This window comes from Lissotriton vulgaris, chromosome 12 (genome assembly GCF_964263255.1).
Source record: "Lissotriton vulgaris chromosome 12, aLisVul1.2, whole genome shotgun sequence".
NCBI classification, from domain to species: domain Eukaryota; kingdom Metazoa; phylum Chordata; class Amphibia; order Caudata; family Salamandridae; genus Lissotriton; species Lissotriton vulgaris.
The window spans coordinates 499,876,670-499,948,758 of NC_141700.1; positions in this window are offsets into that span (position 1 = coordinate 499,876,670).

A 72,089-nucleotide genomic window follows, 5' to 3' on the forward strand; every position below is an offset into this window, starting at 1 on the left:
GTTGGATGCGTGATGCTGTCTCCCTATTCTCATGTTTGTCCAGATCTGCAGATACAAGTTTGTAAAATAGGTCAATGTTATTGCCTACAATGAGTGTCGGTGTCCATTTGGATTTGTCTCCATCTCATAACAGGTTCATAGACCTTCTGAAGTTAACAGAGGTACATTCTGTGTTATATTTATACTATATCATGAGACACTTTGTTGAAACTTATAATTTTTCACCGCCGCTCGTATTGATTTCCATAATATCGTATTGAATCATGGTGTGGGCAACTTCTTTAACATAGGAAGTAATGATGTGTTATATATTCTGTTTTCCATGACCGAATAGCAGTACATATACATATGGCGATATGTTTTTTCTCTTTTTTCAAACTGTACAACCTTGAAAAAGTCGTGGGTTACATTCCCATTTACGACGAAACACATCCTAAACTTACTACTTTTGGTATTCATTGAAGGCATTTAGTAGTAGTAAAGTTAGGATTTTGTCTTAAGTTTGACTTAAGACAGACTTAAGACAAACGTAGGACAGACTTAAGACAGACTTAAGACAGACTTACGAGAAAATCCTCACTTTACTACTACTAAATGCCTTCTGTGAATTCCAAAAGTAGTAAATTTAGGATTTTGTCTCAGATTACTTCTGTGAATCGGGCCCATAATTAATTTATCACATGTATAACTAAAGTGCAGTAATCACATCACCCTAGGGTGACCAGACGTCCCAGATTTCCCCGGACGGTCCCCGTTTTTGGAGAATTGTCCCCGTGTCCCGACACTTTTCTCCAAATTGTACAAATGACCCGGTTTTTGACTAGTGCCTGGGTTATGTCCCGGTTTTTAAGGGAGGGCGGCGTGAAACCTGGATGTTAATCAGCGTTGTGCTGTGCAGGCTCGGGGAGAGAGGTCAATTCTTTAAACTCTCCTGCTGTGCTGCTTCGTCTCACTTAAGCAGCACAGCAGGGTTTAACGAGGTGTGAATCTGGGCTGCAGAGGCCATAGGGCAAGTCCAGGTCCACCAGCAGCCGATCCTGGAGCTCTTCCCAGAACGGGCACAAATATATGTTTTCGGCTTTGCATGTAGATTATTTTACCTGGCTTCTCCCCTGACCCTGCTCAGTGACTAACTAATAAGTAAGGAATGAGCGTGCTGTTTAAATGGGAGACGGTCCAGCATTGGGAGCAGGAGGAAGTGTTTCATTTCACATTCTCTTTCATAACGAAAATCCACTCTGGAGCAAGAAGCTGGAATACATTGGGGAAGCTGTGTTTTATATCACTATTTCTCCGGTAGGTTTTGAACTTTGCTGAATTCCCGCTTAAACGGAGAAGTCAAGGTGGAGTTGATTATTTTGGATGCTACACTTTCATCGGCGAAGCCTACGGAGTGGTATATGTCTGTTTACTGACTCGATGTGACTGAGTAGGGGCATTATGGGAATGGTAGTTCTGCTTATTGTTACATGCCAAGCACGGGGTACATTTGAGCTCCTAAAACACACATTGTATGGCATATCTTATCAGCAAAACAGATGCTTCACTCTGGCATGTAATATATTTACAATTTTGTTTCTCCTTTCATTTACAAGTGAGATTAATCAGCACAGCATCTAGTTATATCCATGCTAATTAAAATCCAGCCATTTGTAATTGGAATTTTGTATCCCAGATAAATCAGAGTTATGCAGCAGATCACAGTGTTTTAAAGTGTCACATGTAAAAGGTTTGCACTATATTGTTTCAATATTAGCAGTTGTCCAAAATGCTTCGTTTAGATACATCGCTGATACAATGGTGAAATGTGCATATTGTAGGCTGGGGGTCTGATGAAGCATTATGCAGGTTAAGGGTGTATATTAGTACACTATGGAGGATTGAAATATCAATTTTTACAGTTTTGACCACCTGCGCTAATTAATGCATTCTATGAGAGGGCACTTGCATGCCCGTTTGTAATGGGTGTATCCTTTTTAAATTCAAATCAATAGATATCTATTTCTATGATCTTGACATAAGTATAAATGGTTCTGTGTTGCCAGGTCAGAGGAGCGGAGGAGGCCCAATGAAATAAAATGCCTTTGACCTTTGCTTTCTTTGTGTGCGTGCTCTCTTCTTTGTGGAGTAGAGTTTTCTTTTGATATACATATATATGAAGCACTGAGACCTAATTTGACATTTAGTCCTATTTCTATGTCTGTGCCCGTCCCGGTTTTTCATTCTGAAAATCTGGTCACCCTACATCACCCTGCAGTGTGAAAGTCTGTGAGATACACACTCTCAGTGGCTCTATTGACTGGACACTAGCAAGATCGTGACCAGCCAATAGTACAGCTGAACTCGAGCCCGACGAGTAACCAGAAAATGCCACGTACGTAACAGCCAAACGGTAACCCAAAGATCCTGGCTCAGAGCCTCCATTGTCCATAATACCTAGGTAAAACAAGCATTGGAAATGCAATAGGGCTCGCATTAGGAAAGTTTGAGCTATTGGTCTTATAAATGATTTTTTTTTAATTTATGTGTTATTTTTTAAAATAGCTAAATTAATAGCTTTGCCATTTACAATGCCAATAGTTATAACTTTCACAAATGTGACACCTATAGCATTTGTAATGCAACATGTTTTGTATTTGCGTGACTTAGATGTATTAATATTACAAATAATGAAAAAAGAAAGAAAAATGGACCAACAAAAGAAGAAACGGGTATGAGAAGAAAATGCGAAACAGGAAAAGGACAGAAGAATGAAAACAAAACTTTAAAAAAAGCTTGAAACAAAGGGAAAGAAAATAAGAGACAAGAGTATGATGAAATGGAGAGCTAGAGGGGTCGGGGTGAGCACAGAACGAAGGTAGGAATGATTAACCGTCAGCACCAACAGTGGACACGCGATTGTGAAAATTGTGCTCTGAAAACAGGACGGACACAGCCGTGGGCCACAGTGCAGAAACGCAGTTAAAGGTTAACGTGAGAGAAGTACAGACACACTTTGAACCGGTGAAACTAGACACGAGATTGGTAGTGGGGCTGGGCCGGGTGGTGCTGCTCTGCACATCATGGAAAACAACAGTTTATCGTGGCGGGGGAGGAAGAGGCAGACTGCGGGAAGAGGGAAGGGAGGGAGACGGCTATTCGTAAAAGATGGAGACAGAAAGAGGAGACCGTGAGAAGAAAAGGCGGGCTGAGACAGGAGAATGATGTGAGCGCAGGGACTTGTTATAGATATCAGGGCGACAGGAGGGAGAGGGCGCGAGGGAAGGGACTGCGGGTCACAAGAGCTTTCTGTGCCGGGGAGGAAGAGGAGATAAAGGAAGAGGGAGGAGATAAGACAGAGAGCAGCAGGGGGAGGGAATGGGATGGAGAGATGTGGGAGGAAAGAAAAAGAAGAAAAGCAAGTGGAGGGAGGGGTAGAGAGGGAAGCAAAGAAATGTGGCTGCGAGAGGGGGAGGAGAAAAGAGATAAGAAGAAGGAGCTAAAGTGTGTATTAAAGTAGAGACAGAGTCCGAATACTGTAGAAAACAAGCATCAAAGAGCATAAAAGGAGACACGGCCTGGCGGCCGTGAAACTGAAAGTGCGGTCGGCCGACCATGAATAATTAGGGGATGAGAAATGCGCTGGGAGGAGAAATGCAGAGCGCACGCTGGGAAGCTTGTGGGAGGGAGGCTGGGCTGCCTTTGATGTGGTAATGCGAGGAAGGCAGGCAGGCGGCTGGTGGCATTGTGCACGCGCTTTTTAGGACTTGCGCTTGCGCAATGACCTAAAAAGCGCACATGCACTGCATGGAATCGCCAGTGTAATCGCCAGTGGTTAAACTCTGGATAAGCCACTATAGAGCTTCGCCAGCTATGCGCAAGTGCATCAGCAGGCGAGCCCTAAACATGTAGGAAACAAGGCAGATAAAAAACAATATGTGGATAAAATGTCTACTCCTCCATCCATGGATCATTCATAAATCGATTTAGAACTAACCAACGGCAGTCTGTTCACAGTAAAGCTGCATGCCGTCAGTATTAAACTTGAGCCTCTTAGGAGTCACACCCAACTCAGCGAGGCCTGCAATTGGCCAGAATTAAACATACCCTCATCCAATAACAGCACAACACTTCCATAAGGTCCAGAACCAGGATGCGTTATGCGCGAAGAAGAGTAATATACCCTGGACACGAGGTCGAGAACGAAGGTATGTGTTCACACCATGCCCTGCCCGGTACACTTTTGCATGTCCTTTTTTTGCCCGTGAAGAAGATCTCTGAGTAAAATTTAGCACCTCCATTTGTTGTCGCTAAGACTCAGGAGTAAACCTCCGATGGTATCACCCCCTGGATGAGCACACGCAAAAGCAGGCGGCTCATCACACAGAAGGCACAGTGTTAACCCACATAAAAAGGTATGTTCAGTAGAGTCTGATAGGATCACAGATGTTCCATTGTGCACTACATGCCTTGTCTGCCCAATCTGTGTCCTATATTTATGGATGCAGTTAAAGTGTACCACCTGGAGAAAGGCACACCGACTGCTCAAAAGACATATCAAGAAGCATTACTGCTACGTTATATGAATAGAGCACTCTGCTGGGCTAGTATAAATATGCCCTCCACCGCCCTTAAAAAAAAAATCTTTCAAATCTTTAGAAATAATTTTTACCGTTTCAACCCTATAATTGGCATCCATATATTTTTCATTTTAAATATAGTGTATACTCCCAGACCTGAGGAAGAACTTTGAGAAAAACAGAAGGCCCAACGTAAAGGTTGAAATGCGTTGGCGTTCTACAAAAGTGGCCAGGGGGTGCACATCCCCATGAAAAGATTAAGTTATGCAAAGGAGAACCAGGGAGAATATTTATACCCCCTAAGATAATTGTGATATAAGACCTTTTATTTTAACCCCGACCACATAGGGCCACATGATACCTATAGGATCAGTTGTTTGAGGGAGCATAAATTATATCGCCAAATCTATTTTTGGAGAATTTTCATTTGGACACGCATGTTTAAGTGTTATGTCTACATAGGTGTTGTATATGGAATTGACATGTTGAAATATTTGTTTGTCTAAACTGTATTATGCCTGTACTGTATCAATGTTAATTGACTATGGGCCAGATGTAGGTGGCCATTTATCGGCCGGTAACGGCTGATTTCGGCCGTTACCGACCGGTAAATGGTCATTCCTGATGTAGGGGCCCTATTTTACCGAATCGGTAAATTTACCGAATCGGTAAAATACCGAATCGGTATTTTTACCGATTCGGTAACTTTGAGATGTAGGTGGGACTCTTCTGAGTCCCACAGGCCTTACCGAATCGGTATTTTACCACCCAATCCTATTGGGTGGTAAAATACCGAATACAGGTGTGCATGCACATCTGTGCATGCACACCTGTGCAATGTGACATACAGACATGCCCTTAGAGCATGTCTGTGTGCCCCATGGCACACAAGTCCGAAATTGGGGTGCCAGAGGGTGTCAAAGGGACACCCCCTGCACCCTTGCAACAATCGGAATTTACCGAATCGGTAAATACCGATTCGGTATTCCACATTGATTCCTATGGGCTTCAAGGCCCATAGGAATCAATGGGGGATACCGATTCGGTATTTACAGAATCGGTAAATACCGAATCTTACCGATTCGGTATTTACCGATTCTGATTTACCTACATTTCCCCCCCTCTAATTTACCACTTCTTAAATACCGAATCGGTATGATTCGGTATTTAAGAAGTGGTCAATTAGAATTACCTACATCGGGCCCTATATGTTTTCACATTGTATTATGAATCTACATGAGGAATAATCCGATAAAAAGACTCAATGACAAATCCATACTTGTTTTATGTAAGCGTATGTCTATTGTTTGTAATTGTACAGATGCCAGGTTGGATCAAGGGATACAAAAAACACAAGAGTGTCAAAGGGTCTAAGAAGTCTATGTGTGGTTCATTAAACTAACAAAGAACAGTGTCAACTCATCTAACAGTTGTAGAAAAGCATTGATGGATATCAGTGATCACTAGCAGGATACCCATCAGTCACCACTCGGAACCGCCCTTCATCATTTGGCATTCCTGTTAACCACAAAATCGGTAAACTACTGGTTCAGATGGAAGGTCAGATGGTATAACCTCTTGAGAACCTAGTAGTGGCCAACGGTGGTAGAGTGTCACAAACTACCCATCAATAGAAAATATGGGTGGCTCTGACTCAGGTTTGAGGAAGAGGCATCGCCCTCTCCGTCGATACCTCGGGTTGTGTCCTGAGGCAGGGGACACAACCCTGAGTCAGAGCCAGGTGAGGTGAGGCTTGTTACCTCACACAGGATAGGTATGAATAATAATCCATCCTGTACAGAGGTATCGTGATTGGTCACATGTATTAACACTGTGATGATTTTTTGCTGTTTTGTTATCACAGTTTTTTTCAACATTGCACTTTATGCAATAGCTATACTAACGAGGTCCTGAAGAAAGCCGGGGTTCTTTGACCCGCCATGGCTGAAACTAGTAGACCATTTTCGGTTGATTAATTCAAAAACGACACTGTATATATATTTTTAATAAGTCCACCAGTGGTCATCAATAAAGGTATCAGGGAACACTGATGTATCTTTTTTAATTCACTTACACTTTCACTTTCTTGCACTGCATTTTCTATCCTTGTCTTCAACACGCCTAGTCTACCAGCGTTTGGCTCGGTGCCAGAAGAGCTGAGGTGACAGGGTTTACTTTGGTTTTCCAAATGATGACACTGGCCACTAAGGGCAGTTGATGGGAATCCTTACTTTTCTGCCCTCCTCAGGGTTTCTTCTGACATGAAGTCGCATTTGCGTCATCATTCTTTTACTATCACTGATAGTTAGATAGTTAAATGATCTGGTGTAAGTCCTGCTCCTATCATCGTTCTGTGTAGATTTTCTTACTAGACCTCCAGTTTCCTTTTGTTGCAAAGCTGGACAGCTGATAAGGAAAGCCTGTCTAGGCGCCGCCATGGGTGCTGAAATCACATTCCATTTTAAGAGATTCACCCCTGTTGGCTGTGCCCTTCCACCAAAAGAACAAACAGTCGTTGCTTGCCTTTAGATTTGGAGAGATACCCACCCTGGACCTTTTGCCAAAATGGAGGATGGTTGGCTTTGGAGAAGCTCTGCTGGAGTCCATGGACCCGTGCAATACAATGCTGAATATTAGACTAACCCAGTTATTGAATATTTTTTTTAAATGATCAGTGTATATGGTGGACAATGGTTAATCTGGTGGGGGTTCTCAACTCTAACTATAGGACATGATAAATGCATAGCTTTTAAGGTAAACATTGTTTCAATAGGTAATATTTTAACAAAAGAGCGGGCTGCTAGGGACCGTTGGAAGTAGCTGCTTCCCTATCCCGCCCGGCTCAAGTAATCAATTTATTTAAACCTGGCATTTTAATGATGCATAGTTCTGTCTACCTGCACTTTTATAGGGGAAAATCATATGGTCCATCTACTACTGCATAAATACCCGCCCCAGCCCTGTATAATGCACTTAATCATCTATAGCGACCTACATAGGTGAATCCAAATTACTGGTATGGCCATTTTGCACTTTTCACATTAGGAAAATAACCAGTCCCCGGTTAGCCATTCCTGTTGATTTATTATTTTAATCTGGCACCCCTACTAACATACTTAGGAAGGAAAGCTAAGGAAACAGAAGGACTAATGACAAGATATTTAGCAGTTGAATTAGATGTATGACAAATCTTTTAAAATTCCTCTTGTATGCTTTTCAAAACTATAACTTGTATGATCTTGTTTGTGGTTTTGATTGACTAATATTCGATATATATAAACCCTAAACCTATCTATAGTGTAGGGGGTATTTCTTCTGTATACTTGATACACCAGGAGTGAAAGCAGCACAAGTGCGGTGGGGTCTGCATACCGTATAGCGATCAGTAGTAGTGAATAGGACCGTTTTACCCTGTGTCACTCGATTGAGGCTCACTCACCTTTTAAAAAGTTCTGCTGCTGTGTGCTGAACTCACCCTTGGCCTACATCAAGTAGAAGTGGAGTGCTGTATAGCGCAAGAGTGGTGACTGTGTGGTTGTATGTGTGCATGGGAGGGGTACCTACTATATAGGGATGGAGCAGTACTGTGTAGTACATGTGAGTTTGGTGCATGTGCTAAGTGAATGTATGCCTGTGAGAAATACATGACATGAAGGATATAGGGCTGTGTGGTGCATGCACAATAAGAGATTGTGCTGGGTGTATGTGTACTTGTGTGAAGTGCAATACAAGAAGGGTAAAGTGTTGTGAAGTGTGCACATGGTGAGGGTTTGTGCTGGCAGTGTGTGTGTTTTAAAATAAGCACACCCTGGTTGAAAATAGAAAGCTTTAATTGCTGAACAGTGTGCAGAGACTGAGTGTGTATGCTGAATGCATGTGTACATGCAAGGGTACAATAAACAGAGATTTTAGTGCTGGAGACTAAGTGTGTTGTGTGTGTACACTGAGTAAATTTGCCGGCAAGGGTGCATTACATGGACGACCATGGGTTCCATTTTGGGAAGCCCTGGCCTGGCTGGTGAAGACGTGAGGAGGAGAGGAATCCCCTTAGACGGATTTGTGTATTGCTGTATTCTGGAGAGCTGGGAGGCACACATACTAGAGGAGAAGTAGAGACTTCCTTTGCACTTCAAGAGGTTGCTCTTTGTTTCATTGATATATCACAAGGAAGGAGCCTGGACACATCTCAGGAAGGAAGATGGGGCTGTTAAGAGAATCGGAACCTGAGATTAACTGTTTGAAGTACATATTACTGTGGCTCACATCCAGGTGTGAGCTCTGGTCACTCCCATGAGGAAAGAGGAAAGAAGAAAAAGAGAAGTGTCCACTCCAAAGAAGCAGAACCCCAACATAAAACCTCTGAGACTCACATTTTCTGTCTGGAAAAGGACTATAAGAAGGGGAGGTTCAGTCCCCTAAAGCCTGTCATCTGCCAAGCAGCCAGACAAGCTGTGTGAAAGGGGAAGCTTTGCAAGTATTCTGCCTGAGACCAGGAATGGAGGCCAAGGCCTGCTAGTCTCCCTGCTGGGCGAGGAGACATCACCAAGTGAAACCAAGACCACCTGCCCTGGAGCACTAGAACATGCCAGCTTGCCAAGAACAGTGTGCCCTGTGAGGGCTAGGAGAGTGTTGAAGGGAGCAAGGACCACTGGGAAGCCTTACAGTTCAGTAGGATTTTAAATTGTCATTACAAACAACACATGAGAAACGACTTTGCTGAATAAAATGTCAGACGCTGCCATAGCACCAGTTGCAGTCTGATTTAAAATATGAGTGCAATATTATAACAATCATTTACAATGCAATAGGTCTCGCATTAGGAAAGTTTGAGCTATTGGTATTGGAAATGACACATTTTTTATTTATGTTTTGTTTTTTAAAATAGCGAAATTAATAGCTTTGTCATTTACAATGCCAATAGTTATAACTTTCGCAAGTGTGACACCTATAGCATTTGCAATGCAATATGTATCGTATTTACGTGACTTACATGTATTGATATTACAAATAACAATGGCTTTTATTTTTTTTAATAATTAATACTTAAATAAAAGTTATTGTAATTTATAATGGCAATAGCTTAAACTTTTGTAAATAACTGTTGTGAAGATTATGTTCAGTGTATTTTATGGTTACGAAAATCCAAAAACAGAAGTGAAATATTAACATCTTTTTGTTACATTTGTAATAAAGCTTGAAACATTGAGAGAACATATTTGAACCAGTTGTTGTTGAATGGTTGCACAGATTGATGCTGTGGTGGCGCTGAGTGATGTTGTGATGGCGAATGAGTGATGCTGTGGTGGTGCTGAGTGATGCTGTATGCTATGCTATGTTTTGTTTTGCTATCCTATGCTTTGATTTGTTATGCTATGCTGTTTTTTGTTATGCTATGCTATGTTTTGTTATGCTATGTTTTGCTATGCTATGCTATGTTATGCTATGCTATGCTTTGTTATGATATGCTATGTTTTGCTATGATATGCTATGTTTTGTTGTGTTTTATTATGCTATGCTTTGTTTTGCTCTGCTATGTTTTGTTATGCTATGCTATGTTTTGTTGTGTTTGGTATGCTGTGCTATGTTTTGCGATGCTACTATATGTTATGTTTTTCTATGTTATGTTTTGTTGTGTTTTGTTAAGCTATGCTATGTTTTGTTGTGTTTTGCTATGTTTTGTTATGCTATGTGTTGTGCTTTGTTATGCTTTGTTTTGTTTTGTTATGCTATGTTATGCTATGCTATGTTTTGTTATGCTATGTTTGTTTTGCTATCTTATGCTTTGTTATGCTATGCTATGTTTAGTTTTTCTATCATATGCTTTGTTTTGTTATGCTATGTTTTGTTGTGCATTGTTATGCTATGATATGTTTTGTTGTATTTTGCTGTACTATGCTTTGTTATGCTATGCTATGTTTTGTTATCTTATGCTATGTTTGTTCTGCTGTGTTTTGTTGTGTTTTGTTATGGTATGCTATGTTTTGTTATACTATGCTATGTTTTGTTTTGCTATGTTTTGTTATGTTATGCTATGCTTTGGTTTGTTATGCTATATTTTGTTATGGTATGCTATGTTTTGTTATGTTTTGGTGTGCTATGCTATGCTTTGTTGTGTTTTGCTATGCTACGTTTTGTTTTGTTATGCTATGTTTTGTTTTGCTATCCTAGGCGTTGTTTTGTTATGCTATGCTATGTTTTGCTAACCTATGCTTTTTTTTGTTATGCTATGCTGTGTTTTGTTATGCTATGTTTTGTTAGGCTATGCTGGTGAGGGTGTGTGAGAGTGTGAGTGAGGGTTTGTGAGGGTGTGTGAGGATGTGTGAGGATGTGTGAGGATGTGTGAGGGTGGGTGATTGGATGGGAGGGTGAGGGGATGTGAGGGTGAGGGGATGTGAGGGTGAGAGAGTTGTGAGGGTGAGGGGGTGAGGTGAGTGAGGGGGTGTGAGGGTGAGGCGGTGTGAGGGTGAGAGGGTTTGAGGGTGAGGGTGTTTGAGGGCGTGTGAGGGTGTGTTAGGGTGAGGGTGTGTGAGGGTGAGAGGGTGTTTGAGGGTGTCTGAGGGTGAGGGGGTGAGGGTGAGTGAGGGTGTGTGAGGGTGAGAGGGTGTTTGAGGGTGTCTGAGGGTGAGGGGGTTGAGGGGGGTGAGGGTGAGGGAGGGTGTGTGAGGGTGAGAGGGTGTGTGTTGGTGAGGGGTGTGAGGGTGAGTGAGGGTGTGTGAGGGGGTGAGGTGAGTGAGGGGGTGTGAGGGTGAGGCGGTGTGAGGGTGAGAGGGTGTGGGGGTGAGGGGGTGTGAGGGTGAGAGGGTGTGTGAGGGTGTGTGAGGGTGAGTGAGGGTAAGGGTGAGGGTGAGTGAGGGTGAGAGGGTGTGAGGGGGAGGGTGACGGGGTGTAGGTGATGGGGTGAGGGTGTGTGAGGGGGAGGGGGTGAGGGTGAGGGGATGTGAGGGTGAGAGGTTGTTTGAGGGGGGGTGTGGGGGGGTGGGGTTGAGGGGTGTGAGGGTGAGGGGGTGTGAGGGTGAGGGGTGTAAGAGTGAGGGGGTGGGTGAGGGTGATTGAGGGTAAGGGTGTGTGAGGGTGAGGGTGGGTGAGGGTGAGGGTGTGTGAGGATGGGTGAGGGTGGGTGAGGGTGGGTGAGAGTGTGTGAGAGGGTGTGGGAGGGTGTGTGAGGGTGTGAGGGTGGATGAGGGTGTGTGTGAGGTCGAGGGGGTGTGAGGGTGAGGGTGGGTGAGGGTGAGGGTGAGACACTGAGGGTGTGTGAGGGTGTGTGAGGGTGAGTGAGGGTAAGGGTGAGGGTGAGTGAGGGTGAGAGGGTGTGAGGGGGAGGGTGACGGGGTGTAGGTGATGGGGTGAGGGTGTGTGAGGGGGAGGGGGGAGGGTGAGGGGATGTGAGGGTGAGAGGTTGTTTGAGGGGGGGTGTGGGGGGGTGGGGTTGAGGGGTGTGAGGGTGAGGGGGTGTGAGGGTGAGGGGTGTAAGAGTGAGGGGGTGGGTGAGGGTGATTGAGGGTAAGGGTGTGTGAGGGTGAGGGTGGGTGAGGGTGTGTGAGGATGGGTGAGGGTGGGTGAGGGTGGGTGAGAGTGTGTGAGAGGGTGTGGGAGGGTGTGTGAGGGTGTGAGGGTGGATGAGGGTGTGTGTGAGGGCGAGGGGGTGTGAGGGTGTGTGAGGGGGAGGGGGTGAGAGGGTGAGGGTGGGTGAGGGTGAGGGTGAGACTGTTTGTGAGGGTGAGAAAGTAGTATGCCTGGCAGTAATCTATATAATTTTGTGAATTTGAAGAGACCTATGCAAATGTAGGCAGAGATTCACATTGCCCAGACTGCCTCATTTACTAGTGAGCTGACCCCTCAGCGCCCATAATGACCAGTAGCTGGCGAGTTGTGATTTTGGAGCATTTATAGTGAAAGATGATTTCCTACCATGTTAAGATTTGATGTGGGCATTTCTTTTTCCCAAAAGCCAAAGTGTTGGGGCAGTAACCTTCGAACATCACTGGAAGCAGCATAGCACACCTCCCGACTAGCCATGACATGAGCAGCATGTACATTTTACAAACAATTGTGACGTATTTACAAGCCCCCTAAGCATGCCTTCTGGCACCTCAAATTTGCCTTTCATGTACCAGCAGTCCACGGTGCCCATCAGGAGACTCGGCTGCATTGTCAACTTTACTAATGTGAAGGCTAAACGTATAACCGAGGGCTGAATGGAAAGCAACCCATTGTTTTGAGACCAGGTCATCGCACAGAAACTTTGCACTGATGAAAAAAAGTGCAAATTTATTTGCATTATTTTTGGCTTCCATTACATCGAATTTGCTTCGAACACAGACGCATATTTCACATATGAAAAGCAAAGGAAACCTGTTTTATCCACCTATTACATTAAGGTTAAGAGACCAGTGCAGTGGGTCAGCTTCCAGGGTTGACCCGGTGCAAATGGTATTTGCTCGATTCCTATTTTTTTTAAAAGTACCAACTAAATGACAAAATTGGTAGTAACACAAATTGGAAATCCGGCTGGATAGATAGGAATAATGTTGATAGCCAATTAAGTAAATGGTGTTTAGGGAGCAAGAACAGTTATGAAATGTCACGAGGAGGGTGCCCTGTTTTTGTTATCCCACTGAAGCACAGGGTAAACAAGTCATGAGGGGGGTTGTAACATTGGGGTGGGAGACGCACACACCACACACACACACACACACACTGTTATTATTTGCAATCCTCTGAGCGAATGCAGCAATTACTGTGAATCTAGGCTATTACGACAAGTGACCAACCATGTTTAAGCCCCTTTGTTATGAAGAAATGTCGGAAAAGCGCTGTTCATGGGTGGTGTAGGCGTGGGTTGTCTGTGCGCTACTCACTTGTGCAGTGCTCCTAGCCCTGTTCATATAAACCATCAAAGGTGGCACACAGGGCTTGGCACCCCACGTACTGCTGGCTACTTACTCTTGCACATAATCTTAAATTTAACATATTCATCCGGCTAATTAGGAACAGCTTCAGTGTTCGATTACGTCCTCAACTAGCCTTCTTTGAGCGAGCCTAGCCCATTACGTGGTGAGCAGAACCCAGCGAGATGCTGGACGAGAGTGCTTGCAACTTCATTTGTCAGCCAGATGTTGGGATCTCTGTAGTATAGGAAGATGGGACACAGCACTGCTCACACTTGGAGCCTTGTGGTTTCAGGTACCCTGAAGTCAACAGAGGAAATTAAACCCTGGTGTCATCACGGTCTCACAAATGGCAGGATAAATAAATATCTCTCACCCGACTCCAGCTCTTCAGTTGACCGGGTCCTCTGAGCAGAGCTCAGGCCAGGCCGCTTCCGGCCATCGAGCTGCTCCCTGCGTAGTTGCTGTCTCTCCTTCTGGCTGTCTTAAACCGGAAGTTCGGGAGCGTCACGTAGTGGGGTGGGACTTCCGCTTTTTGCGGGAAGCCCGGCCCACAGAGAGCAGCGGTGACGCCGGGCTCCCAGGCTTGAGGGAAGCCCCGCGTGTGGTGATGCGGCGGAGAAAACACCAGGGGAGTGCGGAGCCTGTAGAGCGCAGCGAGGCAACGCGACAAAAGAGCACGGTGAGTGGAGGGGGGGATAAGTGTGTGTGTCTGTGTGCGCGTGAGCCTGGGGGTGGTGGGGGGGTGCGTGCGTGGCTGTGTGTGTGTGCGCGTGAGCCCATGGGGGGGTGCGTGGGTGTGCGCGCGTGTGTGTAGCTGTGCGTGTGTGTGTATGTGTGTGTGTGTGTCTCTGTGTGCGTGTGCGCGCAATTGCGAAAGGCTGACTTGCTCTGAATGTGGGACAGGGGATGTGCATGGTGCCAGGATGGACGTGCGCGTACAGGCGATGATATCGCAGAGGGAAAGCACGTGCCCATCCCCTGTCCAACATTCCCGGCAAGTCGACAACAATAGGTCTTTCGCTGGATGCAGCGCTTCGCGCTGCTAACACCAGCGAGACCTACAAAGAATGGTCCAGTCCACAGGATAACAGGCTATTGCCCAAGGGCCCGATTCACAGAATGAACTTAAGACTAAATCCTAAATTTACTACTATTTGGTATTCACAAAATGCACTTACTACTTTTGGGATTCACAGAGTGAACTTACTACTTTCGGGATTCACAGAATTAACTTACTACTTTCGGGATTCACAGAATAGATCTAAGACTACTAACTTTACGTCCGCACTTGGGCCGGAAATTACGGCCTAGAGGCGGAGTTTCTGGCTTGGGGCAGAGCTTACGGCCCGGAGGCGGAGCTTCCGAGCCGGAGGCAGAGCTTGCAGCTCGGAGGCGGAGCTTCCGGCCCAGAGGTGGAGATTTCAGCCATGGCTAAATACTCACCTCCGAGCCGGAAGCTCTGCCTCCAAGCGCAAGCTCCGCCTCCGGGCTGTAAGCTCCACCCCAAGCCGGAAACTCCACCTCCGGCCCTGAATTTCCGGCCCGAGTGCAGACGTAAAGTTAGTAGTCTTAAATCTATTATGTGAATACCGAAAGTAGTACGTTTATTCTGTGAATCCCGAAAGTAGTAAGTTCACTTTGTGAATCCCGAAAGTAGTAAGTGCATTCTGTGAATACCAAATAGTAGTAAGTTTAGGATTTAGTCTTAAGTTCATTCTGTGAATCGGGCCCCAAGTCTTTTAAATATTAGTCCGTGGTGCTAGTGGCTGGTTCATGACATGCATTGTTTGACTCAGTTGGAAACCATCTCTTTCCAGTCGTGGGGCGTGGCCCGTTCATTAGAGTTTAGGAGGCATGCAAGGTCAGTGCTGGTGAAAGTGCTGAAAGGCCTATAAAGACACGTGAGGTGGTGTCTGAGCCCTGTCCACATACTGGGCTCAGTTTGTCTCCAGGAAACTAAAAACAATGTGCAAGGAGGCCAGGGCTATTGGAAAGGTGGATTTGCAGTGGACTAAAATTCGGTCTGACAAGGTTAGGTGAGGTTTAAAAGTACATGGTTTCTGCCATTTAGGGCCCAACAAATAAAAAGCACCTTTGTAAGGTTTATTGGATTTTTGGTAAATAAAGTTGATACGTAGAAAGAATGCTCACTGGAATGGAGGAAAAACACATTTGTGAGCAGAGCAATCTAAAGGTGGAAGAGATAAAATGATACCCACAGGTGAGTGGCAAATCTAAGACTGTTGCGACTGAGTACGTATTGGGAGTGTTATGTTATGTGTCAATGAAAGTTATTTTGGTTAGATATAATGGTCAGTGCCATTCGGGTGCTGTTACGCGCTTTGGTGAGAGTGCATGTTTAGTTACCAGTGCATCGATTCCTGGAAGTCAACTGGGAAAGTGCTGCATGCATTTGTGCTTAGTCAAAGGTGCAGTCGAGGGATGTTAATTTGAATACGCAAATTCCTAAAATGTAGAGGCTTTATGTAAAGAGTGAAGTGTGTAGCAGCTTGTGTCCCAAGAGACATTGCTGGTGAAGTAGAGGCTTTTAGTATTTTGTCAACTTTGGTCAATAATTTGACCAGGCCACAGATTGCTTGAAGATAAGAATCGGTCACAAGGAAATCCAGAGCTGCCTGAATTGTTCGTGTCCCTTGTTTGATCAATGATTGTCAAATACATTTTCTGCGGTCGTCAATTGGTGCTGGGTAGATGCAGATAAGATGAGGTAAGGACTCCTAAGGTTGTCCGCAGAGCCGACACTTGTTGGTTGCTGTATGAGTCATTAGCACAAAAGACCTACTGGTACACTCACCAGGGGTCAGGGGGTTCAGAGAGGAAGAAGACCGGAGTATATCCTCCCTAGAGATACATTACACAAAAGATACTCCAATCACACTATAGTATGGCAAGTTGCCAAATAGTGTGTACTCTAAAATAAATAAATGTCTGTAGTGGTAAGGATTACACACTTATCCACCTAAGGTTTGAGGGTGATGCTAATCAAGATAAAACACCTGAAACTGACCCCTGGTTTCCCTTTATTCTTGGGTCAGGTCCGGTTATTAAAAAATTAATAAAAACGGGTCTTTTTTTGATTTTAATGGTCCTAAGACCCTAATGCCAGTGCCAACATGTTTCAGTCCAGGAGGGCTGTAAAGGTCCAGGACTTTCTTCAGGGCAGTCGAAAAAGTTTTATCTTTAGGTCCCCCGTCCTTCATCTATCTAAAGAGCTACCCAACACTGTGGTTGAGCCCACCTCGACTTTTAGGGGTCGGGTGACCCGATGATGAAGCATGACACCACTAGGGTGTGTGAGGGTAACTAATAAGAACTAGTTTTTTTCCCTTAACTAACACGGACATGATTAGCATGACCCTCATACCCTAGGTGGATAAGTGCGTAATCCTTACCACTACAGACATTTATTTATTTTAGAGTACACACTATTTGGCAACTTGCCATACTAATGCTGTACGAGTCAACCAGGGCAGTAAAAGATCCAGGGCCAGATGTAGGTATCCCAATACTGGTTGGTAACGGCCGAATTTACCGAATTTGAGCCGTTACCGACCGGTATTAGGCATCTGAGATGTAGGGGCTATATTTAAGGATTCAGTAATTTACCGAATCGGTAATTTAAGGAATCAGTAAATTACCGAATTCTTAAAATACCGATTCGGTAAATTACTGAATCCTTAATGTAGGGAGCACTCAAGTGAGTGCATTTGTCATTTAAGGATTCGTTATTTACCACCAACTACAAGTTGGTGGTAAATACCGCTTTTTTTAAAGTGCCATGTGGCAGACATACATGCCCTTAGGGCATGTATGTGTGCCACATGTGCACCCATGCACTATTCAGGGGTGCAACAGGGTGGCAATGTGACACCCTGCCCCCCTTGTAAATGGTCCCTTATTACCGATTCGGTATTTACCAAATGGGTAATACCGAATATTACCCATTCAGTAAAATGTACCGAATCTTTATCTACATCCCATTTACCGATTCTGAAATACCGAATCGGTAAAATTCGGTATTTTAGAATCGGTAAATGGGAATTACCTACATCTGGTCCCTAGTGATGTGAAGTTTCCCATCCTAAAAAGGCCATACTTGATTTTACAGTGCACAGAGATATTTTTGGACCTTTCTTTTGTTGTAGAGTGTCAAGTGGTTCCATCAATTAAAGCCAGTATGATTGCCAGGCACCCTTCACATTTGCAGATTAACCAGTTGTCCACATTTGCATTTCTTTCAGGCAGTAGGCACCCTGGTGAGAAGCCATTTTAGCTGTCTGCCCCTCCCTTGGTTTCACAGCAGAGAAGACTCCCTGAATGACCCTTCAGCTGAAGAATTAAAACTTTGGGAATAGATCGGATTTAACCGTCCGGTTGTCTTTTCACAAAACAGTAAGAGAACATTTGTTCATAAATTAAAAAGTATGGGCACGTCGTGTCCCTCCGATCCTCCCACTTCGACCTCTAGGTACCCTGTAGAGTAAAGATTTTTTTTCAGCCTGAGGGTGAGGGCAAAAATGGAGAGGCTGATGGGGAACTGTCTCAGCAAATGCACTTTAGATCTACCGGTGCTGAGCACCGGCAGGAGGTATGCAACCTTTACAACGCAACTTTTACCACGCAGTGCTGTTACAACGCATGTATTACAATGAAAACCATTACAACGCATTACACTGGGGGGCGCTCTAGGGTAAGGAATAGTTTTAATTTGCTATCCAACACCTTCCCTAGTGTCCACAGGGACTGGAGTTGGAATAGTAAATTAAACTATTCACTATCCAGCACCCCCAAGTGTAATGCGTTGTAAAGGTTTTCGTTGTAATACTTGCGTTGTAACAGCATGCGTGGTAAAAGCATGCATTGTAACGTCATACATCCCCGGCAGGACCGCAGTCTGTGAGTCTGAACACCATGCTCACTCTTCTTGCGCTGGGAAATAACAGTGGAAAGGCTGGCAGACAAATATTCAGACGGCACATCCCCGACTGGTACTATGTGTCAACCTGGGCTTACGGCCAATGTTGGGAGATGAATCCTTACTCCAAGGTTCCTCCCCTCCATGACCCTTGGGCTGCCGAGGAGGAAGCGTGTCTAAAGCCTGAGGTTGTGGAGTGACGTCATCAGGCTGCAAGCCTCAGCTGCTGCACTGTGAGCTCTGCAGGTGGTGTGAGTATCTCGTCTGCACCACCATGTATCTGAATAGGATAAGTTCGAGGTTGACAGGCAGCCCCAAGCGAGAGTGTTGTTGTAGCGCTGTGCTTGCATCAGGTAGAGAGGAGGTTCCTGTGATGCTGTACACCACAAGCCTTGTGTTTGCAATGGTGTGCAGGCTTCGGAGCGCTGCTAGATCTCCCACTTTTCCTTCACAGCTGCACTCCCCATTGAAGGATGCCTTCAGTGAAAAGCAGCATTCAAACTGTCTGATTACTTAATGGTGACCCAAGACTGCAGTAGCAAACCTGTGGAGCTGAGCACCGCTTTCAAAAGTAAACAGATTGAGCAAGTGGCGCCAACAGTCCCCCACACCTAAATATCATGGAAGGAACCTGCCTAGTTAAGGTCCCTGGACATTGTTCCTCCCCTTGACATGAGAGGAGGACAGAGATGGCAGATGACCAGCCACAGATTGGCAAGGCGGGCAATCGGGCATCGGCTGATGGGCCTCTAGCTGAGCATAGTTGGTGGGCCGTTTTTTTGGTCTACTATCAATCAATCAATCAATCACAGCATTTATATAGCGCGCTACTCACCCGGAGGGTCTCAAGGCGCTTGGGGAGGGGGGGTCCACTACTGCTCGAACAGCCAGGTCTTGAGCTGCTTCCTGAAGGCGAGGTGGTCTTGGGTCAGGCGGAGGTGGGTCGGGAGGGAGTTCCACGTCTTGGCGGCTAAGGACTCCACCCCTTGCACTCATGAAAGGCTGTTGTTACAGCCTTCACAAACATGACCACATGCACATGATGTCAGGAAGCGGGCTGATGTCAGAGGCAGAATTACAATGGACTGCTCTGCTCCGAATCTCACATCATGAGGTGTGCCTGCTTCTGTCCAGGTGGGACAGAGTCTGCAAGGAGCTGCTGATGGGAAGCCATTAGCACTTACTTTTCAGGGGTTGAGAAGCTGGCCTGGTATATGATGTACACTAATGTAAGTGGCAGTAAAAAGAAAGGGAGGTCTCCTATTAAATCCAATTAGGGACAAGGGGAGGAATAATCAACAAAGAGTCACATCCCTATAATTCCCCAGGGGAAAGAGAGGCATCAAAATCCACTAACCACTCAGAAGGACACTTGTGCCACTGCAGTACATTATCAACTAGATTGCCAAGACAAAATACAAAAGTGTAATATCTAAAAAAAATTTTTACAGTTTATTCAGTAAGATGCAATACAATATTGTGCACATAAGTGCCATATACAAGGTTAAAAGATGTATCGATACACAATTACATAATAAAACATAAGTGAGAAAACAGATTGTCGATGCTGAGTTTCAGTTTTACACCTTCTTCAGGACAGTTCTCTGATTAATAAAAGAAACATATAATTAGTATATTTAATCTTGGACTTCTTTTTAACAATATTTTCTATTTGGCAATTCTATCATTCACAGGTTGTTTTCATAAAATTATGACACTATACAGGGCAAACAAGTGGAGTTTGGTTACACAATGTGGTTAGGATTTATATAGAACCAAGATAAATTCCTGGTTTTTTTTTTCGGCAGAACTCAACATATGAGTAAGCAATAAATTACTACCATACCTTATAAGTATGGGTTCTTATTACAAGCCTTTTCTTTACGTTTAGGCTATCTTCTACTTGGTAAGGTTCGTGTCCTTTAGAGTCATCAGGGTAAGGATCACTGTTTTTGCACTAATGTAAGTGGCCACCTTGCACTAGTCCAAAGAACCCTTGTGGTGATTTAAGATGTCTTAAACAACCTTTGAAAACACTCTAAGTGGTAGCTGTGGAGAGCAGCCTTCAGGCTTAGTCCAGAAAAAGTGTAAAGCAGCTTGTTTTACCAGAATGCAATATTATAGTACAGATTAAGTGAAAAAGAACCACACAAAGTATTTATAAAAATATGCATTTATTATATAATACTTTCTAGTAAATTCTAATATCTCCAATATGGAGATAAACACAATGCAAACAATACTTTAGCAAAAAGCACAGTAAATAGCACGAAATACACAGTGGCCCTGGGGGGGACCAAAACATATACTAGAAAGTGGTGTAAGAATCACAACTAGGATCCAAACAGGGTCGATAGGAAGTAGAAGTTCTGGGACCCCAAGGAACCACCCAAAGTGAGTAGATAGGGACCGCAGGAGAGTCTGTGCAGTGTGGAAACACTACCACGTGCTCCGTACAACTCTATGTGCACGTCGCGGTTGGATTTTTAAAGATTAAGGACCCTTCCCCTTGGACCCTGAAGTAACCCCCTGGAAGACAGAAGGTTGGAGAGCCACCTCACTCATGGATTCCCTAGTACCCATGTTACCTACACCAGGGAAGTCGGGTGCATATGTGTGAAGTGGTGTCGGAAACCGCTGTTGAACCCAATTGAGGACTTCAAGAAAGAAGAAGGAAGAAGTGTCCTGAGAATCCGAGGATGGATTCTTGATGAGAAGAACCTGCAAACAGAGGGGACAGAGTCTATGTTACTCAGGGGTGACCAGGAGACTTGGAAGACAAATGCCCTCCGATGTCGGGTGTTGCAGGAAGGATGATGAATACCTTGACTCTACAGCTGTGAGGACCAGGCACCGCTGAGGTGGACCAGGAGCTGTGCACGAGCTGTCCCACGAAGGATTTTGAGTGCTGAGGGGGTCTGTGTCCAGCGGGAGCACCAACAAGCCTTGGCAAATGCAACCAACGCAGGAATCAAAGAAAGAGCAACCTTGGGACCAGCAAGGTCCAGGGGACTCACCAACAGCAGGGGATTCAGGGCAGGCCTCAAGCAATCAGGGGAGCCCAAAACACACAAATGTGACCCTCAGGTGGACCCACAGGCCGGAGGCACTGGACTGGTGAGAGGACCTCAAGCAGCTCACCAAAAGATGCAGGCCACGACACACACTGCGGGGTGGCTGAAGATTCTGGTCACTGGAGGTGCTCGAGGTTGGGGCTAATAGATCCCAAAGATCTTCCTGGAAAGAAGCCAACAAGCCTTTGCAACTGCAAGTTGGACGCAGTGCACAGGGGTTCGGTTATTGCAACCCCCACAAGGGATACTGGCCTCAAACTTGGTGAGAGGGCAGGGCAGGGCCTTGGAGCTGTGGGAAAACCACCACTAGTGTTGTAGAACCTTTGAAGTCTGGAGGAGCTTAGGAGTTGCAGACCTGTCGACCTTGTTGCAGTGCCTGCCAAGGGAGATTTCTTCAACTGTCTTTCATGCTTCACAGGCCTTGGAAGGTTCCTGTATGATGCAAAGACACAGACGATGCAGCAGACTGAAAGGGAGACAAAGTCAGGCCCAAACGGAGTCCAGCAAAGTTCAGAGTGCCCAGGCAGTAGAAGTGCAGTGGTGCCTGATCTGAATCTTATCCCGCGATGAATCTAAGGATCTACACCCAGGTAAGCCCCTAAGTACCCTAGGGAAAGGGTTGGGAAGATTCAGGGGACTCTCCCAGGGGAGGTTCTAGATAGGGGAGGTTACTCCCATGTCCTTTGTCCAGTTTTGCGCCATAGCGGGAGCCAATGGCTCCGAGAACTGGTTTGAACTGGACTATGCACAGGGACACGAAGTGTGCCCCGTAGGACAAGCCAGAGGTATCGACGGCTAGAGCGGGTCCGTACCTCTGGCTTGTCCTACGGACAAGCCAGAGGTACTGATAGAGCAAGGCCTCATTTTTCTGAGCTGTTGCCAGGTGAGGTGAGTAGTCTTCCTCACATTATACGGATGCTATCAGCTTTCCTTATCCAGATGAGGATATAAAAACCTACTGATGCAGGTTACATGGTTGTATTTGTTCCAACCCTGTTTTTATCGTTTTATATTTCACTGATGGCATATTTCTTGCAGTAGCAATCTACTTTTTGCGTGGTCCTGAAGAAAGCCAAGGATTAATCTAATCCAAGTGGATTAAACATGTAGACCTGTCGTTGTTCCAATCTCTGACAGTTATTATGTTAAAACTGTTCACATCTTGTGGATATGATAGAGCGCGGTACAGCACCATAGGTGTTTGTGAAAACATCAGTGAGCTCCCCTTTACACTGAAAGGGTTGTAGCCCTTGGCGCCACCAGAGTGTCGCTAGGAGGAGACCCAGATGATGAAGCATGTCACCTTGGTGAGTGATGGGAATCCGTCCTCCTGAAAGGACTGTCCAGGTCTGTATACTGGTCATTCTAAATAGGGTCACGTGTCTTTAAGCCTAGTGTTGCTCTAAGTCTGATTAGACCTGTGGATACTTTAGTTGTGTTATGTAATTTGTTTGGGGAATATATCCACGCCTGATCTTAAAAAATTCCATAGGACCCCCTCTTCCTTTCATATTGTTGCTGCAAAAACAGTGCCAGAGGTAGCAAAAGGCAAGCCAGAGCCCGCAGCTTTGACCCCTAAATGACGTTGATGAATGAAACTGGTCCTTATTGAGCTCTATATTCCTAACCTTAGGTTTACTAAAAAAAAATGGCCCCAACGACAACATTCAAATACAGCCCACAGAAGTTAAGGGCCTGGGAGGTGACTTCAGCTGCGTGACAGATGTTAACTCGGACAGGTTCAATCCTCACCTGCTTGGGACGGTAGCATATAAGGTCTCAGAGGGTTTCCAGAACTGGTTGGGGCACTGCAAATTATTGGATATCTGGATGGTCCATCACGGGCTCAAACATGATTATTCATATTACATATCCCTTTATAGGCTACACGCATTGGCTTGACATTTTCGTTTGTTTGTGCATCCAAACTTAGCCCGTACATCATCCACTCAGAGAATTTAGGACACCCATTGTCTGACCATAGTCCACTTTTGTTGATGTTCCGACCCATAGAGGGATGCTCGGTGACGCCCACCAGGCACCTAAACCTTTTCATGCTGAACGATGCCCTCTTCAGAGATTCCCACAGACAGCCATCTCTGACTACTTACAGCTTAACCAGGACTCAGCAACTAGTGCCCTTATTGAATGGGATGCTTTTAAGGTGGTGTTAGGAGATCAGTTTATGGGGCAGTCTATTGAGGTTAGAAAGGAACTGAATAGAGAGCTTACCTCACTTAAGCAATGTCTGCATGGGGTAGGTAATCTATTCGGCACTGATGACAATATCCAGATACAGCTCAGAGAACTTAAGGGCCAATTTAATGGTGTCATAATCACAAGGATTATCTTGCTAGAGTACATGATGAAGGGGCAGACCAGGCAGGCTTTTGGCCTGGCTGGTCCACCTGGAATCGAGGGGGGGAATAATTAATTAGATCTTATTGGGTGAGGGTGCACTGCTTTATTCTCCTAGGGCAATTAATATGGCCTTCTGAGCATATTATGAGACACTCTACGGTACCCGGAGGATGGCTTGCCGGAGACCGAGTTCTTGGCAGCTCTGCCCTTATGTACAATTGACCCTGCACTTCGGGAGGATCTTCATGGCCCTGTTGCAGTAGAAGAGATTCGATCTGCCATTAAGGGCATTGCTACTGGAAAAATTCCTGGCTTGGACTACTGGCAGAATTTTACACCATCTTAGCCCCCGCTCTGGCCCCTAGATTGGAAACCCTGTACACTGAGTTGATGTGCTTGGGCGCTTTGCATGAGTCAACTAGGGACACATTATTGATCCCTCTGCCTAAGTGTAAGACTTTGAGCGCTTATGCATCAGAGTTACGCCTCCTGTCCATGCTCTAGTTGATGAGAGCTCCAATCCCCCACTCTCGCATTGGCCCGCATCCCTTGCATCCGTCACAGCCGCTGCAGAGGCCGCTCCTTCTCCTACCTTTCTGCTAAGTCCGGGAACAACGTCCCGTCCACTTATGCACTTCCTCATCTTTGAAGGACTTCAAGAAACAACTCAAGACCTGGCTCTATGACCGCCAACACCCTCCAACTGAAGCTCACGAAACCCCAGCGCCTGGAGACCCCTGGGGTGACAATCTGCGCTCTACACGACCCTCTGATTGATTGAATATGGACTTCAAAATTCTTAGTAAAGTGCTGGCCCTGAAATTACTCCCTGACATGTTGGGCCTCATTCATAGTATACTACACAAGTCCACCTCTCGGAATCTGTGTCGATTGTATCATATCCTATATCATAGGGATACTCGTTCTTGCCCAAACGCCCTTATCAGGTCAGTAGACCTTGAAAAGGTTTTTGATTTGGTGAAGTGGGACTTTCTCCATGCAGTTATGGTCAAGGTGGAGCTGGGAGACGGTTGGATATAATGGGTTTGTCTCCTATATACTAACCCCATGGCGAGGGTCAAGGCTGGAGGCACCATCTCCACCCAAAATGGGGTCCATCGAAGTACTAGGTAGGTGCCTCCTCTTTCGTCCCTCCTGTTTGCCCTTGTTATTGAGTCACTGGTAGACCTTTTCAGTCAGAGAGGAGCTGGTTATGGGGTGGTGGGGGTTTCTGAGTTAAAGTGTAATATCATCTGCGTATAGTGAGATGAGTATTGGGTGCATTTGGCATCGCAGAGCTTTATCTTGATGGTGTTGTCTTATTTTGGCTGCAAAGGGCTCAATCGCAAGCACAAAAAGTAGGGGGGAAAGCAGACACCCCTTTTATGTGCCCTGTGTAACATAAAAGGGTAGTGAAGTCTGACCATTAATTAGAACCTTGGGTACAGGGAAGGTGTATGGAAGGCCTATCCACGTCAGGAACCCAACTGGAGAATATTTCTCGGAATACGTTGAAGCAGCTTCACTGACACAGGTGAATCGGTGTGGCGACTCAAACTGAAACGTTCAACTATTTTCAAACAGAAGATCCACTAGAATTTGAACTGGAAAAACACGACCCCGCTTAGTCGTAGTCAGTGAATCTGTGCATTTAATGCACACAGATGACAAGGTTGGATTGAATGTGACCCATACTGGCTTTTATTAAACCATGCATGCAATGAACTGAATCCTAGCTCATTCTTTGTGCAGTGAAGCCGCTTCAACTTATTCAGAGGAATATTCCTCAGTTGACTGCAATATTCCTGATTAATTCAGGGCCAAGAGCAGATTCCAAGACCAGTCCTAGTCCTGAGGAGAACGCCCCATCAAGTTGGGGTTCGAAAAGCGTTGGCTCCCAGGAATGGGTTAACTACTACAGAGCGTGTCTTGAAGGAATTAAAAAAAAATAGATATTCCTCGCCATTGATATTGTGAAGCCCTATTTCTCATGTCACAGGCAGGATGAGAGGCAGAGGCCTTGTTGTAGAAACATGATAGTGTCCGCCTAGCGCTTTTCTTGAAACAAGGACTGGTCAATTGTATTTGTTATTAATACTTATGCATGTTTACTTCATGTTTAAATTTTTTATTTTATGTTCTTTCACAAATGTGTTGGTTTGAAATGTGTTTAAGTTTGTTTTAGAGGATTATTATTTGACAATGTGCACTTAAATGAATTGTTGACATGACTAAATAGCATAATATTGTCTTCAAAAAAGTAATGTCAAGTGAAATAAATCACATAAACTTTAGAACGTTTGGCCTAAGGTCCTATTTATTCATTAATTTGGTATTAATAGTGTTCTCGTCCTTGTCAGCAAAATTTCAACAGAATGTGACACATACACTCACTGGATGTCCCATCACAATTGATTCACTCTGCTCCAGACTCACACAAGTAGCAACCACCGCTTTCAAACATCCTGGCAATGCTGCAGCCACTGAGTCGAAAGTAGCAGAGAATTATGCCACTAGACGACATGCCATTCCATGTGTTTGCGTCAAAACTGAAAATGAACATCCATCTTTCTCGCAACAGAACAACGCAAAATCTTTACAATAATCTGGCATTCCCAATACAGATGCTCAACAAAGACTGTCTCACAACTCAATGAAAGCCTTCATGCTTTCTTCATCCAATTGAATTGGATCGACTACATCTTTGTGAGTCAATCTCTGTAATGGCTTGGCTATCCGTGAGAAACCACTGATCCACTGTCTGCAGTATCCAACCATGCCCAAAAACATTAAAACTTCTTTCTGTGTTCTGGAAGGAACCATTTGCAAGATCACAGCAAACTGATCTTGTACTTTCCTGACTCCAGTCTCAATTTTATGTCCCAAATGTTGAACCCCTTTCTGGCAAAATTGCAATTTCGCTGGTGACACTTTATGTCCACCTGCTGCCAAATGGTTCAGTAGAGCAATTGTATCTGTCACACATGCCTCACGTGTCCTTGATGCCACCAATAGGTCATCAATGTATTGCACCAATACTTAGTCTTCTGGCATTACCAGTGACTCCAGACACTTTTTCAAAATCTGTATGAAAATTGAAGGACTCTCTGTGTACCCATGAGGAATTCGGCACCATGCCAAAACACGGTCCCTGAACCGGAAAGCAAAAGGATATTGACTATCCGGATGTAAGGGTATCGAGAAAAATGCTTGGCACAAATCAATCAATGTGAACCACTCTGCATCACATGAAATTTGATAAAGAATCACAGCTGGGTTTGGCGCTATCGGACAATAGGGTACCACAATCTTATTCACTTTTCTCAAGTCTTGCACAGTTCTATATTTGCCACTCGGTTTCCTAATTCCTATAATAGATAAATTACAAGGACTCCCTAATATCTCTCTCAGAATATCCTGTTGAATCATTTGCTCAGTTACAGAAGTAATTCCTGCAATAGTCTCTGGAATCATTTTATGCTGTGGTGTTTTTGGAAATGTTGCTCTTTGTTTGACCGGAATTTGAATAGGATCAACTCCCTTCATCAATCCAATGTCTTTCCCTGTAAAATCCTACACATTAGTCATCACTCTATCTTTCAATTCAATAGGCAAATCCTTCACTGTAAATAAAGGATATAAATCATTAACTTCTGTCCCTTGTCTTGCTAACATCACCTTGAAAGCAACATCCTCATCTGGCATTTGAAAAGCAATGCCATCTGGTGTGCAGTAGATGGTGCAATTCATTTTACACAACAAGTCTCTACCTAAAAGGTTTACCGGACTTGTGTCACACACCACAAACCAATGCAAATCTCTAAACTCTCCAATGTGAACCACCATTGGTTTGGTCACCGGAGTTTCAATAAGCTTATTTGAGACTCCTACAACTTGGATAGTTTCTCCTGAGAGGGGTAGGCTTAGAATTTCTGCTGCTCTCACAGTAGAATGGGTAGCACCAGTGTCCACAAGGAATGTAATATCATTACTTTCCACTTTCCCATCCACAAAAGGACCAGACTGCTCTACCTCTGGGGATGCGCCAAGCACGCACTCTTCCTCCCACCTCAGGTGCCGTCATTGAGATGAATCTGAATCACTCTCAGGACACTGCAACCAATATTGTGAAACCATTTGTACATTTTGATTCTTCCCAACTTGTTTAACTGCATGAAATTCAGCATGCGCACTGTATCTTTGTACCTGAGCATTCACATTATTAGGTATAGGAGCTTGAGGCACTTGTACCTGTTGTACCTGCTGCACTTGTGGTTTAATTGCCTGTTGCTGCTGCAGCTGTTGTTGATTCATAACCACCTCATTCTGCATCTGTGGATTGAAATTATGAATCATTCCATTATTTCCTAAAAAGAACTTGCACTCGTTCTTCCAATGTCCCATTTTCCCGCACGCATGACAAGGATATTTCTTTTTAATCTCTACTCTATTATGTTTACCTTTGCCTTGTCCCTGAATCGGCACTTGAACACCACCATTTGGTACAACATTCATATCAGAATCTTCAAAATGATCAGGTGCCTAACCTGACCATTTTGAAGATTCTGATTCTGCCCTTTCACTTGAAAACCTGTTTGAGAATAATAAACACAATTCCAATGTTTCTGCTGAGCTGCTTTCCCCTGTGCCCACATCATTTTCTCTTTCAATTTCTTATGTCTTGATTCAATATTGTCGCTACAATATTTTGTATATCTCTGAATTTCATCTACTGTCTTGTTTTGCCAACAAATCAGATGCTGCTGAATCATATCCAGTTTCAGTTTCATAAGTCTTTATTTCGGTAAAATTAACCATAAAAGACATCACAGAATAAAACACACAATAAAACATTAAAACCGATATAATACATGAATTACATAATACACGGTACATCACTAGCTGTTCAATAATAAAAGTAATAATGGTAATAATGATAACAATAGACTGTCAGACTAGCTAATGCTGTGTATATATTTAAGTCTAATGAGCCAGGACCAGTCTAGAAATGTGGCTACTGATATGACCACCGGGAGAGATGTTACCATCCCTAACAACCTTAGAGCTTCCCCTGCCCCTCTCGTCTTGAACTTCTGACAAATCGGTTTTAGCCATTTTTTCCGTGGGTCAACATATGCAGAGCATACGGAAAAAAATGACTCACAGTTTCCTTCTGGTCTTGACACCATGGGCCTGAATCCCCTACCCCCCCCCCCCCTCCATTTGTGGGTAAACGACCTCAAGGGTAACATTCCTGCTCTAAATTGATGGAAGAGTTTTCTATCAATGCTCTTTGTTATGGCATCCCAGTAGTTCTCCAAGCTTGTATCCACTTTATGGCTCAAAAATCTACTAGAGAGGGTTGTTGAGCTATGTTCCATTATCAGTCTATGTCTATATGCGGCCCAAAACTGGTCTTTAAGATCCTTTTTTCCGGGGAACACACTGGTCCTGGGGTCGGACCATAGCTGGATAAGGCCCATATCTGACAGGGTGGATTTGACTGCTTTAAACCAAGGGAGATTACCACTAACCACTATTCGTCTGAGGTCTTCTATACCCTCAGCAAAGGAAGCCAATTCAGGAGCTACCCAAATTCTCCTCCATAATTGGATAATTCTCAGTTTGGCTAGTTCCTCTATTGGATAACAACCCAAGTCCAACATTAGAGGAAGCATGGGGGTCGATTGAGGGAGACCCACCAAGTTTCGTAGAAATGTATCTTGTATTTTCTCAAGTTGGGACAAGTTAGCGTAACCCCATAGGTCCGCTCCATATACAATTGCCGATCTAATCTTAATATTGTATATTTCGAGTGTTGGGCTCACTTTCTTAGTTAAGGAAGATCTCTGCTCCTTAACCAGTGTCCCACTCAGCTGTGAAAATTTTAATGACAATGCGTCTAGCTGAGCAGACCATCTTGATCTATGGTCCAGAACCACCCCCAGGTAAGTCATCTCATATACCTGTTCCAAATTTACACCATTAAGATTAACCTGTCCCAATCTTGGTCTATTTTTTGTAAAAACCATAAACTTGGTTTTGCTTGTATTAACCTGTAAGTCGTTAGCATCACAGAATTCTACAAATTTGCTAAGAGCCAATTGTAGCCCCTTTTGGGTTTTTGAAAGTAAAAGCGTATCGTCCGCAAAAATTAAAAGCGGAACCTTAATACCACCCAAGCTAGGAGCGTCTGTGGGAGTGTCTGAAAAATAATCAACAACTCTATTAATGAAAAGGAGAAAAAGGATGGGGACAAGGACACATCCTTGGCGGACACCTCGAGTCACTGGAAACTTTTTGGTGACTTGGCCCTGCATGCCCCAACGAACCTATGCGTAGTTCTTCTCATGGAGTCTTATAATTAGATCCAACAAGTCCATTGGCAGACCCATTTGTGACAGAGCTTCCCACAATTTGGTTCTTGGTACCAAGTCGAAGGCGGACTTAAGGTCCACAAAAGCCACATAAATCACACCTTCACTTAAGACCACCACCTTCCAATAGATTAATAAGAATCTTAGGATCTGATCTATTGTGCTTACACACGGCCTAAAGCCGGCCTGCAGTGGTGATAGAATAGACTTTTTGTCTATCCATGCTGTGATCTTTAATAGCACCATCCGAGAGATGATTTTTTGGATGGCGTCTATGAGACTAATTGGACGGTAATTAGTGGGCAGGGAGCGATCCCCCTTTTTAAAAATTGGGATGAGTTCCGCCCCCTGCCAGGAGTCTGGTATCGGGGCACCATCTGCCACCGCATTAGCTATCTTCAATATGTAAGGGACCCAAGCTGCCAGATCTGATTTAAAGAGATCTGAGGGAATGCAATCTATGCCGGGAGCTTTCCCACATTTGGTCTGGTTTAAGGCCAACTCCACATCTAGACGATCAAAAAGAGGATCATGACTCAGGGTTCTTAGGGGGGCCTTCATAAGCTTGCAACAGGGACTACTATAGGGCCAGGATTGCTAAATTGAGCCCCAAAATGTGCAACCCATCCATCTTCAGCTACATGGTTGGAGGGAAGTTGTGATTCATAAGAACTCCCCCACTTGAGAACATGCCAGAACCTCGATTGATTAGAGGATAAGCTTGCCTCATAGAGATCCTGCCAATATTTGTCGTCCCCAGCCGACTTGGCCTCTTTCTGGCAACTTTTATATTCCTGCCTGAACTTACGTATGCCGGCACTGTCACGCGATTTAAGTGCTGCGAGTAAATCATTATGGGCTTTACGACATGATTGGTTATACCACTTTCCCCCTCCCAAAGGTGTTCGGGTTTTTTTCCCAGATTTGTTATTTGTTTTTGTAAAAAGTGATTTAAAAAAAAGGAAAAGGTTATCGTGTAGCCCCCAAATTTCCGCTGACTCAGTCATTGTCTCCATGGCGTTCAACGCCTCCACCACTTTCCGTGAAATTAAACTTAAAGTTGCGGGTTCCTGAGCTACTCTACTCCACTGTACCCTTCTGCTGTCATTCTCCAGGAACACATCTGCTGTAGCACAATTGTGGGGGCTCCCAAGCGGTAATTGCTATCTAGAGCTAACCTGAGTACTAGGGGGTTATGGTCACTCTCTGGGCGATCCTCCACCATCATATCGACCAGAGAGGACCAGTGTTCCACCTGGATAAGAAAGTAGTCAATCCTACTCGTCCTATGTCCGTTATCAAAAGTGTGCTTCCCTTGTTTATCTGACTGGGTTCGCCCATTTGCGGCTCTCAATCCCCATTCAAGGCAGAAGACCAGCCAATGGAGGGCTGCTTCTGTCCCTTTCTTGATAGGAGATAATTCTAAGGGCGGAATCTTCCAAAGTTTGTCCTCTTCTGCCTGGAAGTCCAACTCTCTATCAGAAAACGGCTCAAAGGTGCAGTTAAAGTCGCCTGCCAAAATAACAAAGGATTCCCTTTCTGTTTGATTAAGTATTAACTCCAGATCGTTGAATATACCAATTGGGCTGCGTCCGCCTGGGATACCTCTAGCATAGACATTTATAATGACTATCGTCTGGGCGCCTGGATTTGAGAGCTTAAGCACAAGAATATCAAGATTAGTAGTGGACATCTCTGTGGTGTGATAGACCAATGACTGTCTTAACCAGACACATAGACCCCCTGAGGGTCTGCCCACTCCAGTCCTACAAGCAGGTTTATAAAAATTTAGAAACCCAGGTAGGAAGATGGGATCAATTGCCCAGGTCTCTTGGAAAATCAGAATGTCCTGATTATTCACCAGCTCCACCCACTCTTCAATTTGAAGCCTACTTTGCAGGCCAGCTATGTTCCATGAAATAAGTCTCAATGATGATGGGTGGTTGGCCGAACCCGACCCTGCAGAAATATTAGTGCAAGATGATAAAGGGTTTCCCCCCCTTGGACTTGGAAAAACCTGTAAAGGTACATCATCCCTCCTGGGTTGGAAACAGGTTTTATCGTTTTTATCCACTCTGCTAACAACCAACTCAGCTTCCTGAGATTTATCTTGAATCCCTCTATATGTGCTAAGCTCCTTCTTTCCATCCTCTAATGCCAGCACATCCTGGCCCTCGACCTCATCTACTACCAAACTCTCACCCCATTCCCCTCCACTAAGATCATGCTTCTCATTCCCTATATTAAAAGACAATACATTCTGTACTTCATCAAAAAGGGGTACTGAATCTAGGGTAGCAAAAATACCCGTACAGTCTTGAATGAGCTCTAATTCAATGGGCGGCAGATCAAGTCATTCATTTAAATCCAACCCGAAATGGGTTCATATAGATTATACAGCGGGATATTCCAGTACTCGTTATAGTTAGTGTGATTGGTATAATTGTTTGGTAGGGGGAAGCGTCTGGGGGGATATTGACGTACAGGGAGGGGGAAAGGAGTGTTTAGATTATTAACGGGGCGAGGAAAAAGTGGTGTACAGTGAGCTAAATTCTGAGTGTTAAAATTTCTATTAGTTCTTGAATGAGAAGGGGGTCTAAACAGGGCCTCTGGATAAAAATAGCTCAGGTTTCTTGTTGAGACTCCACCCTCATTTTTTCCTGGATACCAGTCGCTTATGTATGTAACGACTCTGTGATCCTTAAAGTTAATGATCACAACGTCACCTTCAATATCTTTCGGTCGGGGACCAACCCAGTTGCATCTTCTTACAGAGATTATATCTCCATTTAAATGGGCGGGAAGGGGTCTGTTTGTTCTCAACCAAAAAATAACTTTCTTTTTCAGATTGTCATTGTGTTCGAAATTTCCGTTATGAATAGGGGGGACACCTGTTAAAAGGATCACAAAGTTAGCTGACTCTGGAGGTAAGTCCACTGTAGTCCTACGATTTGAGGTGGTTCTTTTGGTATTAACTACCCCCGGGAACATAGTAGGCTTAATCGTTGGAGGGGGCGGTTTATTCGGAACCAACAATTTCTTCTCTTTGGCTGACTTGTGCACAGCCGTCGGCTTAGTAGAAATAGGGGGGGCACTTTTATTATTAGATGTTAAGTTTCCATTCGTTTTGTGTGAACTACTTGGGTTCGATGTAGTTGAACTTAACTGGCATTTTGGTCGGGGCTGGTCTCTGGGTTTCACAAGATCGAGAGTTGTGCTCAAGTGAGCAGCTGCCAAAAGGCAATCCATTTTTTCCCCTAAAATTCTAACTCTCTCCATAAGTGGGAGCATATAAGATTTTAGAAGCTGTTCAAATAGTTCTATTGGCTCTTTGTTGGACATAGTTGGTGATTCTCCAGGGAGGGGTGGTAATAGTTGGATGCCTGGTAAAACATCACTCACTAGCGGGCCAGCTGGTTTAGTTTTGGGGCCTACTGACGGAGGAGTAGTACTCAATAGATTTTCCCCTTTTCTTTTTACCCCACCTTTTTTCCTCTTTTCCCTTGGGGGAGAGTGAGGTACCCTTCGTGATTTCTTAGGATTAATTTTGGTCTTGCTAGCAGTATGTGATGAAGTAATCTCAATAGATTCGACAATGTCGATTGACTGATTGGAAAGGGTTGATTGAAGTTGCGTGTCAAGAATCGGGGAGCTGAAGAATTTAAATCAATGAGACTGTTAGAAACAATGGGAGGGCTAATTGTATGCTCATTACTAATGTTAACAGAGTGAACAGGGGTTATACTATGATCTTGAAAGATACTAGGTATAGGGTCGGTACTGAATAAATCAGCATCTACATCCAACCTACCAGTACTGCCCAGTTCTTGAGTGATAGTTACATTATGGGGAGTAGTCAGTGGTTTCTTTTTTAGTAATTCTATAGAGCGACAACGATCTGCACGTTTCTTCGCTAACATGAGTTCTTTGTCAATTTCTTTATTTGCCCTCACAAAGTATTTATCCAGGGGACCAAGGATGGAAACCCCAACACTAGAGGGTAAGGAACTAGGCATGTCTATAGGCATCCTTGATACTTAAGGTACCCCAGAAAACAACAAACCTTTAACAGCGATGAACAAGTTATAAATATTAGGGACCAGGCCCAGCCCAGCCTCCTTCAGCCCCTGACGGCCACAGACGGTCCTGCCCTTGTCCCGGGCTTCTCCTGGGACGCTCCCGCGCAGCGGTGGTTAAGCTTAGTATTATTAGGATTGGTCCACTCGGGGAGGCGGGGCTAGCAGGGAGAGCGGGCCAGGTGTCTCCAATTGGCCGAGCAGGGACTCCTGGGTGATGGAGTCCCCGCGCTGTAGCTCGCAGCCCTGCCTTGCCCGTAAATGCCCCGGCAAAGTCCACAAGATCCACCAACGTCCTCCAAGGCGATGCGGGACCCACGAAGCGGGTACCGCGAGTTGTAGCAGAAAAAAAGCAGGACACAGGACAGCTCGGTATAACAGTCAGTGGCTCAGCTCTGCACAAGAGAACCCACCTGATGGAAATGGAAGGTGGGTTTTACTGGTGTCCGGCACTCGGGGTGGCGGGGCTAGCAGGGAGAGCGGGACAGGTGTCTCCAATTGGTCGAGCAGGGACTCCTGGGTGATGGAGTCCCCGCGCTGTAGCTCGCAGCCCTGCCTTGCCCGTAAATGCCCCGGCAAAGTCCACAAGATCCACCAACGTCCTCCAAGGCGATGAGGGACCCGCGAAGCGGGTACCGCGAGTTGTAGCGGCAAATAAGCAGGACACAGGACAGCCCGGTATAACAGTCAGTGGCTCAGCTCTGCACAAGAGATCCCGCTGAATCATATCACTAATCATCTGGTTTCAATCCAAACACAACTTTATACACAACATGTCCTATAGCTTTGTCAGTTATACTCTCAAAGCCACTATACTGTTTAAACAGCTGTAAAAGTCTCTCATAATAAGCATGTACTGATTCTTTCGACTCCTGTGTCATCCTGTCAATCTTAACCCAATCTGTTTCTTTTGGGGAAATCGTACTCTTAAAGTAAGTAATTACTTGATTATATTTCTTTGTCACCTCTTCCGAAGGTGCTCTAGTTTTAACATCTCTAGGATATTCCTCATTTGGCCAATCGACTGCAATCTTACACTCAGTCCATAAATCGTCTGGAACGAAAATGTCAAAGAAATCATCCAAATCTTTCAACAAAACCTTTTAAACCTTTACAATCATCTTAATCTGCTTATACCATTCAACAGGCTTTTCTCTCAATCTGGAAAATTAATTTGTAAAAGACAATATATCCTGTCTTGACCAAGAAATGTGAACATATCCGCCACCTGGAACTTCTCTCATTGGATATATAATTTCAGCAGACTCTATATCTCTTAACAGAAGCAAAGAAGATGCAGTCACACCTTTATTTGCAAGCATTTATTCTTTCTTTTTTGCCCATCTGCCTTTCCATTATTCAAATTCACCCCATCTTTTAGGAGTATTAATCAACTCTTTTATCTGCAATTGTTTACCACATGGATTCAGACGCTCTAGATCCATATCACTTTAGTCCAACCTATATGTCTTTTGTAAAACCTTTGATTTCTTAATGTTCACTCAATACGCCTGTGCAGCTTCTGCACACTTCTCATGAATTTTTTTTCGCTCTCGATATAATATTCTTACACAAGAATAACAACTCATCTTCCTGCTATTTACTCAATCTCTCTGGACTCACAACGTGGCAAGATGGCCGCTGACTGACGCCACGGAAGGCAGCGCGGACCCTCCTCTCCCTTGTGAGTCCCCGCTGGGAATGGACAACTAGCTCCAAAGGATATGCCTCGTTAGATTTGTTCTGAGAATGCCCTGATCCCGCTGACTCTTGAGGTTGCTGGCGAAATTCCGATTGGCTGGATTTTCTTACCGGACTACCTGCACTACCAGCACAGTTCTCATGGGGGTTTTCACAGCGGCGTGCAGCTTCCACTGATCTCACTGATCGTGCAACGGATCATTGTGCCTCTCCAACACTGGTTTCGAACGAGAAAGGCCCCAAAACCCACAAAAATTTGGAAAGATCAAGATGCTGTGAAAGAGATTAAAAACGCTAAGGATGCTAAAGACTTGAAAGAGGCAAGCCGGGGAGACCAAAGAGGGGAAAGAACAATCGAAAGAGCAATGAGGGGCATCGTACTCTGGAACAAACCCTGGAACGAACCCTGGGCAGACAGGGCGTGGCAGCCCCAAAAAGAAAGGTGAGGATAGTAAAATGCTTGATGTTGGTGTGGCTGGTGGGACAAGATTATGGACGGCCACTGCCAGTGAGGATACTCTGCGCCAGCCATCAGTAATGGAGGCATTTGGGATGTCAAGCACTATAGCGGTTGTCCCTGGGAGCAACATGAGCTTACCTGTCTGCCCCCCTATTGTGACTTTGTCGAAGCTGTTCCACAGGTGGGTGGCCCGATTCAGTGCACGCAGAAGACGGTTCTTCCTACTACCGTCCAGATGCATTCGGGACCTGGTAGTACTTCCCCCGATTTTCCGCCTCAGAGAGGAGCTAGCACTGAGGTGAGCTCGGATCCAAATAGAGTGAGGCAACTAGCGGGAAACGAGGCAGATGGACTGCACTCAATTTAAACATCGGAAGGGGCGAACCTGTCGACAATGGCCTGCACGGCGAATGCCCATATTAACAGCTTGGGCAAGGGTGAGGAGAAAAGTAAGGGCACAATCGGCTCTCCTAATAATGCAGTAACAGTTAACACGATTGCAGATGCCGACGGTTCAGCCCCTCAGTTAATCTAAGGTCAATCGAAATTATCTGCACAAACTCACCCAACTATGGAAACTCTGGAGACCCGGCCGGAAATATGAGCAGCACCTCCCGTGAGCTGGACGATCAAGGGACTATATCTACTTGGTCGAGCACTTCCTTGCTTGCCCCAGAGGGTGACAAGTTATTTTCGCTGAATGATGACTCTGACACATCCCAGTTCAGTGAGCAGGAATCATCACAAGAGAGTGTTTCAGGGGATGAGTCCCCGGCCACGCAGAAGAGGCATCACAGCCAGTCTATGGCCTCTAGGCGATGGGCCAGGACAAAAGGCAGATCCTCGGACTCAGGTAGTAGACGCCTCGAATGGGATTATTCTGCTTCAACACTGACAGCCTGCACTGGCAGCGGGCCTGAAGTAGGAGGCACAGGTGAAACCAACAATACTGGCAGTACATCTCCGACACTGGAGCTACTGTACGTGACTCTCAACCAAATGAAGGGCGAGGCCAGGCAGGAAAGCAAGAGGTCGCAACTCGCTACAAACAAGCTTCAAGGGGCAATCCGCAAAACGAATAAGCTATGCTCTGACATGTCTGAGCAGATAACCCATGTAGAAGAGCGAACTGTTGCAGTGGAGAAGGAGGTTGAGAAATTGCATATATTTAAAGCTGCACAGGAAAAACAAACACAGGATGTAGACTGGAAACTCGAGGACTTCGAGAACCGGTAGCGGCGAAACAATGTCCGGCTGCTCGGCCTTGAGGAAAATGTGGAGGGAGAGAACATTCTGGCCTTTGTGGTGAGTTACTGAAAAGTGCTTTTCCAGAATTGGCCCACTGGAATTGGGAGATGGAAGTGCAGCGGGCACATCGCTTCCCAATGTTCAGGAGAACTCGGTCCAAAAATCAGGGGGAGTGACCTAGAGCGATATTGGTCTTCATTGGCAATTTCTTGCTAAGGCAGGCAATTATAGACCGATCCAGACCTGATTCAAAAAGATCACCAGAGGGGCACACCTTCTTCGCTCAGCCAGACTTCTGCCACGCAACGGTCGAGCGGAGATGGAGGCTACGCCAGATGATCACCCCATTTCAGGGGGCGGGCTGTGAAGCCTTTTAGCTCTTTCCTGCATGGCTAAGGTTATCCACAAGGGGAGTGTCAAAATGTTTTTTTCTGATATAAAAGCCCAAGAGTTTCTCACAGAACTAATCGAATCACGAGGGGTGAGGGCCCTGGCCAATGAAGTTGAAAGGGAAAGAGGGGATACAGGGAAGGACTGATGTTTCCTTCAAGATGATAAATGTACACCCCACGACGATAAATGTATAAATGTTTATGAAGATTAGCTTGGTCAGTCACCATTCGGCTATCAATGTACTATGGGCCATAGGGCACGGGGATAAAGAAAACGATGTTATGAAACGTACTGTTTGTTCACTGCTGAGGTATGTTTCCTTGCTGAAAATTGTGGGGTCGGGCCGGGGTTTATTACTTTTTGTCAGAATGATCTAAGGATCTATCCATTTGGGTTAGGAAGTATTTGGTATCAGAGGTCACTCGGGGGGAGGGGGCCGGCGCTGCCGGAGAGGGAGTCTTCTCGGTCATACTTAGGTCATGCTTGACCTAATTGTCTGTAAGGGAGGTGGGGGGGTGGGGGTGGGAGGCTTGGAATGTCGTTGGAGTGGGCTGGTCTGGGTTCAGCACAGTGTGATGTATCTCGATTTGCGAGGCTAATGAATGGCCAGCATAATTGGATTCAAGATGGCTTTGCCTGGTTATTTAAGGAGGTTCGAACTATGAGTATGAATGGAAAGGTAGGGTGTGAGAGACTTACTGTAAGAAGGATTTATTGCAAAGAACTGAGAAATCTTAAGACATGAGTTTGCAGATTCTGACAGTGAATATCTGTGGGCTTAAAGACCAGAATAAGAGGAATAAGGTAGCAACTTGGCTGAAATCTCTATGCGTAGACTTCCTTTGTGTTCAAGAGACACATATAGAGGGCAGTAGAGCTCATATAATGGAACAACTTGGGTTCAAACTGTTGGCATACACAACACAGGGTTCTCAAACTCGGGGGTGACAATCCTTAACCGGAGGAATGACGTCAGGGTCCTCAGAAAGTCCGTAGATCAATGGGGCCGGTGGGTAGTGATCGAATACTCGCTAAATAATTCTAAATTTACACTCTGTTTGTTGTACGGCTTAACATGTGACGATCCGGAACTCCTAGAAACCTTAGATTCTAGCCTGGCAATGCGGCCTGCTCCGATAATTATTTGCGGGGGCTTTAATATTAATGGTCTGGGGATACAATAGGATTCGCTAGGAAGTAAGTACTCTGGAAAAAAGAAAGGTTGGTTCTGCCCTAACTAATGTAGTGCGTAACAATGGTCTGACCGACGTATGGGCATATCAGAAACCCTCTGATTCAGGTAGCACTTTTTTTTCAGCCCTGCATAAGGCAGTTTCCGGGCTGGATTATTTTTTTGTTTCAAATCAATCTATCACTAATTCTGGAATTGAGAAGCACCCTCCCATTATATCGAATCATAACCCGCTAATTTTGAATGTTAATTTTACAATAACAGAGAAGAAACATTTGGGATGGACCTTCGAACGGAGGTTGCTTTATGATCCTGATTATATTGTATTTATGAAGGGATGGATCAGGAATTCTGGGATTTTAATCGGGGTGAGCACTAGTGTCGGAATTGCTTGGGATGCTTTTAAAGCGGGGGTGAGAGGAGAAACAATAAGTTACAGCTTACGTCGCCAAAAGAAGGAACGACTTTGGGAACTGGCAGTTCTGGAAGAACTAAATAAACCTGATGAAGCCTTAGCCACCGCTATCTGTACTGGAGGATTGATAGACAGAATATTATCTCAGCTGGCTATAAAAAAGGCAGAGGCGGGAGATCATTTTGCTAAGAGAGCAGCTGAGATATATATGTCTAAAAAAGAGCACTGCTATAAATTTAACGAGCGGGTGGGACACACTCTGGCCGTTAGAGTTAGGCAAAAAATGGCAGCTGGTGAGATTTCTGAAATCTATGATGCCAACAGAAAGGTAATAACAGACACACTGGGTATTCGAGAAACCTTTAGGCTATTTTATCAGCATTTATATAGCAGAGGACCATTAGTGGCGGTTGCGTATATTCACAAATTTTTAGATAAGGTAGCTATACAGAAGGTAGACCCTGCAGACAGGGAGGAACTCGAGAAGGTGTTCTCCCAGGAGGAAATATGGGGTGCCTTACAAGATCTGCCCTCTGGAAAGGCAGTCTGTTCGGATCAGATCCCGCTGGAGTTCTATAAGATCTTTAAAGACTCTATCGGACCAGACTTTATAGAAGTTGTGCTGCTAGCCCAAAAGGGTGGGTCAGCCCCCGAATCTTGGGCAGGAGCAGATGTTGTTGTTTTTCTGAAAAAAGATAAACCAGCTAGAGAGCCGGGCTCATATCGCCCTATCTCATTATTGAATAGTGATGTAAAAATCTTCTCTAAAGTTTTGGCTACGTGACTAAATGGTATTTTAAAAATTACTATTCACCCCTGTCAACGTGGGTTCATAATGGGTCGGGGAACCAAACAACACGTATGGCGGGTGATCACTCTCTTTGATGCGACGGAGATCTCAGGAGACCCTATGGCTGCTCTATTATTAGATGATGAGAAGGCATTTCATAGGGTCTCCTGGGATTTCCTGTGGGAATCAATGAGATGATTTGGTTTGGAGGAAGGGTTTATTAAGTCTATTAAAATTTTATATCTGGCACCTACTGCTCGTCTAAGGTTAAATGGTAATTATGCTCTTCCTTTTAATATACAGAGAGGGGCATGACAGGGGTGCCCGTCCTCACCACTACTATTTGCTATCTATATGGACCCCCTAATAAGGCTGCTTGAGTCCAATATTGGAATTTGCCCAGTTGTAAGTCAGGGGGTTGAATCTAAAGTCCTTGCCTATGCTGACGATGTGGCTATTGTCACTGCAAAACCATCTCGGCACTGGAAGTGGTCGAGTCAATTGCACTAGAGTTTGGCACATATACTGGATATGCACTTAACAGATCCAAGACTCAAATAATAAAGAATCGGTTTGTCAACTATGAGGATTCTCGTGTTGCAGACTCCGCAATATATCTAGGCATAAGGGTTATGTCAGACTTAGAAAAATTGGTGGCTAAAAATATGGAACCTGTAATTAGGAAGGTGAGGCCCGACTTTGACAGGCTGAATAATCTTCATCTGTCTCTTGTGGGACGGTGTAATGCCATTAAGATGATGTTTTTACCCAAAAAATTGTATTTTTTTAGGGCAATCCCTTTGGAATTTCAAAAATCCTGGTTTATCATTTTGGAAGGTTTAGTCAATCGATTTATTTGGGCACACGAGAAAACTAGGAGGACTTTGCGGTTTATGTCTCTGCCACAGGAAAAGTTTTTTTTTTCAGTTCCTGATTTCCATAGTTATTATTGGGCAGCGGCTTTGCAATACATGGGGAATTTAGTTCGATCATATCCCGGGGATATGGAAGGGGAAACTGAGCTCCCAGATGTCTACAAATTATTATTGGGTGAACACGCTGAGAACTGTTTTTGGAAATTTACAGAGCCCAGTTACTATAAGAGGACACAATTTAAGACCTTGCTATCGGCCTTTAAGATCTGGGAGGCCCTAAAAAGTAGAACGGTCTGGGGAGACTTAATAATTATACTGTGCTTTACAAAAATCCCACCCTTCCGGAAATCTTCTCAGATGAGACTATAGCAGGATGGGCTACAAAGGGCGTTCGAACGGCTGGGGACCTAATCTGGAATGAAGGGTTTCGTCAATTTAGAGATATTCAGATGGAGTTCGGGCTGGAAAGGAGTAACTTTTTAAAATATTTACAGCTGCATAGTTTATTCTGCAAAAAAATTGGGGGCTTGGGGGTTCAACAGCAATGCAATTATTGATATTATGCAACGCAGTGCTAAGGGATCTATTAAGCTAATATATGCAGAACTGATTCGCTTAAAACAGGATGATTTAACTAAACATGAGAGTAAATGGGCTGTGTAGGGGCTGCATATATCATCACACTACCGTAGATTGGGGGTCAGGAGGGAAAGTTTATAGACCGGTGGGTGTGTTCCCTCATACAGACTTACAAATACCAAAACACACCTATAGTCTCATGCATGTGAATAAATGCAAATTATGCAGAATAGCCTTGATTCTCTCGAAACTACAAAACTACAGCGCTGCAAACCTCACTACACTCATCATCTCACATATGGGATTAGCATCCTGCTCCTTACTCAAAAAACATCTCCGAGCTCCTTCCTTAACTTCTGAAGTAGTAGCTCCCAGTGTTGACTAGGTTTTCAACTCTGGTAAGGAGGACCCATATGATGAAGCATGTCCCCTTCGGGTGAGTGAGGGTTCTTATCCTTAAGGGATGTCTTCCCCATTAAGTTGACCAGTTTTGTAGTTTCGAGAGAATCAAGGCTATTCTGCATAATTTGCATTTATTCACATGCATGAGACTATAGGTGTGTTTTGGTATTTGTAAGTGTGTAGGGGCTGCTCCAGATGCACTTATGAAATCGCTAGAGGTGAAACCTTAGAAGCGTGGTATTATAAATAGGATTATGGCACCTCCCAGTAGAATCACATTGGTTGATTTGGGTTTATAACATTAATACAAAACGGTGCTAAAGGGTATAGAGAACCACACAACTCTACAACATTCGAGCCTCAACTCTGTTCATAGTATACTTCAGTCCCCAGCACACGTTAAATTGCCAACTGGTTTCCCTATTGTGAAAAAAGCACTAAATGATATCATCATCATGCAATAAAGTTTTGAAACAGTTCCGTCTGGTTCTTTTTTCGTTTTATTACCGTGCTCTTATGTATCAGTTGAAAACAGCCACAGCCAACACGTGTTTCGTCGCTTTTGGGGGTGTAGTCCCGCAACTTCCTCAAGGCTGTATAAATGTAAACATACAAGATGCCTATGTACTTCATGTGACATGACCTTTTACAGGTACACAACAAATTACATATTCAATGTAATAAACTGTAATTATTCCACACAAGGTTACGCCAACCTGATTACAGTTAAGTGTAAGTTTAGATTGGTGCAATCAATAGTTTGGTACACAGACGTGCCTCTCAAATGGAGGACGACTATAACCCGAATGTGATGGAGAGAGATTGATCAAAAACGTACGTGCATCGCCTAAAGCTACAAGTGCAACCTTACTACCCATAAGTCCACTTCGTTGTGAGTTGTCATTAACATTACGCAAGAAATACCTAGGGGTCAGTGACATACTGTAGCTCAACTGCAAAGATAGATCTTAAAACCACACAGGCAACAGGAGTGGAAAGACAGACCATGCAACCAAAGTGAAATAGAAGTGAAGGTTCAAAAACATGGGCTGAAAATTCCCATCAGAAGCCACTCTGTACCGCCCTTTGTTACATCATTTGGGTACTCCTTGCCCAGGAGATAAGAGAGAACAGTCCATAAGATGTAATAGTGACTGTTCTGGGATGTAAGGTGAGAGTGTATCAAATAAGGGTGATATAAAGGTTTGGAATAGGGTGTGACTACTGAAAAAAGCAGTGTGAAAGGATTGAGTGATTAAGTTGTCATTAACCTCATAATTCAGGCCTTTGTGCTTTGTACTGATTCGTGCACGGTGAGTACCCTATATCTTATGATGACTACAACAATCATGAAGTCAGTAAACAGTGTGGAAGTGAAAAAGGTGAATACACCACCAAGCATTGTACCACAAACCATAAGTCCAAAATAAATACCTCAACGCTTCAAATCAGTAGATTCTGTAATGTCAGAAAGAAAAAGAAAAACAGCAAGTGTCAAATGCACTTTAGTCATCTTGCTCGTGATCGCTGTATATCATCTGATTCACTTCAAACATCCTATATCTGGAATCAAAACACCTACTTGAAATGTGGTGATACTTCCGACCCACACAAAGGGGTTCCGATGTATGCGGCGTGTCCACGATATTTAAACAGTAGTATCCTTTCCAATTTTATTTCTGGTTCTGTGAAATCTATATATATTCAGTTAGATCATTTCCTGTCACATGTGTGACCATCTATTCTACACTCTACATCCACTCCTTGCTTTATCACTATCAACATGTTCTGTTACACAATTCTGAGTATTCGGATTCTACAATATCAAAGCAAACCCTTGACCAGTAAGTGGCAGCTTCCTTTAGTCATCTCATGCCCTCACCTCTAAACGTGTATTGCCTAATCTGCCAAAACGCTTGTGGCTAAGAAAACCATGTTATATCCGCCCGCTTATCGTAAATATGTACATTCTCAACTAAGTTCCCAGAGACACCGGAAGTACTTGGTATAGTGCTCCGTTCCACCAGACCTAATCGTGACCCCACTTAAGAACCCGTATACATCGTAGCCATCCCGATATTCAAAAACATAAAACAGTGTTGTCATATTGACGTATCACTTTGTATCCCAATTTGCTAATTATACATACTGCCCACACTCTGGCACATCTCCAAAACCTTCCGTATATCGGTTTCTGATCTTACCTCAATATCTTCTATTCATTCCAAAAAAACACGCCACTGCCGCTCTCTACCGTGTTTGGTGATCAGCTCCCGAAAGCTGGTAAACACTGTCTCTATAAAGGCCCGCCCTCGTATCACTTTGCACTCGGGCCCGTGTTTACTGTCAATATGTTTTGATTCCAGATATAGGAAGTTTGAAGTGACTCAGAAGATATACAGCGATCACGAGCAAAATGACTAAAGAGCATTCAACACTTTTTTTTCCTGACATTACAGAAGCCACAGATTTGAAGCGTTGAGGTATTTATTTTGGACTTATGGTTTGTGGTACAATGCTTGATGGTGTATTCACCTTTTTCACTTCCACACTGTTTACTGACTTCATGATTGTTGTAGTCATCATAAGATATAGGGTACTCACTGTGCCCGAATCAGTACAAAGCACAAACACCTGAATTATGAGGTTAATGACCACTCACAACGAAGTGGATTTATGGGTAATGAGGTTGCACTTGTAGCTTTAGGCTATGTACGTACGTTTTTGATCAATCTCTCTCCATCACATTCGGGTTATAGTCGTCCTCCATTCGAGAGGTGCGTCTGTGTACTAAACTATTGATTGACCCAATCTAAACTTAGACTTAAGTGTAATCAGGTTGGCGTAACCTTGTGTGGAATAATTACAGTTTATTACATTGAATATGTAATTTGTTGTGTACCTGTAAAAGGTCAGGTCACACGAAGTACATAGGCATCTTGTATGTTTACATTTATACAACCTTGAGGAAGTTGCGGGACTACACCCCCAAAAGCGACGAAACACGTGTTGGCTGTGGCTGTGGCTGTTTTCAACTGATACACAAGAACACGGAAATTAAACGAAAAAAGAACTAGGCGGAACTGTTTCAAAACTTTATTGCATGATGATGATATAATTTAGTGCTTTTTTCACAATAGGGAAACCAGTTGGCAATTTAACGTGTGCTGGGGACTGAAGTATACAAATCGCTAGAGATGGCCCAGATGGTTTTGTGCTCTGCCGTCCTTCAGGCGCAACACTTTAGAACTATTTTCTCTCTATATCATACTCTGGCCAAAATAGCACAGTGGGGTGGGCTATCGGGGACTACGTGTCCTAGATGCGGGGGACGGAAGCAGATTTGGTGCACATGTGTGCATTGTGCCCTCGGCTGCAAGGGTTATTGGAATCAATATGGAATTTATAGATCGCTCACTTGGGTAAAAAACTACACTAACCCCTGAATTAATCTTGCTAGGAATCAGCAGCATAAGATCAAATGAGACAGTTTACTAATTCCTTTTTGTCGCTATGGCGGTTCAAAGGATTAATATTGCTTCTGCTTGGTTAGATCCTCTTCCCCCCACCTTTCAGCAATGACTGGCTTGGCTGCTCTCTATATACACACTAGAGAGGGCAAATAATGAAAGGAAGGGGAAGAAAGCGAAGCTGTTGGGACGGAATGTCTGGGCTCCCATAATAAAATGGAAGGAATCAGATTGACTGAAAATCTCCATGGGATTAAATCCAACATAAGGCTGGTATAAACTGGTCAAGTATAATCAAAATATGGGAAGTGTGATTTATGTTATATTCTTTGTTGTTATAATTGTTTACTTTTGATCATCTATATTTTAGTTGTTGGTCTCCTCGTATCTTTCCTAACTATCTGATTGATTTTGTGTTTTTTGCTTCCCTCCACTAAACCTTGCATTTCTGTTGTTTTGTTTATTCGTTCATTTTTATTTATTTATTTTTATTTATTTAATTTGTATAGCGCTACAGCTACCCAACAAAGGGTTTCCCGGCGCTGATGATCCAGTGCTTTGATTAGTGCAGGTACTAGATGTTAAACAGCCAGTTTTTTAAGGCCTTCCTGAATTTCATATGGTTGGTTTCCTGCCTAAGTGTCACCGGAAGTTTGTTCCAGAGTGAAGGTCCGAGATATGAAAAAGATTTGCCGCCCATTCTCGCCAGCCTGATCTTAGGAATCACAAAGTGGTTGGCTGTGGCTGAACGAAGGGTTCGGGATGGGCGGTAGGGATGTATTAAATTTTGTAGATACTTGGGTGCATTGTTGGTTGAGATCTTGTGCATAATGCATAAAGATTTGAATTTCACCCGGTTCTCGATTTTCAGCCAGTGCAATTTGCGGATGTACTTGGTTGTAGGTGTGGAAATGGGAATTTTCCACAGTAATCTTGCGGCGGCATTTTGCACTGTCTGTAGTCGTCGGGTTGTGGCCTTATTGGCCCCCAAGTATAGCACGTTGGCATAGTCAAGCCTGGAAGTTATTAGAGCATTGATGACTGTTTTTTGGGTATTTTTGGGCAGCATCCAACAGATTTTTTTCAACCACTTTAAAATCGCGAAGCAAGTAGCTGACGTCTTCGCAGCTTGCTGATTAAGATTAAGTGATTCATCTATGAGGACTCCGAGGTTGCGTGCTGACTTGACTGGAATCGGGGGGGTCCGTATTACGTCTGGCCAGTGTTGGGGTCCCCAGAGCTCTTTGTTCTTACCCAGAACGAGTAGCTCTGTTTTCTCGCCATTGAGTTTGATAAAAAATTTTCTCATCCACTCTGCGATGTCGGTTAGACCGAGTTTTAGTGACGAGATGTTGTTGGAGTCAGTAGATGATAGAGAGAAAATAAGCGGAGAATCGTCAGCGTAGGAGAACATAAGTAATCCAGTCTCTTCTATCATTTTGGCCAGCGGGCTCATGTAAATATTAAAAAGCAGCGGGCTCAATATTGAGCCCTGAGGCACTCCATGTTTAAGGGTCATAATGTCTGAGCAGGCGGATTGGGAGAAAACTTGGAAAGTGCGCTGTTCCAGTAAAGATTTAATCCAATTGCACGCAGCGTCTCTAATACCAATGGCGTGGAGTGTTTGCTCAAGTACAGCATGTGACACAGTATCAAATGCTGCACTGAGATCGAGTAACAGCAAAGCAACCGTTTCTCCGCGGTCCAACATTGGACGAATGTTCTCAGTGACGCCTAGCAAGGTCGTCTCTGTGGAGAATCCTGTACGGAATCCTGACTGGTAAAGGGGTAATAGATCATGGGTGGTAATGAAATCAGTAAGGACTCTGTGAACGTGTTTTTCTAATATTTTCGCAAAGGTTGGTAACAGGGAGATAGGTCTAAAGTTGGATGGTAAATTGGGATCTGTTCCTGCCTTTTTCAACAATGGGTGAATCATCGCATGTTTCCACTCATTCGGTACGATTTCTTCCTGTAAGGATTTATTAAGAAGGTTAGTGATTGTTTCCAGGGCCCCATTATTGAGTTTTTTCAGGACAGATCATGGTAGTGGATCATTAGGTGAGCCTGATTTGATGGAATTTAATAGTTTACGAACCAGGTTTAAGTCCAGCAGCAGCCAGTTGTTAAGAATAGCTGGAGGTGTTACATCACAGGGGAATATGCGGGAGGGTAAAGCTGTATTAGCAGGAATAATGGGGGCTGAAGTATTGGTTTCAAAGCTAATATCAGTAGAAGGCGGAGTCACCTTAGTCTTGGCTATGTTCTTTGTGATTTGTTCTATACCCTGATATATCTTATCCACTTTTTCTACAAAGAAGGCTGCAAGAGAGTCACATTGTGATTTATTAAGGTCTGGGGGAGATTGTAAGGTGAGGGAACCAGCTAGCTCTCTTACAGTTTTAAAAAGTGTTTTGGACTGGCATAGGGCTTCAGTAATTTTTGTGCAAGCATGTTCAGCTTTGGCTTTGGCACATAGCCTCTGGTAGTTTGAGAGTTTATTTTTATAGGCTGTTTTGGCATCAGGACAGTAGGTTTTCCTCCATTGCTGTTCTGCAGTTTTGCAGGTACTTTTTTCCTGTTTCAAGGTCTCAGTGAACCAAGGGGCAGGGGGGCGGTGGGAGTTTTGTTTTAATTTAGTTTTAGGCAGAACGGAATCAATAGCTTCTATAAGCCAAGTTTGGACAGATGTTGAGAACTCTTGTACTGTTGATTTTGTACAGGGGAGATGGCCTTCAAGAAAGGAATTGAGGTTATCTATATCAAGCTTTTTCCATTTCCTGACCAGTTGCGTAGGTACTGATGTTTTATCCCTATTAGAAACTTTCACATGAAGGGAAAATTTTATCAGGAAATGGTCAGACCAGGGCACTGGAAGAGCAGTGTGTGTAGATATGTCATTTAAGTTGGAAAAGATGGGATCCAACAAATGACCTGCTCTATGTGTAGGGCCGGAATTCTTTAAGGTCAGATTAAGGGATGCTAGATCCGTTTTAAAATCATTGGCTATTGAGCAATCATCTTTCTCCAAGTGTAAATTTGTGTCCCCTAGAATGGTGAAGTTGGCCATTTTCATCACGAGAGGTCCAATAAGTTCAACAAAGTTAGGTATCCATTTAGAGGCGGTTCCAGGCGGCCTATAAATAAGTGCTCCCAAAAAGCTGAAATTAGGTGCAAGTGAAAGTTTAAAAATTGCGCCTTCACAACCCTCACATGGGAGTTTATTGAATTCGCAGTTGTAACAATTTTTAAAGATAATTGCTATTCCTCCTCCTGATTGCTTTTCACGGTCAAGTCTAACAATAGCATAAGTTTCAGGGAGTGCCATAGCTAAGTCAGGGCCAGAGCTATCTTGAAGCCACTTTTCCGTTAAAAACACGGCATCGGGAGTCTCATCCAGGAGTAAATTAAAAATTTCCGTATTATGCTTAGGTAATGAACGGCAGTTAATACTAAAGAAAGAGAACAAATCAGAACTCGTCTTAGTATTATTTGTAGGTTTTCTGACCTGTAAGGCTTTTATTACTGCATGGTCAGTGGAGAATTGGCAACATTGGCATGTAGCTTTCTCCAGATCAGGTTCTATTATCTTGCATAAAGGATGTTGTATGGGTCGTAGGGATAGTAGAAAATCTGGTGAATATTTTAAGCATGGAGAGCCAGTTGTATCAGTTAGTGCAATAATCATAGAGGGGCAATCTACGTATCCCTTGGTACCTGATGGAGATGGCGCCATGTGTCGGGGCACGTCCGAGGCGCGGACAGTCGCAGACGGGCTGACTCTGGCGTGACTCTGGCGCTGATGAGGCGCAAACGCGACCGCTAGCGCGGAAAGCGGACGTATCCTTAAGTAGAGGACGCTAGAGCACTCTCACTGCTCTAGCCCCTCACTCAATATGGCCGCCGCTCTTAGACCTTCACTCCCGGTCAACAGCCCTAGAATCGGTTGGTACCGTGAAGGTAAAGCGAAATTGGGCACAATTAGGCTGCAAGTATGCTGTGTGCTAGTATTGTAACAGAATTTTAATTTAAAAACGACAATTTCAAATCATTAAAAAAAACGCTAAGTAAAATAGCTCGTTGCACGCTTAGTAGCTTCTAGGTGCTGCTAGCGTGATCAGGGTCTGGCAATTGTATGCAATAGCGCTGAAATCTTGTGCCGGTTGTAACTGGCCTCCTTAAGTAGAGGACGCTAGAGCACTCTCACTGCTCTAGCCCCTCACTCAATATGGCCGCCGCTCTTAGACCTTCACTCCCGGTCAACAGCCCTAGAATCGGCTGGTACCGTGAAGGTAAAGCGAAATTGGGCACAATTAGGCTGCAAGTATGCTGTGTGCTAGTATTGTAAGAGAATTTTAATTTAAAAACGACAATTTCAAATCATTAAAAAAACGCTAAGTAAAATAGCTCGTTGCACGCTTAGTAGCTTCTAGGTGCTGCTAGCGTGATCAGGGTCTGGCAATTGTATGCAATAGTGCTGATAACTTGCGAGAAAAATTGTAAAATCTCAATAAAGAAATTAAAAAAAATAATAATAAAAAAAATCTCTCTGGACTTAATGTACCAATAATAATTTCTTCAAGATCTACTCTTAGTCTACCCACACCTATACTCAGTTTAGACTTACTAGGCGCATTCCTCTAATTCAATCTTCTAACTCCTCTGGTGAAGGTCCTACTCAACCCCAATACTGAAGTTGTTTCTCTCACAATCTGCATTAATCTTCTAGGATCTATTTGCACACCCCTCTTGGGTGTCTATATCACATTCCAATTCTCTGAAATGTCAATCAGTGATGTTCCCATCTCATTTGATCCTGATCCACTACCATTCCTAGCACTATTTACTGGAACTGCCAATGCATGTACCCTCGAAATATTTTGACCCTCACTATACAATGGGACTATAGGACCAATTGTCACCGGAACTGACAACGCCTCTACATTAGAACTCATCTGATACATTTTCTGTGTTAATTCTTCCTTTGCTTTATTAAGTTCATCAATCTCTCTCTCCTGTGAAACTTGTGCAGTCTGTGAAGACTGTGGAGCTAACTGAACTTGTGAAGCTTGTGAAACCTGTAGAGATTCTATCTCAATTAATGGTGCACCGGGAGTAATCCCTTCCGTACTCTTCTGATATGGTGGAGGCCTTTTCAGTAACATCTCATCCAGTAACTCTTCATCAATTTCATCGGGATCTATATCTAGTTCTGTGCCTTCTACATTATTCTTTTTCTCTTTGCACTTACCACCAGCCTGATCTTCAGCAACCATCACTGGATATAATACCTCTGTGATTACATCTCTCTTCATCTTTTCATCTGTGCATCCCATTTAGCCTCCCATTGTATTCCTGTATTTTATCCCATTCCTATCTCTCTCTCTCCTGTACGCCTCATAATCCCATTCTTCAAGCGCCTCATACTGCATAGGTCTGGGATTTGGTCTAAACAAATTAATTTGTCTCCTCAAGTTTTCCAAAATCCTTACATTAAAGGTGCCATGCTCAGGGAAAGCTAAAGCTCCATCACCTTCCGTATACTTCACCCAATTCTCAAACCATGTACACAAATGATATCTACGCTGCAACAACATATAGGTAGTAGGCGACCTAGGAGGAGGTATGGGAACTCCCTATCTAGTATCTATTTGCCTATCTTTTCTTAAGAAAGCCTATACCATCTTTACCAACTTTATTTCCAACTCTCTCTTTTCACTAGCTATTTCAGTAATCAAGGAAAATCCTTCCATAATTCCACTCACGCTATTCGCTCACACTCGTCCAATACCAACGTGACTCACACCAACCAACCAATCACCACACAATACTCTCTGATTACGCACCTGCTATCTGAACTATGCCAGCGCTGCTTTTTGTGAAGTCAGTATAACTCCTCCAAATGACCCTCCCTTCACAAAATAACACAGCATTGAACTACAACGTTTTTCTAAATAAATTCTTATTAGAAACAACACAAAACACTGATACTTTGTCTGCTCTACTAAGTAAAGAGATAGTTCGTCCACTCAAAGAGATTCTTTTACAACGAGTAAAATAACGACCAGCGTCACTTTACTTTTAATCAAGTGGAACGAGGTCTTGGTACTACTTTAGGTGTACTTTCTAAAGTTTCTCAAGAGCACTTTCACTATTACAATCAGCTTACTCTCTTAGTTCAGAATAGGTCCCTTAGATAATATCAACAGCCTTACGATGTTTAATATTACGACAACAGGCAAAGTACTTCTCTATTGTGTTACTGTCCACACTCTTCCTCTGCCTATGGGGCTAAAACAACATGGCAGAATCTTAGGCAACTCTGTACCCGTACTTCCCGACTTCTGAAAACAAGACACTAACACTTCATATTAGTAACCAAAATCATTAATTCAACCATTAATTTGCCAAAATTATCAATTAAATCCATCAAGCTACTATCACAACTGATCCAGTGATCTAGGACTAATAGTTTTTCACAGACAAGGCCCAAATTCATTACCCACGCTGGGTGAGTGAAATACTGAATTTACCAAAATCCAATTTGTATCATCGTCTCAGCATAAAATTTATAGCTCTGCAATCTTTATTTAAGTTGACACAATTTGGCAAACTAATTCCTGATTCTATTGTACTTCTAAATCAAGAATAAACACATCTAATAAAGACAAACTCATTTGTACATTTATAATGCTTTATCTAAATAATGTGAACATGCTCATCAATACCAAATACAGTATGAATCATAGACCATCACGAGAAACAAAAATAGAGAAATAACAACAGATTGCATCTCAATAACTGTACATAAAGGAGTGGAAAGTTGAAAAGACAAAAGGTTCAGAGACAAAATACATTTGCAAAGATTATGCAAATTCAGTTTTCTGTATATACTAACTCTATAGGAAGTAGGAAAACTACTCTCTGGCCATGAGAGCAGTAAGGCCCATCAAGAAGATTTGAAGAGGCAAAGTCTAAGTCAGGAATCAGCAGACAGTAACAGTCAGCTCAAGAATAGGAGACAGCAACACAGGCCTCTCCTCAAGCAGGTAGGAAAGCACGCAACGCCTAAACCCTCCCACAGGGAGCCTCAATTATACCCTAAAACCCAAAAGACCAACCCACCAAAAGCCTCAATTATACCCTAAAATCCAAAAGACCAACCCATAATTGTGTCAGAAAAGACAATTTCTCCTCATTCAATTGATTACGGAATGGGGTGTACTGTCACACCGCTCTCGTCATTTCACTTTAGCTCAGGGACTTCAATGTTCATTTATTCATCTTATCAACTTCCAGCCCAGGAAATACAAATTCGAGCAGCTGTCATAGTCTTCATTTCCACCATCCCGTTCATGTAAAAACGTTTGTGGCACGTTTTTCCATTTGCACCACTTTTGAAGGTAGTATTCCTACTCTCGAAGAATATTTTGTTTCTTCATGCAAACTCTCGACAGGCACATTGGTCCCTTGAAGGACAATTGTCTTTCACCTTCCCCTTCTTGCTCAGAATTAAGCCGCCTTTATTTCTTTCAATAACCCAAAAGTTTCCTGCAGGGTAGAAAACCATACTTCTATGTTAAACAAACACTGGCATTATTAATCACTTATAATGCTTTTCTTTACTCACCCACCCTATGTTGCATCTACCCATGCGCAACCCAAGTGAATAATATTTTTTCCTACCACACATTAATAAATGCATTAAAGCAGCATTAGTTTTTTTACTTTACATTAGTCAAAAGCATTTGCGGCCTACTCCAGTGCTTTAGTTTGCTGTTGCGCAGTAGCATTTTCCCTCATGTTAGGCCCTTTCCCGCATACGTTTTTCACAGCACACGTTAATAAGTGTTACTGAGGGTTCAATTCGAGCAGGTTTCATTTTGTGAAAACCCTGCTCCATCAGTACCCTAAGGAGAGGGTTGGGAAGATTCAGATGATTCTCCCAAGGGAGGGCCTGGACAGGAGGGTTTGGACAGGCTCATGTCCTCTGTCCAGTATTGCGCCAGAGCAGGAGCCAACGGCTTCCAGGACTGGTTTGAACTGGACTATGCACAGGGATACCAAATACGCCCCTCATGCAGACTTTCAGGTGCAGGCAAGCGCACCCACCCAGCCCTAATACACTTAATCCTATCTGGGAGGTGGTCACACCTCCCTGTGTTAGGATGCCTATTGTTTTACCTTCCCCTGCTCAAACTTGGCTCAGCAGCAGGGGGGCAGAAATGTGTCTCTGGTCAGCAGTAACCATTTTGTGTTGTCCAGGACTATAAGACTGGTACTGGGAACACTGACAGCCTAAGGGAGGGCTCTTCCAGTGCTTGGAATCATACCTCCCACACCTTTTACGGTGTGTGGGTATGATTCCAGCGTGTTTAATACCAAACATGATAGGATTTGCTGCACCCATTCTAGAGATGGTCATCGTGTGATTACGCGGTACCCTTCCATACAGTATATGGCTGCTTCACTGACAACCCTGAAGAATGGACCCCGTATGTTGCAGGGGTGTCCTGCTCATGCAGGGACACCCTCTCACTTAGAACCAAGCACCCTGCCCTCAGGATTCTAAAGGCCTGCTATTGCATGACGGATAGGTTTTAAGTGCAGTGGCCCTTGGATATAGTAAACCTATATCTTTAGTAAGTGGTGTGTGCACCAATTTACACAGACTGCAATAGCAGGCCTGTAGTTTCATTTTGAATGGTCTCTCATGGGTGGCATAATACATGCTTCAGCCCATGGGAGACCTCTGGGGTACCTATGCCCTGGGTATATGGGTCGAATGCTGTGGGGAGCGCGTGTGAACACTCCACTCCCAGACGCACAGCGTGAGTGGATATTGTTTCCTACTCATAATTCAACTTTACAACCTTATTCATGATTAATCCCATTTACTCCATCGTATTTTTCAAAACTTTCATGTTGTCATTTTTCACGTCCACATGTATAGCGTCCTACATTTTAATGCTTCCCATATTTCAGTGTGCCCATCCGGACCTCTTCAAAAACATACAGTCAAAATGTAGAGAATCTTTCAAAGCAGCATTTTCTTTATTAGAAACCCAATGCATTTCAGGCTTATTACGATCCCTTCATCAGGGGTAACTGTAAATTGACAATTTGAGAAAGTACAACATTATTAAAGGTTGTCTATGTTACATTACCAACAATAATTATCTCATCAGTCCATGGTTCATTCTGCAAATATATCCCATTATTCTTATTACACAAAATCAATTTTGTTTAAATTCAAACTGACTGACTTTCTTTCAACACTAATCCATTATTCTCCCCACCCCAAACAGGGCATGTTGAGCCATACATATGCAGTTCCACATTCCCCCCAATGTCAAGTGATTCCCTTTGTACACTTCGTGTGACCACCTCTTCCCAATCTCACGAATCACATAATTCCCAATCTGCCAATGCTCCCTCTCATGCATTCTACTGAGCCACGCATACACACCGTTATCACTACAACAGAACCAACAGTCATCCTCAATTCCGGTTTTTCAAAAATTAAACTCTCTCTCGTGATTCTACATTCATACAATCACCGCAGACACTTCGCTCACCCATCCTCTGAATACACTGACAGCACTCACTAATCAAACTTGTGCACTTAAACACATCCTCAACCGCCACAACCAGCAGCACACATACCTGCTCTCTCGGTAATCTCCCTTGCCACACGACGTGCACCACAAACTGCTGAATATCTCCTGTGTAACTACCACACTATTTAACCCACTTTCAAACCGGAAATACTCAGCCCACCTCCATGTGCAATTACTGAATCACCTGATTCCCCAAATCAACCTCTAACTGCAACACCCACACTGCACCTTACTCCAGCACCAAATGATCAACGCCAGTGAAATTTTAAGTACTAATCCAATTTATTACATATTTAAAGAATGTCCCGAATTATAAATGCTACATAGGCATAACCAGTCCGTGTGTTCACTTTCTGAAATGTTCAAAATATCAAAAAATATTCATGAAGAATTTGCTGTTATCGACTGTAGGTAACAAGGACCCCCTGATAAGGATGAATATCCTGGGACAGGGTAAACAATGTATGAAAAATAACACTCCCAGGCATACACTAAGGAAAGTACACAATAGATTCAACAAACAAACTAGTTCAGTTAAGAAAAGTATAATTTTTAAATTTGATAAAAAAGAAATATTACAATTTAGTGCATTAGTCACAATTGATAAAAATAGCAATATAATGATACATATGTATTCACAAAACAGATTAAAAAGAGGTTAGATGGCATCCGGTCGACGCGTTTCGACATACACAATATGCCTTCATCAGGACTTTTACCATCAAAATTCTAAAAGTCGTATCATTGTCCGTGGGCAATGCTATAGTTCTCTTCTACTGAGGCTATGATGTGTTAACACAGTGGGGTAACCTGGGTCCAGGGCGTAATCACATACCCTCAAAACGATATTAATATGCTTTAGTCTGGGGTCCAGTCAATCGGTTGAGCAGCTATGAAAACAAGAGAGCGACACAACACTCCCACTAGCAGAACTTGTAGTTATGAACTGCCCATAGATTGAGTAACACTCAAAGTGACCCTTCTTGATTGTAATATCAAAGAGATTATAAAAAAGAAGATTTTTTATTTGATTAAATTATTTTTATTTTTAAATATTTCACGTTTTCTTTTTATAAATATATTGCATCTCTTAAATAATACATTAATCAACATACATTTCATACATAGATATATATATACAATAAACACTACAAAAATACACTATACAAAACCAAACACAAATTTTCCGGTCGATGTAGCAGTGAAGTAGGCAAAGCGGTGGAATATAGCAACTACGCGCGTTTCGGCCAGTAGCCTTCGTCAGGTGACCGTCATTGACAAAAAGACAAAACTTGACATAATACAACGTAAATCTACAAAAAGGGAAATATAAAAAGAAACTTAGCATTATCTATTTGGGTCACTTTCTATTTTGTTATTTATCTACATTGATATATGTTTCCACAAGAGAACTCAATGGGTCAGTATTGACAGTACATAATATACCTCTTTATATCACTTCATACTTATCACAAAAAAGCAGCTATATGTATTTATCAAAAATGGGGAAAGAAAACATAATTCTATTCATCTCTATGTGAAAATTTCATTATACATTTGTATATTATTTAAATCCTGTATTTATATTTACTGTTTGAACATCCATTGATTCTATAGATTGTGCCTGAAACATTTCCACCTATTAGGTTACATACTTATTCATTGGCATATCTTTTGTATCTGACTTGTGTAGACATGTGGGTCACTTAACAAAAGTGACCTCCAGTTCGGAGTTGAAAAAAGAACGAGAAAGCGGATGAAAAACAGAACACAGTAGGGAAGATGAAAGCAGTTTGGTAGAAACATATTGTATTTCCTTTTGGTTCACTAAATAGGCAGGCCTAACCTATGGATTAAGTAAGATGAATATATACTTACTATTAAGGTATTTGTGTTTAAAATCTTGAAAGGTTATTATCTGGTCTGTTCTATTACATAGGGTGGAGAGAGAATTCCGCACTTATATGGTGGCTTTTATTTTGTCCAATCCAAAACCGGGAAGTAATTTGGACACTATGGTAAAGTTAGAGAAAGAAACGACACTCCAAAGGAGAGTCCTTTTGATAGTATGGAGTATGTGGATGTATTAGCTGCATAGCTACTTAAATTGAATATGGGAATGGTTTTTATTCCCTCCAGTAGCGGGCATTTCTGGTTTCCAAGTAGCTGCCTTGATTCTGTTGAGGGTCCTGGAAGTGGGCTACATATTGTCCTTGTGGTGGAAACGACTGATTCTGTTGGTATTGTCCTTGTACTGGGTATGACTGATTTTGTTGGTATTGTCCCTGAGGGGGATAGGAATGATTTTGTTGGTATTGGTATTGACCTCGATGATGGGGATGATAATTCGATCTCCATCTCCCCCGATTTTGGGGGCGTCTGCCTAAAAAAGGTCTATAGCTTTGATTTGATCTAAATCTGTTACCTCTAGGCTGGTAGGGAGATAGACTTGAGTTGCTGCCTGAGTCAGATGAATTGGAGAAAGTTGTGAACTTATTGGGTCTGAAAGATACATTCTCTTGATCTATGTTGTCAGATTGAGCATAGAAATTCGGTGTTAGATAGGGATATATTTTTTCATTGCTAAAAAAGCGAAGATCTTTTTGGAATTTGTCTAATTTATGTTTATACAGGTAATCACTGTAGGAATTAAGATCTAATTCTATATCTTCCAGTTTCTTTTTTATATCCAAAATAACAGTGGATGATTTGATTTTGTCTTCCAATTCTTTAATTTCCTGAACTAATTCTGCTAGTACTTCTTTGGCAGTCTCTACGATCAGCATCATTAGGTCTCTCGAACAACGGTTGGCAATGAGTGACCAACGTTCTAAAAAATGTTTTAGTTGTACGAAGAGACCCGGGATGTTTTTTATCTGAAGACCCTGTGTGATAGCTCCAGCTTTTAGATAATCTAGGATGAACTTGCCGTGGAGTTCAATTCTTTTCGATTTCTTTTTCAGGAATAGTAATTTTGTCAGATCTTCATTCTGTTCTACATTTGTTGTATTCCTAGAATCAAAGCTTACACTAGATCCAACCATTGAGGCAAAATCCTCTTCACTAAAACCAAATGATTTTATAGTAGCCATTATTATTGAGGAAGAAAGTTATATAAGATTGTCGAAACTGTATGTAGTTTAAACCTACAAGAAATGTGAATTAATTTAAACTTTTAGGTGGACTCTTAACTATAGTGAACCAAAATATGACAGGAAAATAGTGCATCAGAACAAGTAAGAGCAAGGAAAATGTGGAAAATGAGATACACAAAAAAAAGGAGAGAGAGTTGGTATTCAATAGATAATTAAATAATTACAAACAGATACATAGCTGCTTAAAGATTATATGTAGACTAATTTGTCAGAAAAACTAGCTACCCCTCATGGACAGGCCATGAGAAAACATATTTTGAAAAACAGGGGACCCCTACTTAAACTACGTTTGCTAGTTGTAGGGAACTATGAACATTTATGAAAACAAGAGAGCGACACAACACTCCCACTAGCAGAACTTGTAGTTATGAACTGCCCATAGATTGAGTAACACTCAAAGTGACCCTTCTTGATTGTAATATCAAAGAGATTATAAAAAAGAAGATTTTTTATTCGATTAAATTATTTTTATTTTTAAATATTTCACGTTTTCTTTTTATAAATATATTGCATCTCTTAAATAATACATTAATCAACATACATTTCATACATAGATATATATATACAATAAACACTACAAAAATACACTATACAAAACCAAACACAAATTTTCCGGTCGATGTAGCAGTGAAGTAGGCAAAGCGGTGGAATATAGCAACTACGCACGTTTCGGCCAGTAGCCTTCGTCAGGTGCCCGTCATTGACAAAAAGACAAAACTTGACATAATACAACGTAAATCTACAAAAAGGGAAATATAAAAAGAAACTTAGCATTATCTATTTGGGTCACTTTCTATTTTGTTATTTATCTACATTGATATATGTTTCCACAAGAGAACTCAATGGGTCAGTATTGACAGTACATAATATACCTCTTTATATCACTTCATACTTATCACAAAAAAGCAGCTAGAGGTAACAGATTTAGATCAAATTTAGGCAGACGCCCCCAAAATCGGGGGAGATGGAGATCGAATTATCATCCCCATCATCGAGGTCAATACCAATACCAACAAAATCATTCCTATCCCCCTCAGGGACAATACCAACAAAATCAGTCATACCCAGTACAAGGACAATACCAACAGAATCAGTCGTTTCCACCACAAGGACAATATGTAGCCCACTTCCAGGACCCTCAACAGAATCAAGGCAGCTACTTGGAAACCAGAAATGCCCGCTACTGGAGGGAATAAAAACCATTCCCATATTCAATTTAAGTAGCTATGCAGCTAATACATCCACATACTCCATACTATCAAAAGGACTCTCCTTTGGAGTGTCGTTTCTTTCTCTAACTTTACCATAGTGTCCAAATTACTTCCCGGTTTTGGATTGGACAAAATAAAAGCCACCATATAAGTGCGGAATTCTCTCTCCATCCTATGGAATAGAACAGACCAGATAATAACCTTTCAAGATTTTAAACACAAATACCTTAATAGTAAGTATATATTCATCTTACTTAATCCATAGGTTAGGCCTGCCTATTTAGTGAACCAAAAGGGAATACAATATGTTTCTACCAAACTGCTTTCATCTTCCCTACTGTGTTCTGTTTTTCATCCGCTTTCTCGTTCTTTTTTCAACTCCGAACTGGAGGTCACTTTTGTTAAGTGACCCACATGTCTACACAAGTCAGATACAAAAGATATGCCAATGAATAAGTATGTAACCTAATAGGTGGAAATGTTTCAGGCACAATCTATAGAATCAATGGATGTTCAAACAGTAAATATAAATACAGGATTTAAATAAGATACAAATGTATAATGAAATTTTCACATAGAGATGAATAGAATTATGTTTTCTTTCCCCATTTTTGATAAATACATATAGCTGCTTTTTTGTGATAAGTATGAAGTGATATAAAGAGGTATATTATGTACTGTCAATACTGACCCATTGAGTTCTCTTGTGGAAACATATATCAATGTAGATAAATAACAAAATAGAAAGTGACCCAAATAGATAATGCTAAGTTTCTTTTTATATTTCCCTTTTTGTAGATTTACGTTGTATTATGTCAAGTTTTGTCTTTTTGTCAATGACGGTCACCTGACGAAGGCTACTGGCCGAAACGCGCGTAGTTGCTATATTCCACCGCTTTGCCTACTTCACTGCTACATCGACCGGAAAATTTGTGTTTGGTTTTGTATAGTGTATTTTTGTAGTGTTTATTGTATATATATATCTATGTATGAAATGTATGTTGATTAATGTATTATTTAAGAGATGCAATATATTTATAAAAAGAAAACGTGAAATATTTAAAAATAAAAATAATTTAATCAAATAAAAAATCTTCTTTTTTATAATCTCTTTGATATTACAATCAAGAAGGGTCACTTTGAGTGTTACTCAATCTATGGGCAGTTCATAACTACAAGTTCTGCTAGTGGGAGTGTTGTGTCGCTCTCTTGTTTTCATAAATGTTCATAGTTCCCTACAACTAGCAAACGTAGTTTAAGTAGGGGTCCCCTGTTTTTCAAAATAATCGGTTGAGCAGCACCATAAAACAATAGCGTGTATTATAAGAATCCTAAATAGAGAAGGGAACGTTGCTTGTTGGTAGTTTTAATCCTTTCTCATGATGTGTTAAAATGTATGGCGTGGGCGTTTATATGGAGCCGCCGTTCACAAGATGGCTCCTTATTATTGCGGAGCAATTATAGCAGTGACAACGTGTACGCCTCGCACGCCGGGCGTTCAAGCTTTAAGCACCCGAGTCTTGATGACGACTTGAAGTCGAGTAGGATTTAAACGCCAAGCGCATGTAATTCCGTGAGCGCTACGAGCGAACAGCTGCATCCGGATACTCTGCCAACGGGTCAGGTTACGAAAAAGAGCGACTTAAAGCTTGAACGCCCGGCGTGCGAGGCGTACACGTTGTCACTGCTATAATTGGATTAAACCTACCAACAAGCAACGTTCCCTTCTCTATTTAGGATTCTTATAATACACGCTATTGTTTTATGGTGCTGCTCAACCGATTGACTGGACCCCAGACTAAAGCATATTAATATCGTTTTGAGGGTATGTGATTACGCCCTGGACCCAGGTTACCCCACTGTGTTAACACATCATAGCCTCAGTAGAAGAGAACTATAGCATTGCCCACGGACAATGATACGACTTTTAGAATTTTGATGGTAAAAGTCCTGATGAAGGCATATTGTGTATGTCGAAACGCGTCGGCCGGATGCCATCTAACCTCTTTTTAATCTGTTTTGTGAATACATATGTATCATTATATTGCTATTTTTATCAATTGTGACTAATGCACTAAATTTTAATATTTCTTTTTTATCAAATTAAAAAATTATACTTTTCTTAACTGAACTAGTTTGTTTGTTGAATTTGCTGTTATCGCCATACATGGAGTCTTAGATGAAAGCGTCCTTCACTCAAATGTTCCTTTAGTCCGGATGTAAAACCAGCGGGAGGGCAAAAACTTGAGACATCATAAGAGGTGGTATGCACACCGTTATTTCTCTTAATTTAATCCATTTCTCAAACTTTGAGTTGCATGCGAAACTGGGCTGTGCCTTGCCCTAATGCACTGTAGTTAATCGAATGCTGTGGGGAGCGCGTGTGAACGCTCAACTCCCAGACGCACAGCGTGAGTGGATATTGTTTCCTACTCATAATTCAACTTTACAACCTTATTCATGATTAATCCCATTTACTCCATCGTATTTTTCAAAACTTTCATGTTGTCATTTTTCACGTCCACAGGTATAGCATCCTATATTTTAATGCTTCCCATATTTCAGTGTGCCCATCCGGACCTCTTAAAAAAACCCAAAAAAAAACATGAACGTTTTGAAAAATACGATGGAGAAAATGGGATTAATCATGAATACGGTTGTAAAGTTGAATTATGAGTAGGAAACAATATCCACTCATGCTGTGCGTCTGGGAGTGGAACGTTCACACGCGCTCCCCACAGCATTCGATTAACTACGGTGCAGTAGGGCAAGGCACAGCCCAGTTTCGCACGCAACGCAAAGTTTGAGAAATGGATTAAATCAAGAGAAATAACGGTGTGCATACCACCTCTTAAAATGTCTGGGTATATGGGTACCATATACTAGGGACTTATAAGGGTACCCTAGTATTCAATCTGGGATGTACCTAAGTATTGAACAAAACTATTTAGGGAGAGAGCAAATAGACTGGGGTCCTGATTAGCAGGATCCCAGTCAGACTAGTCAAAAACAGCATCACATCAAGCAAAAAGTTGGGGTAACCATAAGAAGCAGATCCTACTTTACTACAATTACCCCCACTGCCTTCTGCAGGAAACCATCCAGTGTAGCACTAGTGGGGGTTACAACTGCTGCGGCTTTCCGTCTCCCCATGATTGATATCCCAATTACAAAACTATATGTAAATACGTAAAGAAATCAAAAATGTCACCTCATTCGATCTTGGTCCATTGGCAGCAGCAGAATAATACTTCACCCCTGCTCAAGTCTCAAAGATTCTGTAGCAGAAATGTAAGAACAGGATCCAAACACAATGGCCAAGAGAGTTGACCCAGCCCAGCCTCGACAGAGGATGGGCGCAGATGGGCCCGCTCTTGCCCAGGCACGCACATTGGCGCGTCCCGCGCGTGTCCCACGCTGCGGGAGCTTGGTGGGCTTTTGACCAGCGCCTCCTGGCGCAGAAGGAACAACGGCGGCTTCCGGCGGCTTCCTCTGCCAAGGAGATTGCCGGAGCTTGTGGTCTGCCCCCACTCTGCAGCAGCAGCGAGGACTCCCACACAGCAGGAGCCCAGTGATGAGCGCCTCCTGGCGCAGAAGGAGCAACGGTGGCTTCCGGCGGCTTCCTCTGCCACGGAGATTGCTGGGGCTTGTGATCCGCACCCACTCTGCAGCAACAATGACTCCAGTGCTTTAAAGATCGTAAATTACTTAGTTCAGGGTATCGTTGCTGCTGTGGTGAATGCACAGTCACTATAAGCATTATTGCAAAGTATACCCGCTACAATCGTAGCTCAAAAAAGTTACTGTTGGTCATTTGTGCACAAAGTGGGTCGTTCGACTGAGTGAATCAGCAATTCAGCTGTGAGTAAGGCAGGGTGGGCCTGTGAAAATCATCCTGTTGGCCCACACTGCACCCAGTACCTTTAGAATTCAAATGCCGGCATTGCTCACAGGCTCCAGGGCACAGCGTCATTCTCTGGCCCTTTGGGCGGGGGCTAGCAGTTGGCGCAGGCTCCACCAGCATCCCTTGGCAAGCCCGCTCGACTGAGAGCCATGCTGTAGGATGCCCTTGGAGCGCCGTTGATTCTGACACGCCCACTTGAGCAGTAGTTCTGAAGTTTTCCCGGGTTCGGAAGAAGATGAAGCGGCTCCAGCAGGGAGTTTTCCCTGGCTGCAGCTCCTGGGTAGATGCAGCCGCACCCAGGCAGATCTGTTCAGGACAGGCTCCTGCCCTGCACCTGCCCGGGAGCAGTCGAAAAAATACTCTAGACACCTGTGTTTGTGAAAAAGGTCCTTTACCCTAGTGAGTTACTGAATCTAAATTATTTTTCTCATAAAAAATATTTCAGTGACATTAACAGTGGCCCAAATATATCACATTATGATATATAGGAAACCCAAAATGGGCTATTATATATGTCACAACATGATACAATCAAAGTGTAAGTGACAATATTAACAATATACAGACGCAATAATTAATAACCACTGTGTCTTAAAACTGAGCATAGTGGCAAAGCTCTATCATGGCAAACTCATCAAAAGAAAATATTTATAGATCTCTAGGGACGCGAATCCTACGCACATCCGACAGATTTCATGGAAAAATCTAATTAGTTGTGTTGGACTTGGCCCTTTTCCCTGAAATTTTTCGCTTTTCACCCCCCTATTAGAGGATATCTCCCCCATGGTAGAGGAATGTAGCGGCCATGTGTGGTGTGAGATGCCGTAATACATGCTGCGCAATGGCCTGCGCAGACTGATTTTTCCTATTTAAACATGTCATGTTGATGAATGTGAAATACAAATGTTAAATGTGATGCAATGGGGTACACACCTGTAATTCCCCCATTGTAAGAATGCACCTTGGTAAAATTTCACTTTTAAAATGGATAACATGGCTGCGTGTGGTGGCGCCTGACTCAGGTGCGTTACCAGTCTAGTTGTTCGTTTCCCAGCCATCCCAGCTTTTGGAGGGAAAGAAGCCTGGCACCCAGGGTGCTCTACCCCTCCCCCTGAACCAGTTAGTACCGGTTTCCCCAGACGCTTCTAGAAGCTTCTGGCACTGTCTGGTAGGTGGAGTGAGGGGTCTATAAATAGGGGGGCTGTGCCACCATGCGCTCAGTCAGAGCGTGGACCTGAATGTGAGGGGACCTACTGCCAGGAGGTACCGCCACATGGGCCTGTGTGCTGGCCCCTGTGCCCAACTGTAACCCCTCTGCTATCCACAGGGCTAGTGAGAGCCCCGCTGCTGGAGTAAAGGCTGCTGTATCAGGAGGAGTGCCACGTTACAGAGGATGATGGTTCCTTAATCTGTGGCAGTTATGTAGCGCCTCGTGAGCGCTATATTCGAATTGCTGGTGAGGAGTGCTGGTTATTAGAACCTACAGCGGGAGCCTACCACGCGTTATTGCCGCCACCGCACCTGGCGCTTTATGCTTAATTGAACCAGCGGGAGCCCACCCTGCAGTCCTTATGCTAATTTCGCAGGATCCTACCCTGCATGTCAAGAACGCTGAAAGGATCACCGCTGCGGCCCGAGAGCAAGAAGTGAGCCACCAAGCGCAACAAGTGTGGGTGCCCACACCGCCTTCTGCCTTAAACTAAGTGGGTGCCCACCCCGCGCATGTGCCTTGACTGCGGAGGGAGCCTACCCCTCATTGCGAAATAGAGAAGCTGGCGGGAATCACCGCCGCCGTCGAAGAAGAACACTGAGGTCCGCCGCACTGCGGCGACCCGGAAGCTCAAGCCTGGTTGCGGGCGGGGCTAGTGGAGCCGGCCGGAGAAGTCCTGGGAGAGCGGGAGCCTACCCCGCCTCCCTCAGTGAGAAGGTGCCGCAAGTGACCCGGGGGGCTCCCAGGTGGAAGGGAGAGCCCTGCGTGTAGTCCGTGAAGTCCCAGGCCTCAGGAGCGGGACCTGGGTGAAGAGCGGAGTCGAGCCACAAGGAAGGTGCTGCCGCAGGCAGGGCTCCCGTGTGGGAAAGGGAAGCCCAATGCCTGCTGCCCAGCCTGCAGTGGAAAGGAGACGAGGAGAGCCCTGTGTGTGGAGAGAGGTGGGCAGGGACTGCCGAGGCACATTGTCAGTGTCTTCCTAGCCCGTGAAGACATCAAGAGCCACCCGGCCTGTCCCTGCCCCCGCGAGGAGGAGCGGCAACTGAGGAGAACCCGGTGAGTGTGGGACTGGGGGTGGAGAGGGGGCAACGGGGCACGTTGTCGGTGCCCGCCCCCGGCAGTCCTTGTAGGAGGGCCAGCATAGTGGTGCTGCTGATCTTCCCAGCTGCCCCCCCCCCCCGTGGCAGTGGGCAGCTACAGTGAGCTGCAACTTTGGGCCATTGGGAGTCCCCGAGTGGGGCTTCAGGGGGACATTGCCAATTTTAGAGTCCCGGAAGGGAGGAGGGGGTCGATTGTCCCCAGGACTGACCACATTGTACTCAACTGCCCCGTAGGACAGTGGGCAGTTGCCACATATTGGGGCATTGGTGATTTTAGCGCCCAGTGAGGGGCTCCAGCTTGCCCTTATTTAGTTTTGGCACCACAGCTGCCACGCAGAAGTGGCCAGTTGCAAGGTGGGCAGGACTTTGTTTTGGACATCCCAGTGGCTGCACCTTTTCAGTTCCGAGACCCGGTGGGGGCTCCCAGGTGACAATACTGATTTTCCTGTACTCAACTGCCCCACCGGACATTGGGCAGTTGCGACGTTTTGGCCATTGGTAGGTTGAGAGTCCCAGAGTAGGGGCTCCCCAGGCACAGTAGCGCCAGAAGCTAATCTGCAAGTTTGGGGCAGCTATTCCTGGTGTATTTGCATAAAGTGTCCTGTTAATGTTGTTTTTGGCTCATGTGGCTGCCTCCTACGTTATGCCTGAGGTGGCCCATGCTAATTTGAGGCACACAGGTTATGTGTCAGACTGTTGGACTTGCCAATAGGTTTATGCCTAATGATATTGCCCCATGACTCAGGTTTAGGTCTAATGTTTTTCTGCCTATGGAGATGCCAAATGCTACTATGTGCACGCCCTATGCTAATGTGATTGTGCCTAGTGCCGGATGTGATTTATGCCCCATGTACTTATGTTGCTGCTGATATGATGCAGAATATGTTATATGCCTGGGGGGCTCATACTTTGATTTATGCTGTTGATTTTATGCCTCATGCGAATGTTCATGCCTGACCTAATGCCTTTATGCTAATGAGGTTGTGGCCCCTACTCATGATTTTATATCTAAAGTTATAGGGCTTATGGGTTCTGATGCATAATGAGGTTTCATGCCTGCTGTTTTATGCCATTGCATGTGATGTTGCCTTTTGTGATGCCATGATGTTCTCATTGCAGAGGTTCTGGCATAATGCTCTCTGTTACTACGTTTTTTTTCCCTAAGGCTGACTGCTGATGGTTTTGCATTCAATATTAATACTGTTTTTTTCCCCCAAGGCCCGACGACGTCTGTGTGCCTAAGGTGAGGCCTCCTGGCCTGCAAGCATGTTTTCCTTTCAGGTCTGATGCCGATGTGTTCCAAAGCTGATGGACTTTACCGTTATTCTTTACCCCAGTGTTTCCCAAACTGTGGTCCGCAGACCCCCAGGGGTCCGTGACACATTCCCAGGGGGTCCGCAGGCAGCAGTTTTAAAAGCACTGCAAAGTTCCTTCTATAATTAGCAGTTTTCAAGCAATAATAAACGCATCAAGATAATACCAGAGATTAATGTACCTGCTAAAAAGAGATTGTCCAGTGACAGCTTTGAGTTATCTAATGTAGCACAGGGGTTATTATACCTACTGCAAAGAACGTGTACCATGCATTTTAAAAAACTGTATTTTATGTGCATAGGTGAGTGAGTTACTGCTTGTGTCACAGAGAGTCTTCTGTTACTGTGCAGTTCATAAGTGACAACCATAATCTAGCACAGTGACCTATAAACAAACGTTCATCAAAGATCTGCTTGCAAACTGCATGGTACAAGTTTGTATCTTTTGTTTTTTCCCAGTCTTTCATTATCTTGATGCTGCTAAAAAGGTTTATTTGGGTGGAAATACATTTTTATTGTTAAAGTCAATGCTAACCAATGTGTTATGTTCTGAATCCCACGTTTGTGCTTCTACAGACCAAGCAACCCTTAAAAATGCCTATCTGTATGAATGACATGTGAATTCTACACCTTATAGTCCACTTTGCCTTATGTACAAAAAAATTACACAGATTTACACGTATGATTCATTGTATCTATATGTGTGTGATGTAAAGTGCTCTGACACCCTACAATGGTACCAGAAATGCTATAAAACAAATGAAATACATGTGACAATCGGGGCTATGGAGAGATGAGAGGCACTGTTGGAGGGGGATAATAAGGGAACCATTGAAGAACCCCAACAAAGATTGTCGTATCCTGGTGCATAGTAAGGACTTCATTTACTATTCGTTAAAAGCTAATACAATTCAATATATAATGATAAATGTGTTTTAGACTGCACCATTGTTTCCTACATTTCTTCGGGGGAGAGCCTTCCAAAGCCCCCTTTGTAGTAGTCAGGCTCATTCACCACACTTGGTGTGCACCGTATGGGGACTGGTCTGAAAACATTTACCAGGGCTGCTTTGGGTTTCCAGTCTGGCCCTGACTGGAGCAGGAGCCTAGTACTGCGCAATAAAATCAACCATTTAAAAGTGTGTCAGAGAGATGCAGCACCAACCTTCCCATTAATTATTAAAATTCTTTGCAAATTTTTTCAATATTAACTACTAAGGGGGATATTTACAACAGAAGTGGTGGAGCTTGTCGTTAGCCTCCTTGGCTTAACGACACGCTCCGCCACTTCAGAAACGCAGTACTGCCCATATTTAAAAGAATATGGTACAGCCCTGCGTGCCCTCCCGTGCTGGTGCTACACTTAACAGTGTAGCAGCAATGCAGGCACCCTTGCACCATAGTGCAAGGGTGTCTGCGTGCAGGGGAAGATTGTTTAAGTACAGGATGAACATAAAACAATCTTGAAATGCAGTTTTGTCACTTCTATATTTGCTGCTTAATGCAGCACACATGGAAGTTACAAAATGGCATTTAAAAAAAAGATTGTTTATGTGCAGGAAGGGTCACCTTCCTGCACATAAACAATCCAACGTGTTTTGCTTTTTCCATCTGTGCTGCTCAAAGCAGCACAGATGGAAAAAGCAAAAACTAGGAGAAATAAAGCATTTCTCCTTGTTTAGCCAAGACCTGGTTTTCCCTGGTCTTAATATTGGCGCTGCCTCCTATTTACGCTGCCCTTGTAAATAGGGGCAGCGTCAAAATCAATGGGTGTTGCGGTGGAATGCCCACCTCAACACCCACAGCTCACCCCTTTCACGCTAATCATTGCATGAAAGGTGGCCAGATTTACAAGGCAGTGTTAAGCCACTTTGACTTAACACTGCCTTGTAAATAAGGCGAAGCCTCTATCACCACAGGATCGTCACAAAAAGTGACGTACCCATGGCGATAGGGGCTTGTAAACATGCCCCTAAAATCCTTAGTAATTTAAATATTTGTTTTGTGTGCACATGTGTGTTTATTTTTTTTCGAATTACTGTTTTAATGTTTGAAATTTAAATCATATAAATTGCTTGGGGGTCCCCGGCTTCCAGTGGTGACTCAATGGGGGTCCTCAGGAGTCAAAAGTTTGGGAACCACTGCTTACCCTATTCTTGGTATCTAGTGATGGTTCTGACAGCGGCCCGATTGGCCCTCCCCTGTATATAATCCCCTGTAAATATTGACTTGGTGCCAGTTGGCGCGGTGTAGAGAATTCTGTGATTATCCTGTGTGCACATAATACACAAGTTATTTTTCACCTAAACTGGTGTGGTCTCTTTTTGTAGTGTGCCTTGTGTGTCACCTGTGTGTGCTGCGTGGATGCTTTACACATTTCCGATGGAGTTTGGCCCGCCCGCTTTGCACCACGCTACCAAGCTGCCAAAACTTCAACCAGGAAGTGTTGGCAGCCATCTTAAAGACTCAGGGCTTAGCCTGAGTCCTAACAAAATGAAAAAAGAACAGAAAGGGGGCAGGGTAGCAATATATAGAAGATTGGAAAGATAGAGGTCTCCTCGAACAGGAGGAATGTAATTTCCTTAAATGTAAATTTCCAAAACTGCCGGTACTTTACCTACTCCCTAAATTACACAAAGGTCTGCCAAATCCACCAGGGAGACCAATAGTATCCTCCAGGGGTAGTTGCCTGGAGAACACATCGAGATACATTGATTTTTACCTACAACCCCTTGTCCAGTCCCTACCGTCATATGTGAAGGACTCTGGAGACTTCCTAAGACGCATTGAGACAATCCCCTGAAAACCTGAATACTTACTCATGACCTTGATGTTAATAGTTTGTACACAAGCATCCCACATGACAAAGGAATCGAAGCTTGCAGACACTTTCTAGGCACACGATCACTTTCCTACCTTTTCCACACAGAAATGATCTTGGATATGATTTACACCTGTCTTACTCACAATTGTTTTCTGTTTGAGGGCACCATTTACAGACAAACACTTGGCACGGCAATGGGTACTTGCTTTGCCCCAAGTTTTGCAGGACTCTACCTGAGGTGGTGGGAGGAGCAAGTGGTCCAAAACCTGCACAAATTTAAAACAAATGTCAAGTCATGGGTCCGATACATTGATAACATTTTCTGCATATGGGAAGGTAGCCCGATGAAGCTAATGAATTTGTTGATAGTCTCAACAGGAACAATTTGAACCTCACATTCACGAGTCACACAGACAAGAAAGAAATTGAATTTCTAGACCTCCCGGTGAAAATCAAAGAAGACAAACTCGCCACATCACTGTTTAGAAAAAAAACAGCTGGCAACAGTTTGTTGCACGCTCACAGCTGCCACCCAGAGAGCCTGATCAAGAGTATCCCTATGGGAGAACTCTTGCGTGAAAAGAGAATCTGCACAACAGAGGATTACAGAACAGAAAGTAACTTAATGTGTGGGAGATTTAAAGAAAGGGGCTATGATCAGAAATGCATGAAAGAAGCACTATTAAAAGTAGATCTCAGAGACAGAACTGAATTGATAAAAGTCAAAGATAAACAAAGGGACCCAGAAGAACACTGTGAGGTTTATAACTAACTTCAATAAACAATCAAAAAATGTTAGAGAAGCCCTGATTACATTTTGGGGGGTCTTGAAAACTGATAAAGATTTGGCGGACTCAGTCAAAGAATTCCCACAAATCACTTACCGAAAAGCAACATCGCTGAAAGACACACTATGTAGGGCAGTAATTCCAACCAGAAAAAACAACATTCAGGGTTTCTTTACCTGCAGTAACTGTAAAGCATGCAAAAACAGAAAAAATGTGAAAGAAGTTAAACTATCACAACACTGCAAGCCTTTCAAAATCCTTAATCACTACTCTTGTAATACAGAGTATGTGGTACATGCCCTAAAATGCCCTTGTGATAAATATTACATAGGCAGTACACTACACAAAGCCAAAAAAAGAGTGTTAGAACACCTCAGAGCCATCAAAAGCATTGACAAACAATACCCAGTGGCCAGGCACTTTGCTTTAAAACACAATAGCAACAACACTTTGCTCACATTCTGTGTACTAGACCACATACCACCAAGAACCAGAGGAGGTGACAGGTTGCAAGAATTAAGGAGACTAGAATCGAAAATGATAATAAAGTACCAAACTATGCAACCATATGGGCATACTTGTGACGAAGGTTTGGCATGTCACCTTGGCTAATGTTGATAATACTACTGTTGAATACTGTTGAATACTAAGTCGTAAAATGCATTTTACCTTGTTTCTTTGTAAATATTGTATAGAGTATGCAAATATGTAAGTTTTTAAATGCTCACTATGTGTTATATGTTCACTTTTACAGATCAAACGGCATGGTTAAAAAGGAGAGTGGAAGGCACAAATATGTTAAAAACCTGCACATAATTTACAAAATGAATGAACGGAGTGACAGCACTTTTTTAGCATGCGATTAAGTTCAAGACCCCCGCTACTAAGCCCACGACCAACGATTCTAGCACCTCACATAGAAGCATTAAGGATACCTGCCCACTGGGGCTAGACACCTGAGCACTGTATGGTATGAAACCATTTACGAACTGCCCAAAACTCACTGGAGTTAAGAATAATTTAGAATCTCCAGGACCACGCAATGACGTCGTTGATCTGCACTTAAACTATGAGTACTGACATTACACGAATGTAAGGAGCTATCGTGCTTAAGAAGGCAATAGACGATTTTCTCTGATGACGGAGTGAGATGACATGAGTGTGTGAA